At 35.2% G+C, this 72,089-nt stretch overlaps 1 long non-coding RNA gene across 1 annotated transcript; it reads left to right on the top strand.

Annotated features, from left to right (window-relative positions):
* Positions 1 to 44,779: 44,779 nt before the first annotated feature.
* On the top strand, positions 44,780 to 47,229 carry LOC128294012 (uncharacterized). Its single transcript, XR_008284179.1, has 2 exons — positions 44,780 to 44,860; positions 46,934 to 47,229. It is a non-coding gene; the product is annotated as an uncharacterized LOC128294012 (long non-coding RNA).
* Positions 47,230 to 72,089: the final 24,860 nt, after the last annotated feature.

Below are 72,089 nucleotides of genomic sequence, written 5' to 3'. Positions count from 1 at the left end.
TTGAACACATCGGAATATAATTCGGATACATGGAAAGTTTGCACATAAGTGCCACATATGTAGCCAAGCTACCATGTAACCCGCCCATAAGTGAACTCGGACTCAACTCAACGAGTTCGGGCGTTCGCATCCATAAGTGAACTCGGACTCAACTCAACGAGTTCGGATGCCTAGTTACATCTCACGAACTCGGACTCAACTCAACGAGTTCGGACATTCGCATCCATAAGTGAACTCGGACTCAACTCAACGAGTTCGGATGCTCAACCATCCTAGTGACATGTCACTTGTATCCTAATCTATTCCTAAGGTTCAAACGGGCTTTTTCCTCGAACACTTATCCTTGCCGTCTTCCGTAGAATGCCAAATCAATACTCAGTAACAATTATATTTAACAAATAATACACTTAATTTGCATTTTATTCAAAATAACCACAAAGCATATATTTCATGATAAAAATCAGCATATCATATATTTAACATCAATAACTTAAAATAACCATTATGCTACATTATTTACACATGAACTTACCTCGTATGCTGAAAATGGCTATTTTTACCATTTAAATCCACAACTTGGTATTTTCCCCATTTTAGCCCGAATTTCAGTTTTCCTTGCTCTATCATTTAAAATATAGTCTAATTAGGACTCACATTATTCAAATTGACCCAAAATCATATTTTGGAAAAATTACAATTTTGCTTCTAAACTTTTGCATATTTACACTTTTGCCCCAAAGCTCGTAAATTAAAATTCAGCCTATTTTCTTATGTTTTATGACATGCTGATCATTTTTCCCTTCTATGGCAACATCAAATTCTCACTCTAACATGTACTTATGACTATTAGGTATTTCTACCGATTAAGCCCTTTTGCTCGTTTTCACTTAAAACCGAGTAGCACAAGTTGTCTAACATAATTTAAAACCTCACATTCTATCATAAAACACCAAAATACACAAATTTCACCTATGGGTATTTTTCCAAATATAAACCCTAGGTTAAATTATTGCTAGCATAAGCTAAATCGAGCTCTGGGACTCCAAAAACCTAAAATCATTAAAAACGAGGCTAGAACGGACTTACAATCGAGCTTGGAAGCTTGAAAACCCTAGCCATGGTTTCTCCTTGCTATATTCGGCCATGGGGTTGAAGATGAGCAAAATTGGCTTTTAATTTTGTATTTTAATTCATTTTACCCTAAATGACCAAAATGCCCTTACTACTAAACTTTCCAAAATTCCATCCATGTCCAATTTTGTCCATAGACTTAGAAATTGGTAAAATTACTCTTTAAGACCTCCTAATTAATATTTCAAAACAATTTCATACTAGAAACTTCTAGAATGCAAGTTTTGCAAATTATTCGATTTAGTCCCTAATTTCAATTTAAGCACTTTATGCATAAAATTTCTTCACGAAATTTTCACACAATCATGCAATCATATCATAGACCTTAAAATAATCATAAAATAATTATTTCTATCTCGTATTTTGTGGTCACGAAGCCACTATTCCGACTAGGCCCAAAATCAGGATATTACACTTTTACCATAAAAGGACAGTTTTTACAAACTTTATCAACCATAACATACTGGCCCAGGGGGTTTGAAACTTTAACCACAAATTCAGTGAATTCAACAGGTAAATTTTTAACATACACTAAATTCGTGCATATGTATGAATGTGTGGGACCAAGATCAACCAAAGTAGTAATATCAACATCAAATAGAGAAAATGCACCAGTAATGACGTTTGATGTAGAAGCATCTTCTCTAGCATGAATAGCATATGTCCTTACCGGTGCTCTGGCTTCAGATTTGTCTGTTGAATCTTTTGTCACACCTCAGCTACCACTAACATTACCGAGGTGTCAAGGTGGTCTGCCTCTCGGGACAGGATTGCTCGGCCTAGAGATCTGAACAATATCTTTTACAGGTTTTTCTGGGCAGTTTCTAAGATGATGGTCAAAAGCACCACATCTAAAATAAGCTCCACATCTTATGCGACATTCATTAAAATGCAGTTTATTGCAATGTTTGCATCTTGGTTTAGGACTTCCAACACCCTTTACACTTGTAATGGATGGATATGAAGATCTCAGATTAGAGTATTGGGAGCCTCGTTCTTTTCCAAAAAACCCCACAAATGCAGTAAAACGATCATGGTACTTCTTTGATTTCTTTGAAGTAGATGATTGTGACTTGCCCATAAATCTTTTACCAGAAATCCAAATTTCTTTCTCTGCTCGCTTCTTTTCCTTAATTTCTCAGCTTTGTGAGCTCGATCAGCTAATACAACAAATTCCCTTAATTCTAGAATTCCAATCAACAGCTTGATATCTTCATTTAAACCCTCTTCAAAATGTTTACACACATCAACCTCAGTCGGAACCCATTTTCTGGCATATTTGCTCAATCTAACCAATTCTTGTTCATATGCAGATACTGTCATACTTCCCTGTTTAAGCTTTAGAAATTCTTTCTTTTTCTGATTTAGAAATCTTTGACTAATGTACTTATTTCTAAATTTTGTTTGAAAGAAATTCCAAATAACATTTTCTCTCGGTACAACAGAAGTTACGGTATTCCACCAATGGTAGGCTATGTCTTTCAGTAAAGATACTATACATTTCAAACATTCAGCTAGTGTACATGATAGTTCATCTAGAACTCTGATGGTATTTTCCAACCAAAACTCAGCTCTTTCTGGATCATCATCAGTAGTAGCCCTGAATTCTTCTGCCCCATATTTACAGATTTTATCTACTGGAAGCTTACCGATTCTAACATGATCAGCACCCTGTGGCATCTCTGAAACCAATTGAGGAGGAGGTGGCGGAGGTTGCTGTATAACAAGATTTGTTCTTATGAATTCTGTAAACTACTCATTCATCATTTGGAAGAAGGCTTCTTTTGCCTCCTCACCTCAATCTTCAGATTCGGGCCTTTTACTACTAGATGCAGCTCTTTGAACTGAAGCTAAAGCATTGCTCTCAGCTTCCTCGGATTCAGCTCTAGCTTAGTTGGATGACATTACTATATGAAAAACACATTTAAAATGGTCAAAAGATATCACACTATCACAAATTACATAATGACATGTATAGCTAAACTCATACTTGCTACGTTAGTCTGAGAATTGGCTAAACCTGACTCTGATACCAATAAATGTAACACCCTTAACCCGTATCCATTGCCAAAATAGAGTTACAGAGTATTACCAGAGTTTACAGAATAATTTCATGTAATTCATGTCCTTTACTGTTCAAAACCAAAACTAATCATATTGTCCCATGAATGGACCCTCGAAGTCTAATTAAAACATTAGAATCAAGTCGGGACTAAATCAGGATCTCAAAGAATTTTTTGCAAAATTTAAGAATGTTTGCAACATGCCCATGTGGGTAGGCATGTCACTTGGCCGTGTGAGCATTCAATATGAGGCACACGGTCGTGTCCCAACCTGTGTAACTCTCTGACTTGTGCCACATGGCTAGCCACATGCTCGTGTGTTAGGCTGTGTTGTCAATTTAATTTTTACAGATTAGGTGCATGTTTCACACGGCCAAGGCACACGCCTGTGTTCTGGGCCGTGTAGCACACACGGCTAAGACACACGCCTGTGTCTCTGTCCGTGTGCCCATTATAAGCATTCTGTTTTTAAATTTTAAGATGCAGGGGACACATGGCCAAACCACATGCCTATGTGCCATGCCATATGTCATACACGGTCAAGACACACACTCATGTGTCTACCCATGTGGACAAAATAAAGTCATTTCTTATTTTTATTTCTCACCCAAATTTGCCAAGAACCTACAACCACACTTTCACATATATAACAATCCATTCAATACATAATATCCATGCCAATTGCAAGAATTATGTGACAGCCTTAAAACGACCCTGGTCGGAATGTGGTTTTGGGACCACAAAACCGAGGCATAAAAATAATTTAATATTTATTTTATTGCCTATAATATGTGTTAACTCATGTGTGACATTTTTGATGTTTTAATTTAGAGTTATAAATGTGAATTTCACTAGAAAGGACCTAGTAGAAAACTTTGAAAGTATGATGGGGAAATGTGTGATGACTAATTAAAGCATCCATGCAAAACAATGGCCTTGCATGTCAAATATCCCTCTTTTTATAGGAGGTGGCGGCCATGACAAGGAGTATGGGCAAAACATGTCATGAAACATGTTTTGTTGGTGCATTAGGGAGAAACATTAAACTAAGGGGCATGGGTAATAAAAAATGAAAAAAAAATGTGTGTGAAGGCTTCTCCTCCCCATTGCCGTGTATTGAAGAAAAGAAAAGAAAAAATTTGCTCATCCATTTCATTCTCTCTTGACCGAAAATACTAAAGAGGAAGGAAGGAATTTTTGCTTCATGTTTGGTTTGGAAGGGATTAGGAAGAGATTTGGCTATACTTGCATCAAGATTAAGGTATGTTTGAGGTTGTGCCATGGGATTCATGCATGTTTTAGTTGCTAGCTTGATGTTTTTATTAGCCCATGGTTCAAATCTTTGCTATGTCATGGAATGATATTCAGCCAAAGTGGATGTGGTGTTAATGCCATTGCATGCTAAATATCAAGCTTGATAATGATACATGTGATGGGGATTGAGGACTCTTAGATTTTCTTTTAGCATTTTTGAATGAGATACTAAGTTCTTTGTTGAACCATGACCAAATTGAAACGGTATGGTGTTGTGGTGTATTCGCCATGGTATATCCATAAGTATGATTCATGCATGTTGCATGGTAGGTAAGATTTGAGCTTTGGATATGTGTTTATATTTGGATATAAGCAACTTGAGATTCGCCCTTGCACCTACATGAATATATGTTTGCACATGATGTATTGGTATGACATATATACTATTTCAAGGTGTATATTTGCTTGTGATGATGTTTGGTTATGAAGGAAATGATAGATGTGTATTGAGTTACAATATGGAATGCGTTAGTTAGTAAAATGTATGCTGTTTTTTGTGTGGTATTAAGTGTATAATTGGCCTCAACATGGACATGCATATTCGCCACATGAGGGAAATGGTGTGCATGCATTCGGTTAGAGGCAAGCATATTGATGCCTATTCTTGGCTTAGAAAATCCGGCAAAGGAGAGTACTAACTAATGTGTTGAGTTGATTCATGATTTTCGTACACATGTGACTTTAATGTCTAATGAAAATATGTGGGCTAAGTACCTTGAATTCCTCTTTCGATGCTCAAATGATAAAACCAATTTATTTGTTAAATTAAGCTCAAGAGCAAAGGGGAGCTAAATCTGATAAGGGGAAGGAAAAAGTCGTCGAATAGCTGTAACACCCCTAACTCGTGACCGACGCCGGTGTCGGACACGAGGGGTTAACGGCCAAATCCTCTCTAGATACCAACCAATTTGACATTACCAGTCAGGCTGGAAAACTGCGTCACCGTCGCCTTAAAAATCATATCTCGAGTTTCAAAACTCGGAAACTGGTTTCGTAAATTTTCCCTGAATTTAGACTCATATACCCATCCATGGATTTATTTTTAGAATTTTTTGTTGGGCCAATTGGTACAGTTTATTAGTTAAAGTCACCCATGTTACAGGGATTGACTGCTCTGACCTTCGCGCGTTACAACTTGGATATCTCTCTTTACAGGGCTTTAATACTGGTGCCGTTTGTTTCTAATGAAACTAGACTAAAAATGGAATCTGTACATATAAGGCATGACTCCTAATTATTTCTGGATAATTTATGGTAAATTTTCAAAGTCATGACAGGGGACCCAGAAACCGTTCTGGCCCTGTCTCACGAGAACTTTAATATTTCTCAGTATACTGCTCATATGGTTGTTTCGTTTCGTCCATATAAAAATAGATTCATCAAGGTTAAGTTCCATAATTTACTCACTATTTAATTCTACTTCTACTATTTTTAGTGATTTTTCAATCTCATCTCACTGCTGCTGTCCGCAACAGTTACTGCAGTAGACTATGCCAATTTCATGAATTTTCCCTTGGCCTTAATCATCCATCATACATGACACAAATTATGGCCACCTTATCAAAATTAGAGTTTCTAAGACTCGTGGCTATAGGCTCTAGCATCCCACTCGACGACCACATAGGCCATTTTCGCATGGCTTAAAGTTTACAACCCACAATTCGACAAAATATAATAGCCTATACATGCCAAATGTTCTACAACAACAAAAACAATACCACAAGATTTCAGCCGTTGTGATGACTTCAGCGACGGTCCCGATCACGCAAACAATACGAGTCCGAGAGACCTAAAATGGGTGACAAGAAAACACCGAGTGAGTTTACAACTCAAGAAGTCATAAGCATTCATCAATCCATCGATAAAGTTACTACTACATGTACAACAAATGAGGCTAGGTACTCGTCCATATCGAATCTATACCATAATACCTCGGACCTTTCGGTCCAATCTCGCACCAATTCATACATCCACATTTCATATTCTACACAACAAGATAATCAAGCATTTTTACACATTAACTCATTTTCCAGCACAACCATACACATTTCAATCATCACATAGATTTAAGGCTTACCAATTTCAATCCCCAAGCATGAACGAATTCTCTATTCGTCATGAGCTCGAGGTACTTACCCGATCCGCTGTCCATACTCAATTCAATGGAGACACACCCTCCATATATATAGAGTACGCACACACAGTGCTTACTACTCGATTTCGCACACTTAGTGCCACGTAATTTAAGCTCGCACACACAGTGCCATACCCTCCGAACTCGCACACCCAGTGCCGTATTTTTCCAGCTTGCACACTTAGTGCCAAATATTTCCAGCACGCACACTTAGTGCCATATATTTCCAGCACGCACACTTAGTGCCATATATTTCCAGCACGCACACTTAGTGCCAATCTCGTCACCATACACACGTATTGTTCAAGACACATAGTGCCGAAAGCAAACTTTCTACACATTCCACTATTTCTTTTACATTCAACAATTATCCTCATTCCATACACATACAATTTCATTTATACATATATATATAGCATTCCATTAAACACAATTGCATAGATTTTCCAATCATTTAAGCAATATCAAACATATGTGCTTAATGACTTACCTTGTCTTTGGGTAAATAATTCCAAGTCGGCTACTCGATGATCTTCGATTTCCCTTGTTGGACGCTCTCCTTTAGGATCTTGAGCTTAAACAAATAAATTAACTCATTCAACCGCTTTGGTACATATATTGGTATCCACATTTTAATGATCTTATGACATACGGAACGACATGGTAAAATTTTTATCTTACTACCTTACGTTCTTAGCTATTCGCTAATAGCCTTATGCAATTACCATACTATCAATAATCCAATCATACATACACATATACATATTCGTATATTAGGTAACCACCCTTACTAATTACCCATTTTAGTCAATTTTATACAATCAAGGCAATATCATAAATGGGTATACTTATATAGCCGAATGTGCTAAATTTGATCTAACATCACCTATACACTTGATTGAATGGCGAATACCTATACTATCAATTATAGTGTCACTTTTATTCTTTCAAGCACATAGTTTCCTCCCATGAACACTTGGCGAATTTTCTTTTCTCTTCTAGCATAGCTTCACATCTCAAAATTAAGAGTTGCAAATTACAATTAGGTTACAACAATGCCCATAATTGACCGAATGCTTAAGCTCAACTAAGCCAAAAATTCATTCAACATCTTTTTAATTTGCCCTTCACTATTTTCTTCAATTCATCAAATACAAAGTGGTTTACATCTAATATTAAACCAAACTTGCTAGCACACAACATTCCTTAACCGAATGTTATAAACCCAAGCTACATATATTGTTCATTAAGACCCTTCGATGGCCACATTCGGCACCCCCCCTTATGAACAAACCAATTTCAACCTTCAAAAGAAAAAAAAAATATGTACCAAGAGCTTCAACTACTTGGCGAATATCAAACCTCCAAACAACAAAATTTAATCCATGAAATGAGTAGAACTTGAACTAATCACCTCATTTATACCTAAATTTCCAAGGATTTCAAAGTGCTTACCTCTTCCTAAGCATCATCCAAGCCAAATCATGAACCAAAGAATTCCATTCTTCTTCCTCCTTCAAGTCACGGCAATGGAGAAAAGATGAGCATTCTTTTTTTTTTTCTTCTTTCTTCTTTTACTAACATTATTTTATCTCCAATGACCCATTCCTTATTATTAAAATCTAATTAAACATATATATTGCCCATCAATATCCCATCTTGGCCGCCACCATTAATAAATTGGGCAATTTGACATGCAAGTCCACCTTTGTGTTAACATGCACTAATAAGCCATTTAAAACTAGCCTATCATATTTCACCATGTCTCACATTGATCCCTATTTAATAATTTCTCATACAATTGGTAAAATTAGAGAATGAAACTTCCACATGTGCATGTACACACACAATAAGCATAGAATATAACAATTAATTATTTTTATGACTCGGTTTTGTGGTCCCGAAACCACTTTCCGACTAGGGTCAATTTTGGTGTCACAACTCTCCCCACTTAAGAAATTTTCGTCCCGAAAATCTTACGTAAATAGGCTCGGGTATCGCTCTTTCATAGAGTCCTCGAGTTCCCAAGTGGCTTCTTCAATTCGTGTTTATGCCACAACATCTTCACTAACGGGATTTTCTTATTGCGCAACTCTTTTACTTTACGCATCATAATGCGAACCGGTTCCTCTTCATAGCTCAAATTAGGTGAATCTCAATCTCGGATGGAGCAATTACGTGCGATGGATCAGACCTATATCGTCAAGCATCGAGACATGAAAACATTGTGAATCTTTTCGAGCTCGGGGCAAAATCAAACGATACGCGATGGACCGACTCGTTCGGATATCTCATATGGCCCGATGAACCTCGGGCTCAATTTGCCCTTACGGCCAAATCTAAGCACTTTCTTCCGGTGAGACTTTGAGAAATACCTTGTCTCCAACCCGATATTCAATATCCTTTCTTTTCAAATCCGCATACGACTTTTGGCGATCCGGCGACTTTCAAACTTTCACGAATTACTCGAACTTTTGCTCGGCATCCTTAACCAAATCAACCTCAAGATTTTTCCTTCACTAAGTTCATCCGAATAATGGGGTACGGCATTTACGATCGTATAAAGCCTCGTAAGGCGCCATCTTGATACTTGATTGAAAGCTATTGTTGTGCGAATTCAACCAAAGGTAAATACTGCTCCCATGCACCACTAAACTCAAGGATGCAACATCTCAACATATCCTCGAGTATTTGAATTATCCGTTCGGATTGACCATCGGTTTGGGGTGAAAAGTGCTAAAATGCGTTTGGTACCCAAAGCCTCTTGCAATTTCTTCCAAAACCGCGACGTAAATCTTGGGTCTCTATCCGACACGATAGAAATAGGTACCCCATGCAATCGAACAATTTGGGAGACGATAATTCGCCAACTTATCGAGCGAAAAATCCGTGCGGACAGGATAAAATGAGCGGACTTGGTCGATCTATCAATAATGACCCAAACCGAGTCTTTCTTATTCGAGTCAATGGTAACCCGGACACAAAGTCCATTGTTACTCGATCCCATTTCCATTCGGGTATCATGATCGGCTGAAGTAATCCCGATGGCACTTGATGTTTCGCTTTCACTTGTTGACATATCGACACCTTGAAACAAATTCGAAATGTCTCGTTTCATACCGGGCCACCAAAACCGACGCGTTTGGTCATTGTACATTTTAGTACTACCGGGTGGATTGACATTCGACTACAATGGGCTTCATTTAGAATTATCGAAATAAGTTCAATTCTTTGGAACACAGATGACTTCGAACCTCAAACAATCGTCATCATCAATTTGAAACTCGATTCCTTGTTCGTAACACACTCACCCGTTTTGCAAGCAACTCCTCATCAACTTTCGAGCTTCCCGATTTGATGAGCCAACAATGGTTTGGCCTTTAATTCGCTACTAACACATTGTCGGGTAGAATAGACAAATGTACATTCATCGTCGTAAAGCAAACAAAGTGATTTCGACTTAAGGCATCCGCAACCACATTAGCCTTTCCGGGTGATAATCAATGACGAGTTCATAATCTTTCAACAACTCGAGCCATCGTCTTTGTCGCAGATTTAAGTCTCTCGAGTCATCAAATATTTGAGACTTTTGTGATCCGAATACACATGGCACTTCTCACCAAATAAGTAATGTCGCCATATCTTCAAGGCGAACACGATGGCGACCAATTCGAGATCATGGGTTGGATAATTTTTCTCATGTGGCTTTAATTGTCTCGACGATAGGCCACAACTCGACCTTCTTGCATCAATACGCAACCTAACCCAAGTAGGGAGGCATCACTACAGATGACAAACTCTTTGCCGATTCGGGTGTACTAGAACCTGGAGCTTTTCGTCAAATGGGTTTTCAATTGGTCGAAACTTTTTCGACACTTTTCCGTCCATTCAAATTTGACATCTTTCAAGCGTTTTGTCTTGGGTGTGGCCATCATCGAGAATCCTTTTACAAACCGTCGGTAGTAACCGCAAGCCCCAAAAGCTCCTAACTTCGGTAACATTCCTTGGAGGTTTCCAATTGACTATGGCGAAATTTTGTTCGGGTCCACCCGACACCGTCACGGACACCACGTGCCCCAAAAAGCTAACCTCTTTCAACCAAAATTCACATTCTTGAACTTTGCGTATAATCGCTTATCTCGTAGGATTTACAACACTAGCCTTAGGTGTTCGGCATGTTCGGTTTCATCTCTCGAATAGACCAAAATGTCATCGATAAATACAATTACGAACCGATCCAAGTATGGCTGAAAATTCTATTCATTAAATCCATAAACACCGCAGGGCATTAGTGAGCCCAAACGGCATCACCAAGAATTCGTAGTGACCGTACCTCGCTCTAAAAGTAGTTTTGGGTATGTCCGATTCTCTGACCCTCAACTGATAGTACCCCGACCTCAAATCTATCTTTGAAAACACCGAGGCTCCCTTTAATTGGTCAAACAAATCGTCAATTCTTGGCAATGGATATTTATTCTTTATCGTCACTTTATTGAGTTGACGATAGTCGATGCACAACCTCATGGTTTCGTCCTTCTTCTTCACAAACAATACAAAAGCGCCCATGGAGAAAAACTCGGTCGAGCGAAACCTCTATCCGTCAATTCTTGCAATTGAACCTTCAATTCCTTTAATTCCGTTAATGCCATACGACACGGGGCTATTGAAATCGGCGTAGTACCGGTACAACCGATGCCAATTCCACTTCTCGAACCGGTGGCAATCCAGTAACTCCTCGGGAAAAACATCGAATACTCACAAACCACGGTACCGATTCGAGTTTCCTTTCCGTCTCTTTACTTCCAAACACATACGCAAGGTATGTTTCACACCCCTTTTTCACATATCTCCGAGCAGTCATAGAAGATATTATCGCTGGCACTCCTTTTAAATCAGTAGACTCGACTCGGACTACCTCGTTATTTGCACTCCTCAAATCAATGGTTTTCCTTTTGCAGTCCACCACTGCATCATGTACGGTCAGCCAATCCATACCAAGAATTACATCGAATTCATCAAATGGTAGAAGCATCAGATTGGCCGGAAAACAGGATTCTCGAATTATTAGGGGGCATCTCTTGCACACTTTATCAACTAGTACGTATTGACCCAAAGGGTTTGACACTCGAATTTAATTGAGAGACTCAACAGGTAGAGTCTTCATGGATGCTAAGGTTTCACATACATATGAATGAGTAGAGCCGGGTCAATCAATGCAATCACACTAGTATCAACGAGTAAAAGTACCGATGATGACGTCGGGGAGGATGCCTCCTCTCGTCTTGCGCGGATGGCATATGCTCTAGCAGAGCACGGGTCTCGGATCGGACAGCCGTATTAGAGGCTCCTCTCGATTACCACTCCTACCTCCAGAGATTCTCGGGGCCTACCTCCACCGTCGTTCCACTAGGTCTTGCACTTTGCGTCTTATTCCTCTCATCTAGCTCCGTGCAATCTCTAATGAGGTGGTCCTTGAACCGCATCCATAACAGCCCTATTAATGACTTACCCCAACATTCACCTAGGTGTCGTCTTCCACATTGGGGGCATTCAGTGTCTCTTGACGATTATTGCCCACACTAGCTACTGAAGTAGCTCGAGTCCGTCAATGGTCGGGCTCTAATGGAAATTCCCGATCGTCCTCGACTTCATCGGTGTCCTCCCGAACCTCTTTACAGCCGAGAACGGAGCTTTACTCGTCGATCTTTTACGGTAATCTCTTGCTTCAATTTCAGCCTTCTTCTTCTCCTTCCCAAGTTCTTCCGCCTTGCGAGCTCGTTCGACTAGTGTCACGAACTCCTTTATCTCCAAAATTCCCACTAGTAACTTTAACTCTTCATTCAATCCTTCTTCAAATCTTTTGCACATCGCAACCTCATCAGCCACACTCTCGAGCATATCGACTAAGTCTTACGAACTCATGTTCAGATTGAGATCTGATCATCCCGCCTTGCTTGAGTTCCAGAATTCCTTACGCTTCGATCGATGAACTGTTGACTAATGTATTTCTTTGAAATTGGATTGGAAGAAATCCCAAGTAACTCGTTCATTTGGGACTATGGAAATTAAAGTCCTCCACCAATAGTAAGTCGAGTCTCGCAACAAGGATATAGCACACTTAAGACATTCATCGGTGTGCATGACAGTTCATCTAACACTCTAATGGTGTTATCGAGCGAACTCGGCCTTTTCAAGCATCATCAAGAACTATGGCCTTGAACTCCTCGCCCCACGCTTCCTAATCAAGTCCACGGTGGTTTACTCACCTCACAGATCGAGAATCGGAGGCATTGCGGGCCCTTGGGGTGGAGTATTTAAATTCGGGAATGGTTGGACAGTAGGGTTGGTTCGGGCATATTCGCGACCCACTCATTCATCATGGTGAAGAAGGCTTGTTTCGCCCTTCATTTTGATTATTCGCGGATGATCGAGGCTCAACGGCGGTGTCCCTTGTGCAGAGCAGCCGCTACACTTTCAGCGTCATCCGCCAAGGGTCTCTACCCCGGGTTCCATTGCTAATCAAAACAAAAATTCCAACCGTCAAGTCATCACATTATTAAGTGCTAACAATTTGGCATGTATAGCTAGACTCACACGCGCTATGGTAGTCCTAGAACCGACTAAACCATAGCTCGATACCAATAAAATTGTAACACCTAACTAGTGACCGGCGTCGATTGTCGGACACGAGGGTTAACGGCCAAATCCTCTCTAGATACCAACCAATTTGACATTACCAGTCAGGCTGAAAAACTGCGTCACCGTCGCCTTAAAAATCATATCTCAAGTTTCAAAACTTAGAAACTGGTTTCGTAAATTTTCCCTGAATTTAGACTCATATACCCATCCATGGATTTATTTTTCGAATTTTTTGTTGGGCCAATTGGTACAGTTTATTATTTAAAGTCACCCATGTTACAGGGATCGACTGCTCTGACCTTCGCGCGTTATAACTTGGATATCTCTCTTTACAGGGCTTTAATACTGGTACCGTTTGTTTCTAATGAAACTAGACTAAAAATGGAATCTGTACATATAAGGCATGACTCCTAATTATTTCTGGATAATTTATGGTAAATTTTCAAAGTCATGACAGGGGACCCAGAAACCGTTCTGGCCCTGTCTCACGAGAACTTTAATATTTCTCAGTATACTGCTCATATGGTTGTTTCGTTTCGTCCATATAAAAATAGATTCATCAAGGTTAAGTTCCATAATTTACTCACTATTTAATTCTACTTCTACTATTTTTAGTGATTTTTCAATCTCATCTCACTGCTGCTGTCCGCAACAGTTACTGCAGAGACTATGCCAATTTCATGAATTTTCCTTGGCCTTAATCATCCATCATACATGACACAAATTATGGCCACCTTATCAAAATTAGAGTTTCTAAGACTCGTGGCTATAGGCTCTAGCATCCCACTCGACGACCACATAGGCCATTTTGCATGGCTTAAAGTTTACAACCCACAATTCGACAAAATATAATAGCCTATACATGCCAAATGTTCTACAACAACAAAAACAATACCACAAGATTTCAGCCGTTGTGATGACTTCAATGACGGTCCCGATCACGCAAACAATACGAGTCCGAGAGACCTAAAATGGGTGACAAGAAAAACACCGAGTGAGTTTACAACTCAAGAAGTCATAAGCATTCATCAATCCACCGATAAAGTTACTACTACATGTACAACAAATGAGGCTAGGTACTCGTCCATATCGAATCTATACCATAATACCTCGGACCTTTCGGTCCAATCTGCACCAATTCATACATCCACATTTCATATTCTACACAACAAGATAATCAAGCATTTTTACACATTAACTCATTTTCCAGCACAACCATACACATTTCAATCATCACATAGATTTAAGGCTTACCAATTTCAATCCCCAAGCATGAACGAATTCTCTATTCGTCATGAGCTCGAGGTACTTACCCGATCCGCTGTCCATACTCAATTCAATGGAGACACACCTCCATATATATAGAGTACGCACACACAGTGCTTACTACTCGATTTCGCACACTTAGTGCCACGTAATTTAAGCTCGCACACAAGTGCCATACCCTCCGAACTCGCACACCCAAAGGTCAGATTTTTCCAGCTTGCACACTTAGTGCCAAATATTTCCAGCACGCACACTTAGTGCCATATATTTCCAGCACGCACACTTAGTGCCATATATTTCCAGCACGCACACTTAGTGCCAATCTCGTCACCATACACACGTATTGTTCAGACACATAGTGCCGAAAGCAAACTTTCTACACATTCCACTATTTCTTTTACATTCAACAATTATCCTCATTCCATACACATACAATTTCATTTATACATATATATATAGCATTCCATTAAACACAATTGCATAGATTTTCCTATCATTTAAGCAATATCAAACATATGTGCTTAATGACTTACCTTGTCTTTGGGTAAATAATTCCAAGTCGGCTACTCGATGATCTTCGATTTCCCCTTGTTGGACGCCTCTCCTTTAGGATCTTGAGCTTAAACAAATAAATTAACTCATTCAACCGCTTTGGTACATATATTGGTATCCACATTTTAATGATCTTATGACATACGGAACGACATGGTAAAATTTTTATCTTACTACCTTACGTTTTAGCTATTCGCTAATAGCCTTATGCAATTACCATACTATCAATAATCCAATCATACATACACATATACATATTCGTATATTAGGTAACCACCCTTACTAATTACCCATTTTAGTCAATTTTATACAATCGAAGGCAATATCATAAATGGGTATACTTATATAGCCGAATGTGCTAAATTTGATCTAACATCACCTATACACTTGATTGAATGGCCGAATACCTATACTATCAATTATATTGTCACTTTTATTCATCAAGCACATAGTTTCCTCCCATGAACACTTGGCGAATTTTCTTTTCTCTTCTAGCATAGCTTCACATCTCAAAATTAAGAGTTGCAAATTACAATTAGGTTACAACAATGCCCATAATTGACCGAATGCTTAAGCTCAACTAAGCCAAAAATTCATTCAACATCTTTTAATTTGCCCTTCACTATTTTCTTCAATTCATCAAATACAAAGTGGTTTACATCTAATATTAAACCAAACTTGCTAGCACACAACATTCCTTAACCGAATGTTATAAACCCAAGCTACATATATTGTTCATTAAGACCCTTCGATGGCCACATTCGCACCCCCTTATGAACAAACCAATTTCAACCTTCAAAAAAAAAAAACATATGTACCAAGAGCTTCAACTACTTGGCGAATATCAAACCTCCAAACAACAAAATTTAATCCATGAAATGAGTAGAACTTGAACTAATCACCTCATTTATACCTAAATTTCCAAGGATTTCAAAGTGCTTACCTCTTCCTAAGCATCATCCAAGCCAAATCATGAACCAAAGAATTCCATTCTTCTTCCTCCTTCAAGTCACGGCAATGGAGAAAAGATGAGCATTCTTTTTTTTTTCTTCTTTCTTCTTTTACTAACATTATTTTATCTCCAATGACCCATTCCTTATTATTAAAATCTAATTAAACATATATATTGCCCATCAATATCCCATCTTGGCCGCCACCATTAATAAATTGGGCAATTTGACATGCAAGTCCACCTTTGTGTTAACATGCACTAATAATCCATTTAAAACTAGCCTATCATATTTCACCATGTCTCACATTGATCCCTATTTAATAATTTCTCATACAATTGGTAAAATTAGAGAATGAAACTTCCACATGTGCATGTACACACACAATAAGCATAGAATATAACAATTAATTATTTTTATGACTCGGTTTTGTGGTCCCGAAACCACTTTCCGACTAGGGTCAATTTTGGGCTGTCACAATAGCCGTCGAAATCGTTCGACCACGTCCGAGGTAAGTTCTCGAGTAATGGAACTTAGATTATGATTTGATTAGATCATGCTCTTTGTGTGTGGCTATTGAGCCGAAATTGCAAATGTGATAAGTGACTTGTGTTTGAATTTTGCTAATGAGAATGAAATACGAATGTGTCATGATTTATTGATAATTGTGCTTGGCTATTTGAATGATGTCCGGGCTAAGTCCCGAAGGCTTTGTGTTAAGTGACCATATCCGGACTAAGATCCGAAGGCGTTCGTGCGAGTTAATAAATCCGGGTTAAGCCCGAAGGCATTTGTGCGAGTTACTAAACCCGGGTTAAGTCCCGAAGGCATTCGTGCGAGTTACTATAACCGGGGTTTGTCCCGAAGGCATTTGAGCGAGTCGTTATATCCGTTAAATTCAAGGTACGTGATTCGAGAACGAGCGTTCTTGCTGTAAAATTTCAGTTAATACGCTTGAAAAATTCCAGCAATGAGGTATGTTCGTATGTGCTTGAAATTAGTTGATTCCTTGAATGATATTCGCCATCGAGTAATGAGCTTCCGGTATTTGGCTAAGATGACCCCTTATGTATGAATATAGGGGTTGGAATGTGAAATAAGTATGACATTGAGAATTTGTGCATACGAAATTATCCGTTAGCTATATGATTGCTATGCTTTTGTTGTGCTGGAATCCTTGCTCAAACTTACTAAGCATAAATTGCTTACTCCGCTTCTCTGTTTCTCTGTTTTATAGATTTTGCTCGTTAGCTATCGGATTCGGGATCATCAAGTCAAGTCATCCACACTATCAAAGCCCTTTTGGTATTCTTTTAGTTGAACTCCGGATATGGCATGTATAGGACTACCCTTTGCTGTTTTTCAAATACGTTTTGTGATGTATGTGTGTACACCATGCGAAAATGGCTCGTAAAAGTGGGGTATGGCATTAGACTATTTGTGTTTATGTATATATGTATGGTTTCATGATGTGAGCATGGACTGGAATGGAAGTGTTGGGCAAATGATCAGCCATTGGAATGGCTAAATATGAGTATATGTGGACCTATGTATGACAAAACTCTAGTTGGTCCATGGAAACCACGAAATAGGTAAAGTTTACCTTGAAAACAGATACGGACAGCAGCAGTGGTGAGCATTTGAAAAATCACTAAAATTTTTAGGAATGGAATTAAATAGTGAATAAATTATTTAAATGAACCTTGATGAATCTACTTTCATATGGAAGAAACGAAACGGTCATATGAGTTATATGTTAAGAGATATTAAAGTTCTCGTGAAACAGGGCCAGAACGGTTTCTGGATCCCCTGTTCCGACTTTGGAAATTCATTGTAAATTAACCAGAGATGATTAGGAGTCATGCCATATATTTATAGATTCCTCTTTGAGTCTAGTTTCTAAAGAAACAAACAGCATCAGTATTGAAGACCTGTACCGGAAGATATCCAATTCGTAATGCATAAAGGTCAGTGTAGTTGAACCTTGGAATAGGGGAGACTTTAACTAATAAACTGTACTAATTGGCTTGACCAAAAATTCTAGAAAAAAATTTGTAGATGGACATATGAGTCTAGTTTCGGGGAAAAATTACGAAACTGATTTTCAAGTTTTGAAACTCAAGATATGATTTTTAAGGCGACAGTGACGCAGTAACCAGCTTGTCTGGAAATTTTTAAATGGACAGTGAAAATGATTAAGTTTGTGTGCACCTTGTGTTCGACTCCGGTAACGAACTTGAGTACGGGGTGTTACAAATTATGTGTTTCAAATCTTACCTCAATTCCACTTATGTTTAATTTACATGTTATATCAAAGATACCAACTCAATTTCATCTACCATTTGGCTTATCATTACTAATTAACTATTGTAAAGCTCCTCAAACATATTATGGCCTTATAAAACATACTGAAACGTACCACTCTAACCATTCTAATGGCTAGATTACAAACAACCATTTACATGACTTCTTGTCAACAATAGCTTATACATGCCATTATACTAAAGTAAGTTTTCCATTTATATCAAAACAATTTGGAGGATAGTGTGATGATACTCTGACCGATCTCCAACCTTTACGAGTTTCCGAGCACCATAAAACATAAAAAGGAAAACTTAGTAAGCATTTAATGCTTAGTAAGTTCGTATAACATAAATTAAACTTACCATATATTTACTTTTATGATAAGCATACAATAATACATCCAAGCAATTTGGCTTATAGCCTAATACACAACTTCACCAATCATGTTAGTCAATTAGTTCACATAATACTAAGAGCATGGATGAGCTCATCATTTAATAACTTTCATATACGTATTCCATATTACATGTACATTTTGATAACAAATCATTTCAAGTTCAATTTAATCATATCAGAACTTTACCCGTTGAATTTATTTGAAATATCGATTGATACACTCATGAAGTACAGTTTAGTGTACACTACTATAATTCGTCAATTCATATTCGAGAGTACCTAATTAGGGCACATAATCGGGAAGCACACTCTTGAGCTTTATAATGGGAAGCTGACACAGAGTCATTTCGGGAAGCTCATAAAGAGCTTATCGGGAAGCTTATCCGGGCTATATAATAGGAAGCTCATAAGAGCCATAATCGAGAAGTTCACAAAGAATCTTATTGGGAAGCTTCGGATAGCCAATATTGAAAAGTTCAAGCGAGCACTATCGGGAAGCTCACAAAGAGCCAATTTAACGGGAAGTTCACAAAGAACCTTTAATCGGGATGCTCATAAGAGCTAATGTGAGTCCATAACAAATGTAGGGTTACAACTTATCGGGACGCTCCAAAGAGCTATAATAGGAAGCTCGCTAAACCATCTAATAGGAAGCTCGAGAGGGTTAATAACGGGATGCTTTTTCGAGCCATGGTGTATCCGCAAAATATGCTGGACTACAACCAATACAGGAAATCTTGTATCCATCGATTTTCATTTATTCAAACAGGATTTGACATTTATCAAGCATTATCGGATATTCAATCAATTTCACATACATAATAATTATACAATTCACATATACAACATTTAATTCAAACATATAAATATACATAGTTTATACACGAATTTACCTCGATACTTGTTCGTATACGAAATCTACTAATCTAAACCTTTTTATTTTCCTCGATCTAGCTCTGAATTTGAGTTGTTCGGATCTATATAAGTGAATTTAATAATTAATTTTTCACATTTCATATTCAATTTCATTCAATTCACATCCTAGGCAAAATTCCCATTTTGTCCCTATACATTTCATAAATTCCAATTTCGTCCCTAGGCTCGGAAAATGAAATTCATGCAATTTAATCCTTATTCCAAGCCTAACCGAAATTTCATATAACTTCTATAGCACATGTATTTAAAAAAATGTAGAATTTTTCTGTAACTTTTACATCTTTACAATTTAATCCCTAAATCATATTTTCATCAAAATTCATTTTGTAAAAGTTGTTTATCTATCAACGACCTTTCATTTTCTACCATAAATTTTAAGATTGCAATATATTCATCCATGGAAAAACTTCTATACTTTGAAAACTTTGCAAATAAATCCCCAAAATAAATAGATTAAACATCCTGATCTCAAAAATATAAAAATTACCAAAATTGGGACAAGAATACTTACCCAATTAAGCCACGAAAGCTTGTTTTCTATTTCCTAGGGTTTCCATGTATATTTTGGGGATGAAGATGATATAAAATGATAATATTTCTATTTAATTATCTATCATCCATTAAAATTTCCACTTTTCAATTTAATCCTTCCCTTTTTCTAATTTTCCAAGGATGATTCATCAAAAATATCTACTAAATTTTATTTAATGGTCTAATTAGAATATAAGACCTCAAGTTTTGAATTTCATAGCTATTTGATACTTCTAGCTTCTAGAATTCAACTTTTGCATTTTATGCAATTTGGTCCTTTCCCTAATTAAACACATAATCGGTAAAATTTTCTTACAAGAATTTTCATATGACATTCCTATTACAATGTAGGCCATGCAATAATATTAAAATAAATTTTCTTTTCGACTCAGATTTGTGGTCCCGAAACCATTGCTCCAATTTAACTGAAAATGGGCTATTACAATAGATGTCTGCCCAGGCCATGTGAGCCACATGGTTAAGAACATGGGCTTGTGTCCAGGTTGTGTGGCATATAAAAAGGGTCGGAAACCCATTTTTGAGGCCATAAATGTTGCCCAAGACTGATATTAACTTTCTCATTGTATGAATGATCTGAATTGACTGAACGAGAACTCTCTGATACTATGTGACAGACGTATGAATACCATAACTGTATGTGTATTGTGATAGTTAATATGATATTGAACTATGTTATCTACTTGTGAAACAATTTAGAATAACTGAATACATATTGTGGATATTTGTACTCTGCATTTGCATGGGTTGGGATATAGTGTAGAAGGAAGTAATCTGCTCTAAATTAGTGGCTAAGCCACTGTGTGTGTAATTCTGATTCTAGCACTTTGTTGCATTACGATCTAACAGCTAAGCTGTGTTTCTATAAACGTGTCAGATAGACACTCTATGGTTTGTAGGGTTGGTTGGGCATTTAACGCCCTTAACGGTGTGCTGGGATGGTTGAAGATGGTGTGTAGTGGATGGGGGTTTTGAATATATGCATCTAAACCTGATCTGTTCTGTGTATGAAACTGAAATTATTTATGCATCTGTAATTAATCTTTCTTAAATCTGAACTAGAAATGCTTCTGTTACAAAATCTAAACTTGGAATTCAGAAACTATTTGATATACATGTTTTTGTTGAACAAAATCCTTTTACACACCGAGTTCACAACTCACTTTGTTATTAATTAAATTTCAGATGGTCATCAGAATAGAACGGGTCAGCACCGCTGGAGTTTGGTTAAGCTTTTATCTTCCTTCTAAATACTACTATTAGGAATTTCGATATTCTAAGATATTATGATGTTTAGAAAGATTGTATATTCACTTAATTGTTGTGTTGGATATTATGTGTTAAATGGTTTATTTTTTTTGTGTTATAAATGTGATGTTTTAGCATCGTTAATGTAATTCTCTAGACTTGGTCTGGATGTCTAGGACGGGTTTAGGGTGTTATATTTAGTGGTATCAGAGTCAGATTTGTCAACACTCAGACTGTGTTTGGGCTCATAATGTGTAATAAAAGTAGTTAGGTGAAAATTTAATATCTGAGTTAATCTAGAAATTGAAATATTAGCAAACGAATGAGCCTCCGACGCTGAACATGTAGGTATTTCTGTTCTGTTATAATGATTGTACTACCGAACTATTATTTGGTTAAATTTTTTGATGTGAGCTAGTGAAATTGTCCTGTTGGATGTCTTAATTGATCTGTGCACTTTGACATTGTAGCTAGATTACCATAATGAGTTTGCACTGTAGTCGTGGACATGGTACTCTGGGGCATTGAGAATGCCAAGAAGGAGCACAAGCGAAGTCATCCTCTATAGGTAGTATGCCCAATCTGGAGACCAGTGAGACAATTGGTACTCCCACTATTGAGACGGAGTCCCAAACTCCAACGGCTGGGGATGACGCACTGTCCCAGGCCATGATTCGAGCACTAGAAAGGGTCACAGGGTCCCATTCTGGATCGGGAAGCTGAAGGTCAGTTACTGAATAACTCCGGTCGAATGGGTTAAATTCTTGAAGAGCGTCATAGGAGCCAGTCCTACTGTTGCTGAATATTGGCTTGAGGCTATCGAGCGTATTATGACTGATCTTAACTGTTCCCCCACTTAGAAATTGAGGGGTGTTGTGTCTCTACTCTGGGACGAAGCCTACTAGTGGTGGCTGATAGTTGAGCAAGGTGCTTAGCCCGAACAAGTTAACTGGATTATTTCAAGAATGCCTTCCAAAGTAAGTATGTGGGGGCGAGTTATGTTGAGGCACGCCAACACGAGTTTTTAAGCCTAGTTCAGGGTGACCGATCTGTAGCAAAATATAAAGTCGAGTTACTATGATTGAGTAGGTATGCACGGACTTTGGTAGTGGCTAACTATGACATGTGTGTGAGGTTTGAGGAAGGATTGAGATATGATCTGTAGGTTCTGATAGCTCCTCATATGGAGCGGGTTTTTGCGGCTGTGATTGACAAAGAAAATATAGTGCAGGAAGTGTAGCTCTTTGAGCGTGAGCGGCGTGACCACGAAAGGGATCAGAGTAAGATTAAGAGGGATTCGAGTCCCTCTAGTTCTGGACAGCACCTTAAAAAATAGACGAAATTTGATAGGCCCCCGAGGCTTGAGGCACTAGCTGTAGCGACTAAGATTCAACTGTGCAATAATTGATTGAAACGCCATCCGAGCGAGTGCTAGAGGAAGTTAGAAACATGCCTCCATTGTAGGTCAATGGAGCACTGGGTTAGGGATTGCCCCTGTCGACCAGATCAGGTGCCAACTACTATATAAACTCCGCCTCTGTGTTCTGTTTATCCTCTAAGAGTGATTTAGCAAGCACTTAGAGGTCGTGGTACTAGTAGAGGTGGTAATGGGTCTGGGAGAGTACAGAGAGCACCAGGTAGAGGTGCAGATCCGATTAATGCTTGTCAATCGGATTTTGTTTATGTGGCGAGACGTCACGAGTATAGCGATGATTCTGATGTCATTATAGGTACCTTATTTATTCATTTTGTTCCATACTATGCTCTAATTAATATTGGCTCTACTCACTCGTATATAGCTAGTGTTGTTTCTGCAAATCTAGGTTTAACTCTGAAAATATTGTTAAAAAGTTGTCTGTGATTAGTCCTTTAGGTCGGTTAGTCTAGATTGTGCAACTAAGAGAGTTACTCTGAGAACGGATGAGAATGACAAAGTAGTCATGGTTGGTGAACGTCGAGATTACCTCTCTAATGTAATCTCCGCTCTTGTAGCAGACAAGTTGGTCCAAAAGGGGTGCGAGATATACCTTGGCTACGTATATGATTTTGTTCTAGCAAAGTTTTTTGTGGGAAATATCTGCACCATGAGGGAATTCCCAGATGTTTTTCCCAAGGATTTTCCCGGAATACCTTCGGATAGAGAGGTGGAATTCGGTATTGATCTGTTACCAGATACTCCTCTGGTGTCCATTGCACCCCATCACATGGCACCGAAGGAGCTAACCGAGTTGAAAGCACAGCTTCAGGAACTTCTTTATAGAGGGTTCATTTGACTGAGTGTGTCTTCATTGGGGGCACCAGTGTTATTCATTAAGAATAAAGACGGGTCGATAAAGATGTGTATAGATTATCGACAATTGAACAAGTTAACAATCAATAATAAGTAACCATTACCGAGGATGGGTGACTTGTTTAATCAGTTTCGAGGGGTATAAGTTTTCTTCAAAATTAATCTGCGCTCTGGTTACCATCAACTCAAGATCAAAGAGACTGATGTGTACAAAACTACCTTTAGGACTCGTTATGGGCACTACGAGTTTTTGGTGATGCCTTTCGGCTTGACGAATTCCCCGGTGACGTTTATAGATTTGATGAACCGAGTGTTCCAACCGTACTTGGACCAATTTGAAATGGTCTTATCGATAGCATCCTGATTTATTCTAAAACTGAAACCGAGCATGATAATCACCTTCGCATTGTACTTCAAATACTACGAGAAAAACAGTTCTATGCTAAGTTTAGTAAGTGCGAGTTTTGGTTACAGGAAGTTGCTTTTCTAGGTCATGTGATAATTGTAGAAGGATCTGAGTCGATCGCAAGAAAATAGAAGCTATAGTTGAGTGGAAGCAATGAAAAATGTATCTAAGCTTTGGAGTTTCCTAGGTCTAGTCGGTTACTACCGAAGGTTCGTTGAGGGATTTTCTCTAATTGCATCACTTCTAACGAAGCTGCTACGCAAGAATGCTTCGTTTGTGTAGTCTGAGGCACAATAGTCTAGTTTCGATAAGCTCAAGTCTATTTTGACACAAGCTCCTATTTTAGTTCAATCAAAATCAGGTCAGGAGTTTGTGGTATACAATGATGTATCACACGCCAGGTTAAGATTTGACACAAGCTCTTGTTTTAGTTCAACTGAAATTAGGTCGGGAGTTTGTGGCATACAGTGATGCATTATATGCCAGGTTAGGATGTGTTCTGGTGCAAGTTCGTAAAATAGTTGCTTACGTATCGCAACAGCTTAAGGCACACGAGGGTAACTACCCTACACATGATCTTGAGCTAGTTGAGGCTGTGTTTGCTCTAAAGATTTGGAGATACTATCTGTATGGTGAAAGGTGTATCATTTACACCGATCACAAGAGTCTCAAAATTTGTTAACTTAAAAAGAGTTAAATCTTCAGCAGCGTAGATGGGTTGAGTTACTTAAAGATTATGAGTACACGATAGAGTATCATCTAGGTAAGGCTAATGTGGTAGCTGATGCCCTTAGCCGTAAAGGGATGATTGATCTGAGAGCCATGTTAGCTCATTTGAGTTTGGTTGAGGATGGTGGATTGTTAGCAGAGTTATAGGTTAAACCGACTTGGGTTGAGCAGATTCGAGCTAGACAATTGACTGAGAGCCCTTAGTTCAGTGACTGCAGCATGTTGTCCGAATGAAACTTCCAATTTCAACTTGAATAGCAATAAGGTGTTGTGTTTCAATGGTCAAATTTGAGTACCTAATGATAAAGAGTTGAGACAGCCAATTGTATAGGAGGCGCATAATAGTCCCTATGCTATGTATCCTTGTGGGAACAAAATGTATCAGGACCCCTGAGAACTCTATTAGTGGCCCAGATTGAAATAGGAAGTACTCGCTTTTGTGTCCCACTGTCTGACGTGCCAAAAGGTTAAGGCTGATGATCAGCTATTTAACGTCACAACAATAATGTACAAGCGTACACTGTTGATGCAAGTATAGTAGACAGATATGAGTCTGTCAAATATCAATCCCACTAGGATGGTTATCTTTTGTTTATCAATGTCAGTGCAATAATTAGATAAGAATAAGATAAATTTTGAATGTAGTTATCGAAGCAATAACTTGAAAACAGTAAGATAAATTATGATACTTATAAACTGGGATTCCCAACATGAATATTCAACAGAATGCTAAGTGCTCACAAAGTATAAAAGGATAGGTGATTGTCGATACATTAAATTGCAATGAATATCTTACCAAGTTTAACTTCTATATTTAATCAAAGACTTAAACATGCACATTAGCCACACCTTCCAATGATGACAATGGCACATTATTAAGAACAAGTGGATTAAATTCCCTTAATCCATAAACAACTTCCGTTGTCATGCTTATTAGATTGAACTATCACCACACCTTCCAATGTCAATGACTGCAATAACACTTCCATGCTAAAAACATTCAAACCCAAAGATTAAATAATAAAAGCAAGATTGAATAAAATAACATTTAACTCAAAAATAATATGTACTTCCGTACTAACTGAAATAGGAAGTAATCACCGGCGTTTGGAAAAGAAAAATAAAAAAAAAACAAGTGGAGAATACTACTCCTAGTCAACTTGACTTGAATCTATCTATTCCTCCTTGTGTCGCACTTAGGGCTTCTTGTCAAGAGCTGGTCTTCAGCCTTTTCATGTCGGTTCACCCGTCGGAGCTTAAGCTGCCATAGCCGAAAGCTTCAAGGGATAAGTTGAAGAAGATGATCCAAAAAATCTTTTTTTATCTTTTCTTTTGTGAATATTTATATATTTTTCCCAAATAGCCCAAGTTTCTTTTTCATCAGAATCATGCTACTTCTGTACATACAAGTTAGTTGTACCAGACTGGACAACTCACGTAATTTTGTTATTATGCAAACAGCTGTCAAGTGCGGCGACAATTCTAGGCACAATCTAAGATTACTTATGCAGCGACATCAGTACCAAAATATGATAAAATTGAGGGTAAATAAGCCAAGGTCCATTGAGTCATAAAATGTAAATTACTGAACTGAAAATAGTAAAATATGTGCAAAAGATAACTAAATGGGAACAAATTAACCAATAAGTAGGAAGAAAACATATGTTCTTTCTAGTACTATTAGCTGAACATCAGTTGCCCTCCGTTTACTTCAGCCAGCTAAGTTTCCCCTATGGAAGTGGGAGAGGGTAACAATGGATTTTGTTAGTGGATTGCCTTTAACCCCACTAAGAAAGATTCAGTTTGGGTCATCATTGATCGGTTGACCAAATCCACTCACTTCATACCTATCTGAACATATTACTCCCTACAGAAGTTAGCTTAATTTTATATTATCGAAATTATGAGACTACACGAGATTTTAGTCTCAATTATCTCTGATAGGGATCCATGATTCACATTCCAGTTCTAGAAGAAACTTCATGAGGCTTTAGGCACCCGACTTAATTTCAGTATTGTATATCACCCTCAGACAGATGGACAATCTGAGCAAGTTATTCAGATTCTAGATGATATGCTTCAAGGTTGTGTAATGGACTTCTGAGGTAGTTGGGAGGATTACCTGCCATTGGCTGAGTTTACATATAATAACAGCTTCCAATCTAGTTTTTAGCTAACACCCTACGAAGCCTTGTATGGTCATATGTGTCATACTCTTCTATGTTAGACCTAATTAATTGAACGCTGGATATTGGGTCTTGAGCTGGTTTTTGAAAATGAGAGCATTGTGAAAGTGATTCGTGATCGTCTAAAAGCCACCTCTGATCTACAGAAGTCTTATGCTGATTTAAAAAGAAAAGATATTAAGTTTTTTGTAGATGATCAAGTGTTTTTGAAGGTGTAACCATGGAAAAAGGTTTTCTAATTTGGACGCAAGGGCAAGCTAATCCCGAGGTTCATTGGAACTTACCATATTTTGAAATGTGTCGAACTTGTTGCATACCGGATAGAATTACCGTCAGAGTTAGAATCAATTCACGATGTGTTTCATGTCTCGATGTTGAGACGGTATCAATCTGATCCATCGCAAATTGTTCCTGTTGACGAGATTGAGTTATGACTAGATTTAACATTCGAGCAGGAACTGATCCAGATCTTGGAACGTGTTGTTAAGTTATTGAGGAAAAAAGCTATTCCTCTAGTAAAATTTCTATGGCGAAACCATGGTACTGAGGAAGCCACATGGGAACCTGAAGAATCTATCTGACGGCAGTATCCGTATCTGTTTGAGTTAGGTAAATTTCGAGGTCGAAATTTATTTTAGGGGGATTGCGTTGTAACGCCCCAAAATTTTGAGAATTTAATTGTGAGAATCTATAGTAATTAAAACTTTGTATCTGTGGCTCTGCGTTCTGCTATTGTATTTAAGGTCTAGAGTTTGAGTTGCATCGTTTAATTTTTTGTTATTTTTAAAACAACCCCTATGCACGTTTTATGTAGTAAAGTGCAATTATGTGTAAATTTGTGTCAAGAATGAGCCTACTGGTTCATTGGTTAAGCATCTGTCTGGTCCCGAGTTCGAATCTCATAATATGCGAGAGAGAATATTTTTGTTAAGTGTTGGAAGTTGATTGGAAGTTAATAGAATTTTAAAGTATCATCTCCTTCTTTGGTTTTTTTTACCATTTCTTTTTATCTATTTTCTTTTTCTTTTCCAATACCTTTATTTCTTTTTTCTTCATTTTGATTATGGTCATAAGTGAATATGGGCTAGTCGAGATTATACACTATAAATTGCGTCAGTAGAAAGGCTATCGAGTAAGTCACAGCCAATTAGTGGTCTGCACGATTTTTCTTTTTGTTCTTCATAATTTGCTCTAAGTTAAGTGTTATGAGTTTTATGTGAATTGTTGATAGAGGTTTGTTGATTTTCTATTTAGGCAGAAATATCAGAAGTGGTGGATAGTGACACGCCAATTTCAGCTATTGCCGTTGAATTTTCGATAGTTATCGAGTCAATTGGAAGTTCTGTGTCAAAACTTTTGACTTGGGTATTAAGAGTGTAATTGGGATTGGTTGTCAATAAAATGGCTTAATTGTGTAATTGAATGCTTGTTTTAGGCTTCAGAGATCCTTTTCATTGATGTTGCTTCGAAATCTTTTCAAATGCGTGCCAAGAACTTCATTTTTCGCAAATTTTGGTCGCCGAAAAACATTACTGTCGATGCCACATGGCCATGTGGGTGGCCATACTGTTCATCAATTTGGAGCCACATAGGAAAGGAACACGGGCAGGTGTCCACGCTGTGTGTGGCCATGTTAATGCAGGGTTCACACGGGAAAAGGACACGAGACTGTGTCTAGGCCGTGTAACTCACTATTTGTGAATTAGGACCACATGGGCAAACACATGGGTGTGTGCCCAGGTTGTTGGAGGCAAACAAGCAAGGACACGAGCGTGTGTCCAAACTGTGTAACTCTCTGTTTATGTTTCAGAACCTCACGGTAGAGGACATAGGTGTGTGCCCAGGCCGGGTGAGCCATACGAGCATGGACATGTGCGTGCGCCCATGCTTTGTGAGCCACACAGGCATGGACTTGGGCATGTGTCCAGGCCGTGTGGCATATAAAAAGGGCTTGAAACTTGTTTTTGAGGTTGTAAATGTTACTCAAGACTAATATTGATTTCCCCATTGTATGAATAATCTGAATTGATTGAACAAGAACTCTCTGATACTCTATAACAATTGTATGAATACCATAACTGTATGTGTACTGTGATACTTAATCTGATATTGAAATGTGCTATCTACTTGTGAAACAATTTAGAATAACTGAATATATATTGTGGATATCTGTACTCTGCGTCTGCATGGGTTGGCGCCACCATGCGTATAATTCTGATTCTGGCGCTTTGTCACATTACAATCTAGCAGCTTAACGACATTTCTGTAAAGGTGTCAGATAGACATTCTATGGTGTGTAGGGTTGGCTGGGCATTGAACGCCCTTAACGATGTGTTGGAACAGCCGAAGATGGTGTGTAGTGGATGGGGTTTAGGAATCTCTGCATGTAACACCCTGTACCCGAGTCCGTTACCGGAGTCGAACACAAGGGGCATACAGACTTAACTTAATTATTTTCACAGTCCATTTAAAAATTTCCAGACAAGCTGGTAACTGCGTCACTGTCGGCTTAAACATCATATCTTGAGTTTCAAAACTCAAAAATCAGTTTCATAATTTTTCCCTGAAACTAGATCATATTTCCATCTACATATTTTTTTCTAGAATTTTTTGTCAAGCCAATTAGTACAGTTTATTAGTTAAAGTCTCCCCTGTTTCAGGGTTCGACTACACTGACCTTCATGCATTACGACGTGGATATCTCCCTGTACAGGGCTTCAATACTGATTCCATTTGTTTCTATAGAAACTACACTAAAATAGGAATCTATACATATATGGCATGACTCCTAATTATCTCTGGTTAATTTATAATGAATTTCCAAAGTCGGAACAGGGAATCCAGAAACCGTTCTGGCCCTGTTTCACGAAAACCTAAATATCTCTTAACATACAACTCATATGACCGTTTCGTTTCTTCCATATGAAAGTAGATTCATCAAGGTTCATTTACATAATTTATTCACTATTTAATTCCATTCCTACTATTTTTAGTGATTTTTCACATCCACATCACTGCTGCTGTCAGCATCTACCTTTGAGGTAGACTTTACCTATTTCATAATTTCCATGATTCAATTAGCCCTTTTTGCATACATAGCACAAAGTATGATCATGATTAACCATTCCAATGGCTAATCGTTTCCAAACATTTCCATACCTCTTAATGATCAACATACAAAACGATTATAGTACTATGCTAAAACGTATATAAGCCATTTTCGCATGGCTATCCAAATTTACACAAAATCCATGGGTACATGACCAACAACAAAAAGGGTAGTCCTATACATGCCATTTCAAAGTTCAACCAAAATTGTACCAAAAGGAGGCTTTGATAGTGTGGGAGACTTCGACTTCCAAAAATCCCGAGTCCGATAGCTGATGAGCCAAAATCTATAAAACAGAGAAACAAAGAAACGGAGTAAGCAATTTATGCTTAGTAAGTTTTGAGCAAGGGATTCCAGCACAACAAAAGTATAGCATTCATATAGCTAAATGGATAATTTCATATGCACAAATTCTCAATATCATACTTACTTCACATTACCAACCCTTATGTTCATACACAAAGATCAACTTAGCCAAAGGCGGTAGCTCATTTATTGATCGAGCGAATACTGATTTGTGAGGATCAACTAATTCAAAGCACACACGAAACATACCTCATCGCTGGGATTTTACGTATTAATTTAAATTTTACAACAAGATCACTCATTCCCAAATCAAGCATCTTCGGGGTTTAGCCGGATATAACCACTCGCCCAAGGCCTTCGGGTCTTAGCCCGAATATGGTCACTAGCATAAATGCCTTCGGGACTTAGCCCGGATATAGTTTCTAGCACAAATGCCTTCGGATCTTAGTCCGGATGTAGTCGCTTAGCACAAAAGCCTTCGGGACTTAGCCCGGATATCATTCGAGTAACCATGCTCATATATCAATAAATCATGACACATTCATATTTCATTTTCATTACCAAAGCTCAAACACAAGACACTTATCGCATTTACAATTTCGGCTCAATAGCCACATACAAGAGCATGATTTTGATTTACTTAAAACATAATCTAACCGAATCATAATTTAAGTTCCATTACTCGAAAACTTACCTCGGATGTTGTCGAACGATTCCGATGGCTATTTGACCACTTTTTCCTTCCCTTTATTGGATTTAGTTCCCCTTTGCTCTTGAGCTTAATTTAACAAATAAATTGATTTAATCATTTGAGCATCGAAAAGAGGAACTCAAGGTACTTAGCCCACATATATTCATTAGACATTAAAGTCACATATGTATGGAATCATGAATCAAACTCAACACATTAGTTAATACTCTCCTTAGCCGAATTTTCTAAGTCAAGATAAAGCCTTCAATATGCTTACCTATGGCCGAACAACACATCAACCTATGTACTCATTCATGTGGCCGATTATGCATGTCTATGTTGAGGCCAATTATATACTCAATACCACACACAAATGGCATACCTTTTACTAACTAATGCATTACATATTATAACTCAATACGCATCCATCATGTACTCCATAACCGAAACACCATCATATGTAAATATATACCTTGAGATATTGTATATGTCATACCAATTCGTTATGTGCAAACATATATATATATATATATATACATATATATATGTGCAAGAGCCGAATCTCAAAGTTGATTATAACTAAACATGAACATAAATCCAAAACACAAATCTTACCTACCATGCAATAAGCATAAATCATACTTATGGATATACCATGGCCGAATACATCACAACACCATACCATTTCAATTTTGGTCATGGTTAAACAAAGAACTTAATGTCTCACTCAAAAATGCTAAAAAGAAAATCCAAGAGTCATCAATCCACCATCACATGTATCATTAACAAGCTTCATATTTAGCATGCAATGGCATTAACACAAAATCCACCTTGGCCGAATATCATCCCCATGACATAGCAAAGTTTTGAACCATGGGCTAATTAGGACTCAAGCTAGCAACTAAAAACATGCATGAATCTCATGGCACAACCTCAAACATACCTTAATCTAGATACGAGTATGGCCAAACCTCCTCCTAATCCTCTTCCAAACCAAACCTGAAGCAAGAACTCCTTCCTTCTTCCTTAGAATTTTCGGCCCAAAGAAATGAAAAAGGATGAACAAATTTTTTTTTTCTTTTTCTTTCCCTCAACTCATGGCAATGAGGGGGGAACACTCACACCATTCTTTTTTTTTCTTCCATTTCTTTATTACCCATACTCCTTATTTTATTTTTCCTAACATACACCATTGTCACAACATGTTTTATGACATGTTTTGCCCATCATCCTTTGTCATGGCCGACCACTAGCAAATAAAAAGGGGGAAATTGACATGCAAGTCCACCCCTTTGATTACATGCACTAATAGATCCTTATAGATTTACCTATTACATTTCAAAAGTGTCACACATAAGTCCTATCGACTAATTTCACATGCAATTTACTAAATCGAAGCTTAAAACTTTCACACATTCATAATCACATATTTTAGACAATAGATATCATATTCAAATAATTTGGTGACTCGATTTAGCGGTCCCGAAACCGCTTTCCGACTAGGGTCACTTTAGGGCTGTCACACTGCATCTAAATCTGATTTGTTCTGTATATGAAACTAAAATTATTTCTGCATCTGTATTTAATCTGTCTCGAATCTAAACTAGAAATGCTTCTGCCACCAAATTGAATGTTGGAATTCGGAAACTATTTGAAAAATGTGTTTTAGTTGAACAAACTCCTTTTACGCACTGAGTTCATAACTCACTTTGTTATTAATTGAATTTCAGGTGGTTCTTAGAATTGAATGGGTTGGCGTTGCGAGAGCTCGGTCAAGCTTTTATCTTCCTTCTAAATACTACTATTAGGAATTTCAATATTCTAAGATATTATGATGTTTGGAAAGATTGTATACTTACTTAATTGATGTGTTGGATATTATGTGTTAAATGGTTTATTCTATCTGTGTTATAAATGTGGTGTTTTAGTGTCGTTGATGTAACTCTCTAGACTTGGTCTGAACGTCTAGGCTGGGTTTAGGGTGTTATAACAAATCTCCATCTTAACTTGTATTTCCACAATGCCTTCTTTGCCAAAGCCTGCCACGGGCTTATCTCAAACTATGCAGGATATGAACTGAGTTGAATTTGTGCTTAAAAGCTGGAAGACTTCTAATCTTCGACTTGGGCATTAGCAATTCAAAACTGACCTGGGTTTGATTTCCACAAACACAATGCCCTATCTTTTCAAAACTTGTACCCAAAAGAGAACCTCTCTTATACAAAATGACTATACCTTTTCCTCTCCTATGACCAAGTTGTGTCCTCTTCAAACAAGCCAACTTCAAATCCTTAATAGACAATGAATGTCCTATTTCATTGGTCACCTTTGATCCTTACAGAACATAAAAATTACCAATCTTTTTACATTTCATCAAAGTGAGAGCCCCACGGGATACATTAATGCCGCTTGACTCAATGTTAATTCTACAACCTTTTGATTCCAAAGTTTCCAAGGAGATGAGATTTTTCTTTAAGTCAAGCACATGCCTGACCTCTGACGGTGTCTTAATTTTCTAGCCGTACATCCTGATCTGAACAGTACCAATACCGATTACCTTACTGGGTGAGCCATTCCCCATGTGCGTAACTCTACCTTCAACTGAACTGTATGTGGGGAACCAGTCTGTATTGGGACACATGTGGAAAGAACACCCTGAATCCAGGATCTATGCAGACGTAAGCTCGAATTTTTCACTTGTTGACACAAACAAGAAATCATCACCCATGTTCTTAGCCAAATTAGCACCAACTAAATCTTCCTTGTTGCTCTCAGAAACCTTTTTATTTTTCCAGTTTGTAACAATCTGCCATGACGTGACCTAACTTCTTACAATAACGACTATCTTGTCTCATTTCCTTGATGCTATCAAAACCAAGACTTGCCTATCTAACTTGCTATTTGAACCAAACTCATTGTCGAGTTTGTCTTTACTTAATAGATGACCCTTCACATCCTCAAACGAGAGATTATATCTATCATAAATCAGGGTTACCCTAAAAACCTTGTATGAAGGGGGTACTGTGACAGCCCTAATGTGACCCTAGTCGGAAAGTGGTTTCGGGACCACAAAACCGAGTCACAAAAATAATTAGATGTTATATTCTGTGCTTATTGTATGTGGAATTTGTATGTGTGAATATTTCGTGCCTTGATTTTATCAATTAGGTGCTAATTTATAAGAAAGGACCCATGTGATAGGACTTGAAAATGTGATAGGTGAAATTTAAAGTGGCCAAATAATGCGTGAGTTATTGACATGAGGGACTTGCATGTCAAATGGACCACTTTTAATTTAGTGGCCGGCCATGATGATGGTTGATAGATATTATATGCATTTTTTTTTAGCATGATAATAGTTAATGGTTTTATAGTATGGAAGAAAGAATAATTAAAAGAATGGAAGAGTGATAGAAACAAGGCATGTTCATCCTCCTTTCCCCCCCCCATTGCCGTACCTAAAGAGAAGAAATTGAAGTTAAGGCATGGGTCACCTTTAAGGAAATAAAGGTAAGAGTGTTCATCTTCCTTACCTTCTTGCACAAAGAAACAAAAAAGGAAAGAGGAAGGAACTTGTCTAGGGCATTCGGCTATCTTGGAGGTTAAATAAGGTAGGAGTTCATGTTATTTCTATTGATTTTTATGAGAATCTAGCTAGTAGTCAAGCTCTTATTGCAACCCATATGTTGATTTTTCTTTAGTTTTGGTGACAAATTGTGCATACGATATTATGGGGTAAATGCAAAAAAAAGGATAGTGTTTTGATGTTTTGGATAGAAATATTAGAAAGGAGAAAATATGAGCTACCTAAATAGATATATGTGAATTTAAAAGATGGTATGAACAAATGTGGAGTTTTGCTAGTTTAGGATTATTCGGCCAAGTGTTTATGTGGTGGAAATTAAGTGTTAAATGAGATGAAAATGATATTATATGGGGATATGTATATTCGGCCATATGAGTAAATATGATTGGCATGATTTGTGTTTTGGAGATGTGTTGTGATGTTGATTATATGATTCAAAAATGAGGTATGTTAATGATGAAATATAATCGGCCATGGAAGTAGCTCATTTTGGAAGTGTGATTTGTGGTATATTTTTCTTTGTGGTTGATTATAAAAATTTGGCTTAAGTGGGGTAATTGGTAAAAGATGTGTTTATGATGTAATACATATGTTCTCATAAGCTAAGTTATGTATATGAGATATCTTGCATATTGGTTGTTATGGTAAGGTTTGAGATATTGACGTATGAATATGTTTTGTTTGTGGTTCGGCAACTAATGGTTAAGTTGTTAAGTTACATGCTTGAGTAGTAAATATGTTAAGAATGGTTCTAAAATGTATATGGATGCCGTGTGATTGTGTTTGATTGGGAAGTAAATTATTTGATTTAGCTCAAGAGCCTAGAGGATCAAAGTCGGATAAGGGAAAAGAGGAAGTAAACGAATAGCCGTGGATATCTAGTCGTCGACCACTTTCGAGGTAAGTTTTAAGTGATTAAACATTGAGTAAATTCAATCATAATAGGACATAATGAGTTGATTTAATAAGATATGATGTGGCCATGATATGTCTTAAACCCAAATGGTAAGTTCATAAGTGTTTGGACTTGAAATTTAAGAGCAAATTGTAATAATTTGCTTGGACAGTAGCAGTAATGTGATTTTAGAAAATCACTATAAATTGTTGGTGTGGAATTATAGGCTGAATAAAATATGTAATCAAAGCTTAGTTGGTCTAGTTTCTTATAAAAGATACCGTGGAAGCAAAGAAATTTCCTATAAAGAGATATTTAAAGTTGTGCGGGACAGTGTCGGAATGACTCCGAAATCCCCTATTTTGTTTTTGGAAAATCATTATAATTTGTACAAACATGGTTATAAGATAAGATTTATATGCTTAGACTCCTTAATGAGTCTAGTTTCAAATGGAATCAAATAGAACACATTATGAATTCTGTACAATGAAAAATTTGATTCGTAGCGAAGAGTGGTCAGATTAGTCAAACAGTGAAACAGGGGAAACTTTAAGAAAAATCTGGTATTGATTGGCCAAACCAAAAATTCTTAAAATTTCATGTATGGAAGATATATGAGTCTACATTCTGAGAAAATTAACGGCAAGTGATTCGGAGTCTTGTAGCTCCGGGTATAAATAATTTAGTGACCATTACTCAGGAAAACAGCTCGTAGCGAATATGTGATTTTGTTGTAAACATGGATAAAAACTTGTTTTAGTTGCTCATAAGCTATTGATTGATCCCATACTTGAATTCTAAATTGTGATATTGTAAAATGATACATGAGTGTTAGATGGATCTTTGATATCAAAATTTGTGAAATTGTAAGTTTATGAGTATTCGAATATGAAATGATAGTATGGCGTGAAATTGAATTATTCGTTGGAAAATGATTGATGTAGATTCGGCCAAGACCAAGTCTGTACATAATAATATATGTGATAAGGCCTAATGGCCGACGTGATGAATGTGAAAATGTATACATATGTGATAAGGCCTAATGGCCGATGTGATGAATGTGAAAATGTATATATATGTGATAAGGCCTAATGGCCGATGTGATGAATGTGAAAATGTATACATATGTGATAAGGCCTAATGGCCGATGTGATGAATGTGAAAATGTATACATATGTGATAAGGCCTAATGGCCGATGTGATGAATGTGAAAATGTATATATATGTGATAGGGCCTAATGGCCGACGTGATGAATGTGAAAGTGTATACATATGTGATAAGGCCTAATGGCCGACGTGATGAATGTGAAAGTGTATATATATATGTGGTAAAGCCGAATGGCTAATGTGAATGTTGTAACATGTGATTAAGTGTACATGAAACTTAGAAATATGTTCCGGGTGAGACCCAATGACTACGTGTGGAGATTACGTCCGGGTACGACCCGATGACTACGTGTGGAGATTATGTCCGGGTAAGACTTCGTAATAAGAATTGCTTATAAATATACGCAATGCGAAAGGTTAAACAGGTATGCACTCCAAGTTTATATATGATGCATACGAGAGCAATCTATGGGACTATTCCTATGATTATGTGACATCGGATTAGTGTGAGAGTTTATCTGCCTATTGTATATGATGAGATGTGCATATTCGGTAAAGGGATGGTATGCCCGAAGGAAGAGTGAAATAAAATACGAACAACTATGTTATAATTTGATTGTTATCTGTTGACACTGCTTTAAACTTACTAAGCATTGTAATGCTTACTCCGTTTACTCTGCTTTCCTCGCCTTATAGGTCTCATTGCGAAGCTACTGTGCTCGGGGATCGTCAAGAACTAGTCACACTATCACTATCCACTATTTGGTACTGCTATGTTTTGGAATATCTTATGGCATGTATAGAATAGACTAGTAGTGAGAGGATATTTTGGTTAATGTATAGGGCTACTCTTTCGTTTGTTGGTCATAGACCCTTTGATTTTGTATAAATTTGGATAGCCATGCGAAAATGGCTTGTATACACTTTGGCATGGTATCATAATCATTTTGTATGTTGTTCATTAAGAGATGTGGAAATGTTTGGAATCGATTAGCCCTTGAAATGGTTAATCGTGATCATCTTTTGTGCCATGTATGCTAAAAGGGCTAGTTGAATCAAGGAAATTATGAAGTGGGTAAAATCTACCTTAAGGACAGAGGTTGACAGCTGCAGTGATGTGGATGTGAAAAATAACTAAAAATAGTAGGAATGTAATTAAATAGTGAATAAATTATGTAAATGAACCTTGATGAATCTACTTTCATATAGAAGAAACGAAACGGTCATATGAGTTGTATGTTAAGAGATATTTAGGTTTTCATGAAATAGGGCCAGAACGGTTTCTGGATTCCCTGTTCTGACTTTGGAAATTCATTGTAAATTAACCAGAGATAATTAGGAGTCATGCCATATATGTATAGATTCCTATTTGAGTATAGTTTCTATAGAAATAAACGGCATCAGTATTAAATCCCTGTACAGGGAGATATCCAGGTCGTAATGCATGAAGGTCAGTGTAGTCGCACCCTGTAACAGTGGAGACTTTAACTAATAAACTGTACTAATTGGCCCGACCAAAAATTCTAGAAAAAAATCTGTAGATGCATATATGAGTATAGTTTCAGGGAAAAATTACGAAACTAGTTTTCGAGTTTTGGAACTCAAGATATGATTTTTAAAGTGACAGTGATGCAGTTAGCCAACTGCCTGGAAAATTTTTAAAATGGACTGCGAAAGTGAATGGTTTAAGCTGTTAACCCCTCGTGTCCGACTCCGGCAGCGGACTCGGGTACGGGGTGTTACAGGTACAGAGCACAATAATAGCATAGTCTGATCTTCATCGTCAATTTGAACCTCAATATTTTTTAAATCATTCAAAAGAGTAATAAATTAACTGATCTGACCACTAAGATGCTCACTTTTGTCCGTGCAGAATGTGTATAGATATTGTTTCAACACCAATCAATTAGCTAGAGACTTTGTCTTGTAAAAGGTTTCTAACCTTTTTCATAAGGTGAATGTCATTTTCTCCATCAAAATCTCCTGATACACATTATTTGTTAAACATAATTGAATTGTGGATAGAGTTTTTTCTTTAACCTATCCCATTCTAATTTATCTATCTCTGCAGACTTTTTCTCTGTAAGGACCTTCTCACGATTGCCCTGAATCAGAATTGTCATAAACCGAACTTGCCACATATTGAAATTTCTGATGCCATTAAACTTATCAATATCAAACCTTATTGCTGCAATCTCTGAATGGGTTAAATGCGGAAATCAAATTAGCTTTGATATCAGTTTGTTGGGGATAAACCTAATTAAGTAACGAACAAGTAAAATAACAAAAAATTGAAAAAATCAAACACAAATATTTTGCGTGGAAAAATCCTTCCAAAGAGGATAAAAATCACGGGTAAAGATAATTTCACTAAAACAAAAAAAACAAAGAGTACAAAAGATAAAGATAAAACTAAACTCCAAAACCCGAAATAAGAGCCCTTAAAACGGAAACACAAAATTCTCTGAAAGCTTGTAAAAGCTAATACCTAAATGTGCAATGAATTATTTTTCTAGGGTGGAAAAAGATTCTATTTATAGGTAAAATAATATTAAAATAACCTACAATAATCAGACTTTAAGTGAGAAACTAAAAACAGAATTTAACTGGGAGAAGAAAAGCCGAAAAATACGAGGCATAACTCCACACACTCAGTACCTATTAAACTACTTAAGACATTGTTTTCTTTAACTTGGAAGATTTTTTGGAAAAGTACCATAAAACCTTTTTTATTATATTTTGAATTGCATTTTAATCTCTCTACTGAAAAAATAGATAGACTAGCCTTTCTACGCCAGATGAGTGAGCAAAACAACTGCTCCGTTCAAATTTGTTGTTTATATATAAGGTATGATAACAAATTTAGCTCTCAAGTTTTAAACTTTTGTTCAATTTGACCCTAACTATTTTATTGGACGTAAATTACAAAAAAATGAAACTAATAAGGCTAAATGGTCAAAAGGCCTTAGTAACAAATTAAAAAAAAACAATTATGCCTTTTAAAAGTTTTAAAATTATTAAAAAATCATAAAATTTCTAAAAAATTCAAAAAATTTTATAAAAATTTTAGAATTATAAGATAACAAAATTGGCCCAATAAAAGAGTATGGTCAATTTTTTAAAATCTTATAACCATTAGATTTTAATGATTCAAGATTGCTATTTTTAATATAAAATATAATTTTAAATTTTTATAACTTTTTATAATAATAAATAATTTTAAATTTTAAATTGGCTTAAATTATTTTTTTAAAATTATTATTAAGGCATTTATTACCCTTTAGCATTATTAGTTTAAAAAATTATAGTTTACTTCCAATAAAAGAGTAATAGTCGATTGGATAAATTTGTAATGGTTAAGGACTAAATTTGTTATTATATATTATATATAAACTTCAAAATTTAACAGATGGGCTATTTTGCTCACTCGTCTAATGTACATGGGCTACTTTGCCCATTTTTTCAGTAAAAGAGCTAAAATTTAATCTAGGGTATAGTCCAGGGATTTTGTGGTACTTTTACTAATTTTTTTTACACTTGTTGAAAAGGTTCTAGGCATAATGATAATTTTAACCCCTAACATTTACCTATTTTGTTACTTTGGTTGTAATTCCTTTTTTTTTTATCACGTTGATCCTCAACCTTAAAATTTTAGTTAGGTTCCTTTTCTTCGAGCAAAAATATTGATTGAAATGTTAAAATTTTAACGAAAATGACAAAATAGTCCACATGACAATCAGCGTATACATAATAGGAATTCAGAAAATACATAAAAATTAATAAAATTTTCTAAATACATAGTAATTAAATACACATTAATTGCCACATAGACTACCATGCCAGTACCATTAAAATTTTAATAGTTCAATAAACTTTTCATAAAAAAAGACTAAATTTTCAAGATTGAAGAGCAAAGTAAATAAAGAATTAATCCAAAATAATTAAAAAATAAAATTACGGGCTAAATATATTATTATGTGTAAATTCGAGACATTTTCATTCCTCTCATTTTTATATTTCCAAGAATGTCTTTACTCAAAAATAAAAATAAAACTAGTTTTTTTCTTTCCACATTGTCTAGCATTATTTTTCAATTAATATGTTTTGTTTTTTAATTTATATAATTTGACAATTTAAAATTTATAAAATATTTTCATTTAATTTTTGAATTAAATTTATTTTATAGCCATATAAGAAATATATAAAACTTGAGCATGTAATTTTATAAAATAATATTTTTGTAAATATATATTTTTGAAAATAAATAAGAATATCTATAAAAATAAACTTTAAAAATATTATATCGAGTTATGAAAAAATTGAGTTATTAAATTTTTTTTCCTTTCATACATAATTAACATTTCATAAAGTATTACTTTAGTATTACTTGTTCAATATTTTTATCTAGCAAACAATGAAATATTTTAAGTTAAATTTTGGTAGTAGTATTTGTAGTTTTAAATTTTAAAATTTCAATAATTATCTAACAATAATTATTAAATTTATTAAGTTAAATTTTGTTATTTTTAAAATTTAAGCATAGAACATATGATCATATTGTCATTTTCGTCAAGATTAAAATTTCTAAATTCAAAAATATAAGTACATAGAATGATCTAATTTAAGAATATAAATTAAATCTACAATTGTACACACAAGACAAGACTAATGATTGAATTAAACCAAATGAATTTAAATGCTACTAGTTAGGTTAAAACTAAAATATCAAAATTCGAAAAAGTAAAGAGACTAAAATTAACCAATTCAAAAGGAACAATAATTAAATGATAAATTAAAATATAGGGACTATATTCACAACTTTTGTAAAGTACATGTACTAATAGCAAAATTTAACCAATATTTTAATACCAATGTTATTACAATTATTTCAATATTCATGTACTAAATTTTTTCATATTATCATACTAATCAATTAAACAAGATATTACATATAAATAGTATGTGGGGAATCAATTATTTGCCCATGTGTGTGAGGGAATCAATTTATAGTTCGCTTTCACACTCGTAAACTAAAATTCCATTGGATTCATTATTAAATAATTGATTTTTGTTTGTTTCCTAAATTAAACGTTGTGATATATCTAAGAGTTCGATTATGATTTAACTATAAACTTACATCTCCTTTCAAAAACAAAAACAATGAACGCAATAATAAATTAAAAATGAGAACAAGTGTTATATATTATGGTAAGATATTATATTTTAGGAGGAACGCAATTTAAATTTTAAAAATAACATTGTTAGAAAAAAAAATATAAGTCTTGAACATAAACTATAAAACGGATATATATGTTACTATAAACTAAATTAAAGACTTACATGACAAGTTGTAAGTTTCATTAGAAATCACATATATCATCGTAATCACATTGTTAGTGCAAGTATGTTGTTGCACTATGTTAATTCTTAATTATTAGTTAGTTGTATGTTAAGTTCTAATTTGATAAACTATCGAAAGAGTAAGTTGAATTATTAATCAATTGTGAAATGTTAAATTGTAATTTTATAAACAACTCAAAGAGAAAAGATAAGAGATGATACAATGGTTATGCAGTTTGGAATAATTTCCTATTTCTATGGGGTTTTATTTAGCGAGTAATTCATTATAATTCAAAATTACAATATGCGATTTAAGCTTAACTCACTTATCATATTATAACCTCACTCTTTTATAATTATCTAAATTCATCTTCCCACTAAGACATTTTTTTCCTTGAAAGCTTAATTACAATTTGACAAAATAATTTATTTACAACACAAATTGCATTGAAATAATTTTCTCTAATGAACATGTTTGTGCTCTCTAAAACTTAAACATAAAACTATAAACAAGTTTTTTTATATATAGGCAATATTTGACTTGTATATTTGGGCTAGTATAATTTCCATAAAACTCTATAATTACTCTCCTGATTAGACTTCTTATTATTAGGGGTGAGCAAAACTCGATTCGACTCGAAAAAATCGAAAAAAAATTCAAATTTCGAGTTAAACGAATCGAGTTATTCGAGTTAATCGAGTTATTCGAGTCAACTCGAATTTTTTTCAATTCGAGTTCGAATCGAGTTGAGTTTTCGAATTCGAATAACTCGAATAATTCAATAATTCAATATCAAACTATAATATTTTACATTTTTACCCCAAACTCCCAAACCTTTTTACTTTTCCCTTAAAACTTTTACTCCTTCCCACTTTCTCCCCAAAACTTTTACTCCCCTTCAATCCCAACCCCCGAATCTACCCAAAATCCATTTCCCATTAAAATTTTACTCTCCCATTTACTTTTCTCAAAATTTTATTCCCAAAAACACTCCAAACTTTTATTTTCCCCATAATTTTACTCCTCCCATTTTTCTCTTAAAATTTTTACTTCCTTTTAATCCCACCTCCCATCTACCCCAAATCCACCCCAATTTTTTTTAATATTTTCCTCCAAAATTTTACTCTCCCTATTTACTTTCCCTCAAAACTTTTATCTCCCAAAACTTTTATTTGCCCCTAAATTTTACTTCTCACCCTATACTCTCAAATAAAAATTAAAATTATCTAAAAAATCACTAAACATAAATAGTAATAATTTTATTTATATCTACTATTTATATTATTAAATTAAATTTCACATTTTATATTATTTATATTATTGGATTGTTTAGTCATATTGAATATTTATATTAAAATTAAATTATTAATTATGCTATTAAATATTCATGTTAAAATTTTATATTGGTATCAATTTCACATTTTATCTTTAAAATATTTTTATTAAAAAATCACATTTTACATCTAATATATTTTTAATTGAAAATACATAGTGACAAGAATCAAGATAATTGAAGCAATTAAGCAAACAAAGAAGCTAACCCGTATATAATAGATTAATAAATAAATTATGAGGTGATGAAAGTTAATAAAAATTTTAATTAAGGTGGATAACTTTTATTACGATGGGTGACAGTGGTTACAAGGACCCAAAATTATTTTTTAAAATTTAACTCGAACAAATATATTCGATTCGATTCGATTCAAATTCCATCTCACTCGACTCGATTCGAGAAAATTTCAAATAAAGTTAGGATGATAAAATAAAATTCGAAAACTCGATTAACTCGAAAATTTTCGATTCGATTCGATTCGATTCGATCGAATGCTCACCCCTACTTATTATGGCAAGAAATAAAAGTGATCTCATTCACTTTAAATTTTTCGATTGTAAAATCTCTTTAGATAAGATAAATAAATCATACTACTCTTCAAAATATCCTTGCTTAACCAAATCTCTTTACCACTAATAACCACAAAATTTGCTACAAAATATCCCTTAAAATGAAAAAAAAAATCAAAATAACAAGCTAATATATGCCAACAAAATAAGCAATTTGCACTATGTCCTGTTGCAGAGTGAGTTGTAATCAACTATGTAACTTGCAGCACGAACATTCTCCTCCTTTGGCATATTTAATAAAAAAATCTTGTAATAAACTTTCTCAAGAAAAGAATGTCTGAAACTCGAAATAAATATCTTTTAAAATCCCCATGAATGTCACCAGTAATTGTAAACACTCAATTTTTCCCGGCCCATTTCAGTATTTAAAATAATAAACCCCCCAAAAAAAAACGAAGTCCAAGTTCAGTCCAGAATTACAAATATAATTTGGCCCGATCGGAATGGCCCATTACTTGAAAAAATTTAAGGTCCATCTACAAGCTTGACTCATATGGAAATATAATCTTCAATGATATGTAATCTTAGATAAGATACAATCTTAAATATGATTGCAATCTTAGATATGATACAATCTTAGATATGATTGCAATCTTAGATATGATATACAATTTTAGAAGATATGATTTTGTAATCTTGGAGATTTAATTTGTAGATATCCTTTAATCTTAACCGTTGATGTAATTGATCAGTACCGTTGGATTTGGGAGGCTCAACTATAAATAGAGGCCTCTCCCTTCATTGTAAATGACTTGAGTTTTGGGAAGCAATAAGAATTCTTGAGAGCATTCACTCAAATTTCTCTCCCTCTTGCGTTCTTACTCTCTCTGGTTTGTTCTTATTTTATTCTTCGTCTATCTTAGTTTTTCAACCTTTTTAATTTCACCCTTTTTATATACTTTTAAACTTATTTTAAATTTATTATATATATTATTTATTATATTATTTATATTTTCAAAATTTGTAAATTATTATTATATATTATATTTTAACTTATATATCTTATATATTTATTTATTTATATTATACATTATTTTAAAACTTACATTTTATATTATATATTATAAATTATTTCATTTATTATTATTTTTATATACTATCATATATTATCTATTTTAAAATTCACTATTAAATATTATATTTTTATGTATTATTAAATGTTTATATTATTTGATATAATACAATATCATATTTTTTATTATTTTATCTTAAAATTAAAGTTTATCTATAATATATTATTATCACCCATTTCTAAATTGTATTTTAATTATATACTCATATATCTAAATTACTCACTTTATTTTATTAAACCTTTTATATTTTTTATATTATAAATTGTCCATGTATTAAATGCTATTTTCATGATTCTATAAAGTGTTGATTGCTTGATAACATATGTTACTATATTATTATTATTATTATTATTATTATTATTATTATTATATATTATTGTATTTGTTTGTCTTGTTTTGTTTTTATACAATCATACATCATGCATCATTTTCTCGTTTATTAATATGTTTAAATATATGTTGAATTACATGTTTATATATTTTATCTATTCTTCTTTAATATATGTTATTTTTTATGTATATTTTACTTATTTAAAATTTGCCATATTTTATATTTCTTATATATATATATATATATTAATTAATGTATGACATTTATGTTATTGTTATTATGCTTTTATTTACCTATTTCTATAATATGTTATCTTGTATGTTATGTTTTATTATGTTAATGTGCTCCTTCATGCATCAGTTTTAAAACGAGACTTCAAAGTTTTCAAAAATAAAAGGCAATGCTAGGTGTTTGGAAGCTTCAAAAAGTAGTGCTCTAACTTATTGGGTTGCAACTTTTCTCGTTGAGCTCGAATAGTCAAGTACCCTTCTAATTTTTTTTAAGGTTTTCAAAATACGAGCAACTGTCTTGGAATTTCAAAGCGTTGTGTCCTAACTTATTGGATGTGGCATTTTGTCGTTTCGAGATAGGGATTTCAAAAAGGGGGGCTAACTTAGTGTCAATATTTTGATACGAGTGAATCTCAATTTTCAAAATCAAAATATTCTAAAGAGGATTGCATCTTAAAATTTTTGAATTTCCGACATTAAAGACACTTGATAATCAATTAGGTACCAATTTTTGGACGTTACGAGGTGCTAACCCTTCCTCGACGTGAATCGGCTCCCGAACCCATTTTTCGATTTCAGAGACCAAAACTAATGATTTTAAAACAAAATGTTTTAAAGGTGATCCAATCACACCTAAAAAGATTGGTGGCGACTCCCGTTTTCATTTTTCTTAAAGTCGATTCCCATTTTCCAAAACTCGATTTGAAAATGGTTTCGACAGCTTGGCGACTCCACTGGGGACTAATAAGAGAGTCAAGCCGTGTAATTGATTATCCCTTGTCTTAATGTCAAAAATTAAAAATTTTAAAATTTAATCTTCTTTGCATTACATGTGTTTGTGTTATTGCATGTGTTGCTATATTTTAATACGCATTGCATTTGCATGACCGTTGTGGTCACACTCTTAAGTGGGAGTGAGAAGCTATGCCTTCGTGAGGTTTTCGCCTCCATGCAGGATAGTGGATCACTTTCGGGATACATTCGTACCTATGGTTTCGTGAGATTTTCATCTCCGTGTAGCCATAGGGAAATGTGTCCCCCTGAACTGAACTCGATTCAAATGAGCCTATAATGGGTGAGGATCGAGAAATCTGCTGGTTCAGGTACCTCAACTTTAGAACTAAACCACATATAGAAGGACCGTAAGAGCTCAACCTAGATAGAATTATACCGTAATTATTACCCTTGCAGGTTATCTTTGAGTTTATTGTTATCATGTGATACTAACTATCTCCTTTCTTTTGTTGCATATCATTTCGCATTTAAAAGGTATCGATTTTCGGTCAGTTTCTAAGTTAGAGAGTTTTATTATGGAGAACGGACTTCTTGACAGAGTGGAAGACAACGCTAACGTCCATATATGGTCAGAGCAAACTCAGTTAGTAAAAGAAAATAGTCTAGCCATGGGATATGTGTCAGAGCTGTCAGACTACATTCGTATCACACAGGATAATCAGCATGAGTTAAAGGAAATATGGGATCAATGGGGTAGTGAAGCCAAGCAGTTGTTCTACAACAACCATGGGGACTTGCAGTACTTGCTTGACTTGGGAATAGACGAGAATTTGTTTCGGGCCATCACTCAGTATTGGAATCTTGTATACAGTTTCTTTACGTTTGGAAAAGCCTATATGGTACCCGTGGTGGAGGAATATTCAATTTTGTGGCGTTGTCCTATGACTCAAGTTGATAAAGTTTACTCAAGGGCTAACTGTATTCCAACTTTTGTGAGGAAGTTGATGAATGTCATAGGGAGAGGGAGTAAGCTAAAATGGAAAGAACAGGAAGGAAAATGGGCAGTCTTGGAATTCCTGCCTCTTCCGCCTCTAGTGCGTCTTAATGTTGTTTCCAATCAAAGCAGAATTGGATACGAAGAAGATTGTTCGACACTCTATGGCAAGGCGTGCTGCAGGGCAAAAGGTAATGTACTCACCAATCATTTTAAGGTGAACAAGAAGAGTATGGATGGACATTTCCACCATTACAACATTTCTCTTTCATAGGAAGATGGTTGATGGTAAGAGTGTTGGAAGAAAAGTGATTGACAGAATACATGGACCTACAAAGGTGAGTTGGATGGAAAGAATTGTGCCTATGATGGTAAAAGGCTTATTTACTATAGAACCAAACAACAAGCATGAGTTCACTATGTTGCACTTATCAGAGATAATGGAAATGCAAGCCTTGATGATCTGTCAAAATAGACGCAAAAGAATGAGATTAAAAAAGTCCATATCATTTAAAAGACCTTTAAAGTAGAGATTAACTATACTGAGAAGATACCCATCTAAGCATTTCAAAATGCTTTGCGTGGACAGGAATCTGAAAGTTCTCAAGAAACCCTAAAGGTGTTGGATATCATTTTAAGGTAGCATGTTAAGCAGGAATGCCCACTTGTTTGCCAATCTTTCTTTCAAGATAATCAGAACAACTTCACAGACATTGGAAGAGATGTCCATAGATGTAGGGATTATCTTATGGGTGAAGCCATAGCTCAAATTCGGGATGGTAGTAGATCATTTACGGACCATGAAGGTACAAGTTGATACATTGAGCACAGTCAGATCATTGTCAAGAGTTAGCTTTGTTGAGTTAAAACTTTGGGCCATGGGACGAAGGCGTATTTGTAATCCATTCATATGTAAAGATATTCTTTTTCTAAATAAAGTTTTCTAAATGAAATTAAGTCGAGATCGATACCTTTTTGCATTCATGCATTTGTATTACATCACATCGCATTATATGCATTTAAATTATAAAAAGACCATAATTAGTTAAAGTTATTAAAAAAGAAAGAAAGAGAGAGAGAGAGAGAGAGAGAGAGAACAGTGTCACGACTAAGTGAAAAAGAGACGTTCCCTTACATATCCCTGACTTTTGTGTGAAGAGGGATAGCTTACCCGGAGAAGGGGGTGTTTGGAAATGAAAATAATCCCATCAATGTCATACATGAGGAAGGGACTGAACAAAGAAACCTTGAGGGCATTCGCCCTTACGAACCGGGAAGTTCTTTAAACAATTGGACTGCAGAAGAACTTCCTGTAATCTTTAGGAATTTTATGGAGTAATATTCAGAACACTCTTGTTGCTCTAAAGCCTAGGAGTAATGAGATTTCTTTTGAGAAGTGGGCTCATGTTCAGACATTTTTATTTTCAATAAAACATACTTTTATTATTTATCCGAGTAAATATTCTTTCATTCTGATTCTTTTGACCTTTGACATTCTTTATAAATTTTCATTTCATGTAAATAGTCATTTTTGAATTCATTTATTCCTTTTATATTCTTTTGTGTGCCTATCATAGATCCCTAGATATCAATGACACGGGCAACGATACTATAGATTCAGATTTCCTTTTGAGTGCGATATGTGTTTAGAGGAATCTCAGTACTTTGAAGGTGACAGAAACTGCGACTTGTTTCTGAATTTGTTGAAAATGGTTTTTACCCCATGAAGTGGTGGTAGGAAATATAGCCTTAGAGGAAGGAAAGATTGCGAAATTAGAATTAGCTGAGGAGACAAAACAAGAACTTGTTGAGACTATTATGGGAATTCAAAAATATGGTCCAAAGACGCATGCAGGAGGATTTGCAATTGCCAGGATAAACATGAGGTTTTGGGGCACTGTTGGTCTACCATGGAAAGGGATTGCATCAGTTGTACAATGAATGCCAAATTTAAAGGAGTAAAGACTTATGAGGCATGTATGTTATGGGCCCGAGCTCATCAAAAGTTTCAAGCTGACAATGACTCATCTTTGTAGACGTCAACTACTCCATTAAGAGGGGGAGATAGCTTCATATGCCAATATTACAAAGTCAAAAGTCATCTATTTCAAAAAAAAAAAAAAAGCAAAAAGATTATATATAACTGCACAATGCCAAAAGTTTGCAGTCTTTTCAAACATAATGCGTCATACCACAAGTACAACAAAGGTTGCCAAAAGAAAAGAAAAGAAGAAAAACAAATTACAAAAGATGACCGAGATCGGTAAAATTGGCATAAGAAACTACCGCCTACTCTCTATGCTTACTGGGCAAACACCTTCAATTCTAGTTGTTTCAAAGGTTCCAACCATCATCCTTGGAATGGGTGCATTGTTTGGCTTTCCTGGGCAGTCTGATGTGCCGTCAATAGCTGCAATGGTTAGCTCCAGGCGGTGGCCATTGATTTTCAGCTATGGGGCATAAGGCCGTACACAGTCTCTGAAGCTTAAAATGATAGATTCTTTCTTCAAAACCAGTTTCTGACAAAGTTGATGACGGTATCATGAAGGAAGCTCTCTTAGACTTCTATACAAGTTCAGAGAAGAGGAAACCTGATCAAATCATTATTTTCAGGGAGAGGGTTATCGAGTCTCAATTCAATCAAGTTTTGATCAAGTTATTGAGGCTTGCAAGTTCCTTGGCGAGAAGTGGAACCCTAAATATTGTGGTTATTATTGTACGAAAAACCATCATACCAAGTTTTTTTTTTTTTCAGCAGGGATCTCCTGACAATGTGCTACATGGTATTGTCATTGACAACAAAGTATGCCATCCAAAAAACAATGCTTCTTACCTTGGTACCCATGCTGGAATGATTAGAATCACGAGGCAGACCCACTATTATATTCTCTTAGACCAGGTTGGGTTTTTGGCTGATGAACTGCAAGAGTTTGTTCATTATATATCCTATATGTATCAAAGGAGCACGACAGCCATATTTGTTGTGCCTCCTAGTTGCTACGCTCATTTGGCAGCTTTACAGTTGGGGGCAATTTATGAAAATTAGGGATGCTTCAGAAACATCATCGAGTCATGGTGGGATGTATGCTCTAGGAGTAATCTCTGTACCTCAGCTTTCCAGGTTAAAGGATAAAGTCAGCAACTTCATTCTTGTTTGCTGAGAATCATTGAACCATCTTTTTGTAGGGTTTGACAAACAACAGCAAGGACGGCTGCTGGGGTAATCCCTTTCTCATGGGTTTATGAATCAAGATTTTTCCTCCAAGCTTTGATGGAGTCATGAATTGAATACCTCTAGTAAACTTAACTTGAAAGTATTCATCCTAAGCAAATGTACCAAGAATGGATGACACAGACTTATGACAAAGAAGGTTTGTTCAAAAGAATCTCATAAAGGAAACCTTGCAAAAGGATGCCGAATTAGGAAGGGCCATATGTTACGAAGAGGGCTTTCTCTAGAGGTGCATTGATTTTGACAAGAAATGGATAGGAAGAATTTATCTGATCCAGTGAATTCGGACTCAGTCAAAGAGGACTTTGTCTGAAAGAGAAGGGAAGCCAAGGTGAAAACCCGCAAAGGGCACTTTGGGACTTCTATTTCAAAAAAAAAAAAAAGAAAAAGAAAAGAAAAAGAGAAAAAAATAAAGAGAAAAAAGAAAAAGATGGAGAGGCCAAGGTGAAAACCCGCAAAGGGCTCCTTGAGACCAAAGGGGTTTTGAGTTGAAAACCCGAAAGGGCAGCTCAAATTTGGAAAGTCATGCATTGACCTTGCTATACGGATTCGACGAAGTGAAGTATGTTACATATCGAGGCATCAACGAATTACTTTGGATCTTTTAAACACATGTTGAACTCAAGAAAGTCTTCATGGAGCTGGTGTATAGGCGCTCAAGCGGCGATATCTGGGCATCGATTTTTGTCCTGTTTACTATCTTTGGATTCTCTTTCTTCTCAAAGATAGATTCCTAGGTTAACCTCCTTTGTCTTTTGATAAATCATTATCCTCAAGATCAATTTATTCGTCCCATTATTCATAAAGTGTGTTGCATAGAAATAATGATTGATGAACTAAATATCTTTACAAACGAAGTTTTGCATATTACTCGAAATTTCTAGATAATACAAGAAACTGAAACAAGACAATTGTTTAAAGAATTTCCATATTTGAGGTCGATGTACTGAGGAAATTTCTTCTTCAGTCCAAAAGGTGGTGGGACATTTTAAATTGATCTTAAGAAAGGATCATTTCATAAACATCTCCAGGGGTCACAACATTTGGAGAATGGCACAATAGGACTAAGTTGATTCAAAGCATACAAGCAGAGTATGATTGATACATCAAGAAGTATAAAGTTAAAACTTCGATGAGGGAATGAGTGATGACGCCTGAAATAAGGGTCATATTCATAACATTTTGCATTATAACATGTCTAATTAGGAGAATTTGACTCACTTCGATCATAGGCATGAACTCATACGCATTCTACAGGTTATGTCTTTTATGGGACAATGTAGATCAAAGAAACAAGATTTGGCATCCCTATGTTTATAGGGAACAGATCAAAGATAGTAGATCTGACATTCCTGTGCTTACAGCGAAGCAGATTGAAGATTTCAGCATGGCATCCCTGTGTTTATAGGGAACAAGTTGAAGAAACAAGATTTGGCATCCCTATGTTTATAGGGAACAGATCAAAGATAGTAGATCTAACATTCCTTTGCTTACAGCGAAGCAGATTGAAGATTTCATCATGGCATCCCTGTGTTTATAGGGAACAAGTTGAAGATAGCAGATTTGGCATCCCTGTGTTTATAGGGAACAGATCGAAGATAGCAGATCTAACCTTCAGATGTTTATACTGAAGCAGATCCAAGATGATTTGGCATTCTTGTGTTTACAAGGAATAAATCGAGGACATAGTAGATTTGACTCTCAAACATTCTCAAAGATAGCAGATCTAACCTTTAGATGTTTATACTGAAGCAGATCCAAGATGATTTGACATTCTTGTGTTTACAAGGAACAAATCGAGGACATAGTAAATTTGACTCTCAGACGTTCTCAAATATAGCAGATCTAACCTTTAGATGTTTATACTAAAGCAGATCCAAGATGATTTGGTATTCTTGTGTTTACAAGGAACAAATCGAGGACATAGCAGATTTGACTCTCAGACGTTCTCAAATATAACAGATCTAACCTTTAGATGTTTTTACTGAAGCAGATCCAAGATGATTTGGTATTCTTATGTTTACAAGAAACAAATAGAGGACATAGCAGATTTGACTCTCAGACGTTCTCAAATATAGCAGATCTAACCTTCAGATGTTTATACTGAAGCAGATCCAAGATGGTTTGGCATCCTTGTGCTTACAAGGAACAAATCGAGGACATTGCAGATATGACTCTCAAATGTTCTCAAACAGACTCAAGATGGTTTGGCATCCTTGTGCTTACAAGGAACAAATCGAGGACATTGCAGATATGACTCTCAAATGTTCTCAAACAGACTCAAGATGGTTTGGCATCCTTGTGCTTACAAGGAACCAATCGAGGACCTTGCAGACATGACTCTCAAATGTTCTCAAACAGACTTAAGATGGTTTAGGCATCCTTGTGCTTACAAGGAACAAGTCGAGGACCTTGCAGATATGATTCTCAAATGTTCTCAAACAGACTCAAGATGACTTGATATCCTTACAAATCGAAGAAGCAGACTCAGTGTCTCTGTGTTCGGTAGAAAACAGATCAAAGATATAAACATAGCATTCTTAAGGTCGTAGGGAAAAGGTAGAAGACCATTCGAGGAAAAGATCGCAAAGATTGGGCTAGGCCAGGCAAATTTGGTCCTTTATGGTCTTTGCTCAATTCCTATTACATAGCAATGAGAAAAGAGGGGCAGCTGTAGACACTCAATTTTGCCCGGCCCATTTCAATATTTAAAATAATAAACCCCCAAAAAAAATGAAGTCCAAGTTCAGTCCAGAATTACAAATATAATTTGGCCCGATCGGAATGACCCATTACTTGAAAAGATTTAAGGTCCATCTACAAGCTTGACTCATATGGAAATATAATCTTCAATGATATGTAATCTTAGATATGATACAATCTTAAATATGATTGCAATCTTAGATATGATACAATCTTAGATATGATTGCAATCTTAGATATGATATACAATCTTAGAAGATATGATTTTGTAATCTTGGAGATTTAATTTGTAGATATCCTTTAATCTTAACCGTTGATGTAATTGATCTGTGCCGTTGGATTTGGGGAGGCTCAACTATAAATAGAGGCCTCTCCCTTCATTGTAAATGTCTTGAGTTTTGGGAAGTAATAAGAATTCTTGAGAGCATTCACTTAAATTTCTCTCCCTCTTGCGTTCTTACTCTCTCTGGTTTGTTCTTATTTTATTCTTCGTCTATCTTAGTTTTTCAACCTTTTTTAATTTCACCCCTTTTTTATATACTTTTAAACTTATTTTAAATTTATTATATATATTATTTATTATATTATCTATATTTTCAAAATTTGTAAATTATTATATATTATATTTTAACTTATATATCTTATATATTTATTTATTTATATTATACATTATTTTAAAACTTACATTTTATATTATATATTATAAATTATTTCATTTATTATTATTTTTATATACTATTATATATTATCTATTTTAAAATTCACTATTAAATATTATATTTTTATGTATTATTAAATGTTTGTATTATTTGATATAATACAATATCATATTTTTATTATTTTATCTTAAAATTAAAGTTTATCTATAATATATTATTATCACCCATTTCTAAATTGTATTTTAATTATATACATATATCCAAATTACTCACTTTATTTTATTAAACCTTTTATATTTTTTATATTATAAATTGTCCATGTATTAAATGCTATTTTCATGATTTTATAAAGTGTTGATTGCTTGATAACATATGTTACTATATTATTATTATTATTATTATTATTATTATTATTATTATTATTATTATTATTATTATTTTTTATATATTATTGTATTTGTTTGTCTTGTTTTGTTTTTATACAATCATACATCATGCATCATTTTCTCGTTTATTAATATGTTTAAATATATGTTGAATTACATGTTTATATATTTTATCTATTCTTCTTTAATATATGTTATTTTTATGTATATTTTACTTATTTAAAATTTGCCATATTTTATATTTCTTATATATATATATATATATATATATATTAATTAATGTATGACATTTATGTTATTGTTATTATGCTTTTATTTACCTATTTCTATAATATGTTATCTTGTATGTTATGTTTTATTATGTTAATGTGCTCCTTAATGCATCAGTTTTAAAAACGAGACTTCAAAGTTTTCAAAAATAAAAAGGCAATGCTAGGTGTTTGGAAGCTTCGAAAAAGTAGTGCTCTAACTTATTGGGTTGCAACTTTTCTCGTTGAGTTCGAATAGTCAAGTACCCTTTTAATTTTTTTTAAGGTTTTCAAAATACGAGCAACTGTCTTGGAATTTCAAAGCGTTGTGTCCTAACTTATTGGATGTGGCATTTTGTCGTTTCGAGATAGGGATTTCAAAAAGGGGGGCTAACTTAGTGTCAATATTTTGATACGAGTGAATCTCAATTTTCAAAATCAAAATATTCTAAAGACGATTGCATCTTAAAATTTTTGAATTTCCGACATTAAAGACACTTGATAATCAATTAGGTACCAATTTTTGGGCATTACGAGGGTGCTAACCCTTCCTCGTACGTAACTGGCTCCCGAACCCATTTTCTGATTTCGTAGACCAAAATTAATGATTTTAAAACAAAATGTTTTAAAGGTGATCCAATCACACCTAAAAAGATTGGTGGCGACTCCCGTTTTCATTTTTCTTAAAGTCGATTCCCATTTTCCAAAACTCGATTTGAAAATGGTTTCGACAGTAATGATTGTTGTCATCAAACCATCAAACATCATTTCATCATAGAAAGTAAAGTTAACAAATCAAATATCTAGAGTTCCAAGTGCAACAAAATGTGTCCATCAGCCAAACAAAATAGTAGTACCAATAACAAATAGACTACCAACACCAGTATGATCAAGTTTATTCTCCCCCTTTTTATACAAAAATCCAAAGTAAACTTAAGGTGATTGTAAATGAAGGAACATCGTCATAAGCTGAAGTTTCATTAATAACAAAACAAAGCAATAGCAAGTAGGAAACATTGTGAATGAATAAAACAATTAACAACTATAAATAGGAAAAAGAGAATCAATACAAATGTTAAAGTGTGTATCTACTATAGAAGCATGGCTAATCCTCAAAACTACTCATGAGGAGACCTCGAGTGTTAGAATGTCAAAGCTACAAATTCTCACATCCAAGTTTGAAAACCTTAGACTAATTGGAATAATTCTATTTCTAAAATTTATGCCAAACTTTGTGACATTTCTAATGAAGCATTTGCTTTGGGTGAACAATTTGCTTTAAGGTGAAATTGGTACAAGAAATTCTAAGATTTTTACCAAAAAGATTTCCTATCAAGATAATAGTTATAAAGGAAGCTAAAGACATCAACATCATGAAGCTAGATAAATTGATAACCTTTGAAATGAATTTAGAAGAACGCAGAAGGAATAAAGTTGAACCTAAAAGAAATGTTTCCTTCAATGAATGAAACTATTGTTGCAACAGATAGTCTAAATTCTTCATCAATAGAAAACTGCAAGAAAAGCTTAATCTTCTTATTGAAAATTTTAGTAAAGATTTTAAGAAGTATTTAAATGAGAATAAGTACAATGATGTTGGTCAATCTAGAATTAGAAATAAACATAAATGAGTTGTAGAAGAAGAAAAATAGAAAAAAAAGTAGAAAAAAATCAACAATTCAATGATTTATATGTAAAGAATTAGAATAAATCAATAGTTCATCATTATATATGCAACAAACAAAAATTAGTAGTGTAAGTTTATGTGTTTACCAAAACTAGACTAACTTTTCAGTTTTTATAAAGTATGAGGATTAAATTCTAACAAATAAAAGTAAAGATGGTAATATTTTTAATTTTCATAAAGTAAAGTGATGAAAGTCATAATGAAACCTTATATCTCTTCTCTATCTTTTCTAAACCAATTCACTTTCACCTTCACCTTGTATTTCATCAACCCTTCTTTTTATAATTCAAGTTTTTGAAATCTTTAGATAAGTATCCCAAAACTTACTTCCTCAATATTATTCTCGAGGAAACTTTTCTACATATTATTTCTAACACAAATTCCTTCTCCACTCAACCTCTTTGTAAAAATCCTTCATGATCACTTGATACCTACGTAGTACCCTCATCATTCACTTTTTTTTTTTTACCTTTTACATCTCTAAAATTTACTCCCCCTATTTCCCAAAATCCTTGCTTTCCTCAAGACTCTCAACTATTCCTTACTACCCATATCTTTATTTCTATTCACTCACCCTTCTTTTCAAGTTTATCCATACCTCTAATCTCCCTAGTTACATTAATCTTTTCCAAAATATTTAATTTTCTAGTTCTCTCATCATACTAGGCACCATTGATTTTTTTTTTCTAATTTTATTTCCTCTCACATTTTCCAACTCATTCACTTTACACCCTTTACTCATGTTTTCCATTTTTTTTTATAACTACTTTTTTCCATATTATTTTATTTTAACCTTTTAGCATCAAACTACTGATTAAATCTTCCCAAATTCTCTTTATATTGTATTAACCGAAAGAAAACAACTTACATTTATTAATAAAAGAATCACATAAATTAGGAAATCTAAATTAAAAAAGTCACTCTCAATTTAGAGAAATACACTCCTTCACAAAGAGAGTAGTCACACTCAATTTTCAAGAAAAAAAATAGTAAAAGAGCTTTCTATATTATAATAATTATTATTTCAAATGAGCTTAATTAACTTTTTTTCTATTTCAAAATTCTATTGCTTAGGTTAATGAAACCTTGGCTTGATGGTAATGTTAAGGCTTTGGGATCTTTGAGATCCTAGGTTTGAAACCTAATAATTGAGTTTAATAGTTGTTGATAGAGTTGTAACTTGTAAGTTGTAAACTTTTTTAGAAAAGGAGATTTGTGGATAATCATAAAAAATAATTTAACTTTTTGTGAGTCAATTATGAGATAACCTCAATCTTCATTTCAATTTCCCTCAAAGTTCCAACTAAGATGAAAATCTATGAATTAATACATAGATTAATGAGAAATTTTATCTTTTACATGGAATTTTAGAGAATTTAGAACTTGACCCACTAAAAAAGTCACTTGCTCTACAAACTTTGTTTACTCAAAAAATGTTTGATTAAAAGACGCAAAAACTATGAACGAGTCTGTAACATCCCTAACTCACGTCCGTCGTTAGCAGGGTTACGAGGTATTACCGAAGAAAAACATAGTATTCGTTCATTCACATAATTCCATAGATCTTATTCGTAAAATAAAATATTAAATTATTAATCACACTGTATGCATGGATTATAATCCCCAAGTTCAAACGAATTCAAATCAAATATTAAACCTTTGACTTCATAAGTATTTACAAGTATTATTTAACCAAATAATACATTTCACATAGCTTACTATTCCAAATCATATGCAGCATTAGAATTGGCTAAAAAATAAATAAATAAATAAATCAGACTTGACAATTCATTTAAATACCAAACATAACATATAATAACTAAGCCAATTTCGTATGGCTTAAATACACTTCTCATTCAAAATGGATTCAAAAGATAAAATAGCTTATACATGCCATAAGTTTAAGCTTAAGCTTTCAAGGGTACCAAATTATAAACGATAGTGTAACGAGCTTCACTGACGATCCCCGAGCACGTAACGATTACCAAAACCTATAAATCAAAAACAATTATCCAAACACAGTATAAGCTAATTTAGCTTAGTAAGTTACAAGCAATTAAACTCTAAAATTAAACTTGATCTCTCAAATACCATTTAAGTAGTTCATACTACTAGATCGTATAATCACTAGCTTACCATATTATAAGGCACTTATAAAAAAAATACTATGATTCAACTAAAATCAATATATAATTACTCCACCATAAAGAATTTCCTTAATTCTAATTACAAGGTCGAATACAGTATGGCATTCCATCATTATGTAATATAAAAGAAAAATATATATGCATAATACATTTCATCTCATTTTGCAATTTAACATATATCTTCCAAACACAAACACCATCTTATTCGAAATTCAAAATGATTTTAGCACAAAGCTATTCACACGTTTATCATTACATGCTCTCGACTAGCCAAGTCTCCATTGACATTTCATATAATATTCAATATGATATTTGATGCATTTCCACGTATCATTTTATTTTCATTTAAATTATACAACTAAATAGCATTTCATCTATTCCCCAAATAGTCTTATATATTTGATTTCAAATATAATCGCCACATAGGTTCAAGACTTACCAAGCTCAATTTCAAATATAAACATAACGTCTATTCCTCATGAACTCAAAGTATTTACTCATTCCACTGTCCATGATTTACTCGATAAAGTCGCACACTTAATGTTAATAGTTATTCGAAAATATATAGTAAGTCCGCACACTTAGTACTTAATAATCAAACTCGCACACTTAGTGCTATACAATTAAACTCGCACACTTAGTGCCAATCTTATAATCGTAAATATTTATACCCGCACACTTAGTGCCGAAAATCAACAACTCAATACATCTCACTTCTTTTTACATTCGATAATTTCATCACTACATGCATATATATATATATATATCATTCCATTAGGCATAATTACATAGGTATTATGATTATTTAAATCCAGACAAAATATATGCTTAATAACTTACCTCGGATATCGACGGACAGTTAAATTCAACTACTCAACGATTTTTTATTTTCCCCAATCCACGTCTGATCTTTTTGGTTCTTTATCTAATTGAACATGCAAGGATCGAAAATATCAAAGCTAAAACTTTCTTTTCTTTCTCTTAGTTTCGGCCAAAGAATCCCCGAAAGATGAATACTTTCCTCTCTTCTTAAACATAATATATTAACATATATTAAAGTATACCATAATGCCATAAAATATAATAAACAATTCAAGTCATTAATCCATGCATATTGGTCGGCTACTTTCATCTTTTATAATATATTAACATATATTAAGTATACCATAATGCCATAAAACATAATAAATAATTCAAGTCATTAATCCATGCATATTGGTCGGCTACTTTCATCTTTTATTAAATATAATATATTAACATATATTAAAGTATACCATAATGCCATAAAACATAATAAATAATTCAAGTCATTAATCCATGCATATTGGTCGGCTGTTAATTCCTATTTATGGCCAAACTGCAACCTTAATATTCCATAATATAAAAACAATCATAATTTACCCTTATACATTAACTCTTAAATTTTCCATTTTACGCGATTAAACCCCTTTTTCATCAATCGACCTCCAAACACTAAAATTTTTAAACGAAACTTTCACAAAAGCAACTTCACACATTTTAAACTTAGAAAATAATATCGAAATATTATTCTAACTCGAATTCGTGGTCCCGAAACTACCGTTCCAATTAGGGTCTAAATTGGGCTGTTACAGAGTCAAAGAGGTTAAAAATGCTATGGTGTTTTCTATGTTTGTCTACAATCTCCCCTATAAATATATTGGACATGGCTTCATGATATCTTTCAATCCTATGGTAAGGTTATAGATTTTTTTTTTTTTGCCGAGGAAAAGTAAAACATTTAGTAAAAGATTTAGGTTTATTTGCTTCTTCTTGAAAAGTATGCTAGTAATGTAACACCCCAAACCCGGCCCAGAAGTTACGACCGAATCTGGCGTGTCACATTGAAGTGTTTTTCGAAAACCATGTTTTCATTGAAAACCCTTCTTGATGTTTAGAAACTTTTATCGTTTAAACTTGTATAAAACTTTAGCCTTATTTTTTCCAAAACGTGATTCATTGTAATAATCAAAAATTGTTAACAACCTTGTAAAATCTTATGGGAAACTTTGAAAACTTATAAACCTTTGTAGTGGCGAAACATGTTATTTTAAAACAGTTAAGTATCGAGAAATCAAACCTTCTTTGTTATGGCTTAAAGTGAATGGAAGTCATGCACCGGTAGGAAGCCGAAAAGAGGTGGTGAGTCTATTGGATGCTTAAGTACCAAGCTCTTCATGGATCCAATCCTAGACATGCACACATCCATTGCCACACTTAAAGCATATTGCTTGTCCTCGAACAACAAATTAAGTTTAAGTCTATTTAAAATATTTATTTCCTTTGAAAACATTTACGTTATGGAAGCTTTGCTCGAAATCGTGATATTTTGAAAATAAGTAATTTTATAAAACGCGCTTTAGAGCTAACCAATTTAATAACCCAAAATATTAAAATAATAAAAAGAGCGGCCTTATTACAACTTAAACCGAATAAAAATGATCAAAATAATAAATGCGAAACTTATTTTAAAGAAAACGTAAACTTAATCTTCGTGGCCACTCTGAATCCCGACTCCAAGTCCATCGATCTAAGGCTCACCGCAAAGATGGGGAAAAGGAGGGGTGAGTTTGGAAAACTCGATGTGTAAAGTATCCCAACCGAGCCCAAATCGGTTCAAGCTTTCTTGGGCCTAAGCCCTATTCGAAATCGGTGTTAACTAGGCCTTAGCCCATATCAAGATTAATCTGGGCCATAGCCCTTACGAGAATAGAGTATCTGGGCCTAGCCCATATCAAGATCAATCGGGTCGTAGCCCTATTACAAGTCGAGATATATTGGGCCTTGCCCATATTAACTGATTGGGCCCATTTCAATACGGTTGGCCCATAATGTAACGATCTCATATGATTAATGCATGATAACCCCATCCAACCCCGCACTTCCTCCGTCCATCCTTACACTTCCGTGGGGAATAAATCACCCACGCCATCCCTACACTTACAAGTGTTAGCACCGATTGCGGCACTAACTATAATCCGCAAAGAAAGTCGCTTATATCGTAATATGTGGCATGACCACCGTAACAGGTTCTTCCTCCATAACAAAACCCAACCCCATGCAGCAGATATACATGTCATGGCATATAACAAATGAATCGAATATCATGTATTTCAGTCAAAATTAACCCTAGGGTATAACGGTCATTTAGCACCTAGGGGTAAAACGGTAATTTTCATACTTAGGGTATTTCAAGTAAAATTTACTATTCTAGAGTTTACATACATATTATAACCATTAACACATTAATGTAAGCACTTACCGAAGCGTTTTTCGAATTGGGCCGTTGGCCCACTAACTCATTTTCACCCATTAAGCCCAAATATACCGAAGTGCACGAATTACGACTCTGCAATCATACCGCTTGCGATTATCAAAATTAACAACCAAACCACCACAAGCGCCGACGTCATCAAGTTCATAAATGCCGGCTTTTCGACTTTTCGGCTTTTACCGATCTAGTCTATGAGTGGGTGTCGTTTACACACCTGTTTGTGACGAAACGCTGACGAGTTCCACACACGAACTGCCTACAATCAATTACTAATACGTTAACTATGAATCCATAGCAACTTATCTGCAAAACTCCTAAAAATCGACCATTAACACTTTAGGCACTAGTGTTCTTACCTTTGCCGAAAAAATGGACTAGATCTAATTCTGGTCGTTCCAAATATCCAAGCCTTCGATTAGTAGCCTTTAATCCACACTATAGGAAAACAAATCAGATATCACCACTAAACCTTTTGAGTACAATCAACAGGCACCCTTTGCATATAGGGGTTTTCGGCCTTTACCTTAATTCATGAATAACGAAAGAAAGATTCGAGCGTTTACCTATATTGTTATGACACTACTCCCAATCGATTGTAGATCCAACTACCGCACAAGAAAGGAAAAATACTCAACCAAGGGTTCGGCCTTTGTAGTACCTCAAAGTAGTAAGATTTCAGTTTTGAAAGAAAAGATACGAGGTTTGGCTTCAATGGAAATTCGGCTAACCAGTTTGTTGAGGATTTAAGAAAGAAAAGAAGAAGAATATGAAGGATTTAGGTTCGGCAAAAAGATAAGATGAGAATTAAGAGGAGAAAGAAAAGAGAAGAGGGGAAGAGATGAGAGAAGGATAGAAAAGAATAAAAATAGAAGAAGGAAAAAGAAAAATAAATCCTAAAGGCCTAAAATATTCGGCACTCTTTTGCTATGGCCGAATGAGTGCATTTCGGCGTAGGAATTCTTTTAAATTCCAATTCCTAATTTGCTCCTTGATTTTTGGCCAAATTTGAAGTTTGAATTTCATTCAAACTCCCCAACCGATCAGCGACCTTATCCACCGCTTGCACCGCTTCAAGACGCTACTAGGAGTCCTGGTCGACTCCAACTCCTTCCCCATGCGTGCAGCAAAAACCCACCACTCCTGCGAGATGAGGCTCGAACTCCAGACCTCATCCGCCCATGTGCCCACACACGAGCTGCTGGCCACTACACCACGCTTCTCCTTTAGTAATATATGGTTACAATTAATTATAAACCTTACTGCTGAAGTCCCGAGTTCTTTTAAAATAAAATCGAACATACAGAGCTCGGACTCGAACCCGAGCCACCCTGGTACTCCTAACGATCTGCTGGCCGCGCCACAAACCTTTTAGTGGCATAACTCGGTCGCAACTATAGTTAAGTTTTACCTTAGCTCGACGTGGCTTCTAAAATAAAAGCAACTTATCGCGCAAGACCGTGCCTTGAACCTGCACTCTTCTCATCAATCTAGTGCCTCAAGCCATTGGACCGAGTGCTCCTTTGTGGCGGACTACGTTCACAATTCCTTTTAAGTCCTACTTTAGCGACAGCACTAAAAACAACCATTTGCACATGCTGGGTATCGAACCTCGGTTCCTTTTTCACGCCCAACACTCCTAACCACCGGGCCGACTCCTCCTTATGTCTAATTTTAGCCTAACTTACTAATAAACCTTAATGTCCAGATCCCTAAAGGAACAAAAATAATTATTTTTGCTAGAGTCTTGGATCGAATTTTTCCTATACTTTAAATACTTCTAAATTTATTTAAAACCAAAATAATAATAATAATAATAATAATAATAACCATAATAATGAAGATTTCAAATACGATAATATAGATATTTTTTCCTAATAATAATAATTATAATTTCCATAAATCAATAAAAATAGATACGATAATTTTTTTAATAATATGTTAATTTAAACACTAAATTAATAACAATAATTTTATAAATATATTTGTATCTAATAATTATAATGATAATAATTTTCATAAAATTAAAATATTAGTACTAACATAAATATTTTATCAATATATATATTTTTAAACACTAGTAATATTCAAAACTTCTCAATATTCAGGTTTTCTTCTATCCGAATCCTGCACTCAAAGCCCAACTCTTCTAGGCCCAATTTTTGGGCGTTACAACTCTATCCCCTAAAAAATTTCGTCTTGAAATTTCCAACTATCAACTAACTGTATTACTCAAGTCAAACCACTATGCTTCGCTGCAAGACTCTAGCTCTAATTGTAAATTAAGTAATTAATACACCATGAGAGAAGTACGCATCAAAGATCCGCTCCGAGCGTCTCCATTCTCACGGCAACATGCTGCATAGACCAAAGCTGGCTGTCTCGCCTCAGTATGTCCCATACCCCTATCTGGTGCTCCACGACCACGACCCATTCCATTGCTACGGCCTCTTGCTGGCTGCTGACCACCCCTCGGCGGCTGTATATTACCCGTACTAGTAGTTTGTCCATAATCTGGTCTCCGAGGACACTCTTTGAAACGATGCTCCATCGATCCGCATCTTAAACAGGCTCCAATCCTTTTCCAGCATTCGCCATAATGGCTTTTCCCGCAATCAACACAAGGTTGTAATCTAACAGCAGCAACAGGGGCTTCAGCTCGGACCGAACCATCTGCCCTGGCACCTTTCCTGTGCCTTTGATCAGAATTGGAAGGCTTTAAATCCATTTTGTTTCTACTCATTTTCTTTTCCCAGCTCTGGCGCTCAGCGCGCTTCACATCCTCAGCTATTTTAGCTTTCTCTACTAATGCCGCAAAATCTCGCTCCCTCTATGGAGTTATTAATACCCGTAGACTATCCCGGAGGCCATCCTCGAACCGAACACAACGTTCGTACTCTGTTGCTACTATTCCATGGGCATATCGGCTAAGTCGTAAAAACTCTGCCTCATACTCAGCCACAGGCCGATCCCCTTGAGTTAAGTTTAAGAATTCCTTCCTCCGGGCATCTACATAGCTTGCCCCAACATACTTCCCTTGAAATGCGAATTTAAAGAATTCCCAGGTAATCCGCTCGAGTTGGATACCCTCTTTCACAGTCAACCACCACTGGTAAGCTTCCTCCCTAAGTAGTGATATCGCCCCTTTCAGCTTTTGTTCAGCCGTGCAATCCAGGTCATCCATTATTCTCTCCGTGGCTTCCAACCAGTACTCAGCCACATTCGGGGCTACTCCAGAAATGCCCTTAAAAACTTCTGCTCCATTCGATCGGAGACGTTCCGAAACTGACCCACGGCTTCCGGTACCAGTGTTGGGTCTAGCGACCCTCTCCAGAATACGAAGCATGGCTTGGGATAGTGCGTCATCCCTAGCCGTACGATCATACGGTCTTGTCCCACTATCTGTCGTAGGCGATGCCGGTGTCTCACTAGCGTCCACCACAGGTATAGTATCAGAGGCAAGGGGCTCAGCTCGAGCCCCTCTACGGCCTCTACCACGGCCCCTAGTACCCCGTCCACGAGTACCACGTGTGCTCATTGTATCTATCGAATTGTCTGTATTAAGAGTTTTATGCACAGATAGAGTTTCAGAGTTCGCTTTCACAAATCTCAGCCTAGCTACAGTCTCAATCTTATAGTCTCAATATAGTTTTAACTACAATGTCATAGCAGAGTTTCAGTAATATAACAGATACTTAGTAAAGTTTAGAAAAGGTACTTACAGACTTGGTGCCGGGGATTCAGTGTGCCACTTCTTCAGAAATCAGCAATTCAAATTTATTCTTTGTGCATTTTGAAAACAAAATTTAAAAGAATTTTCTAACATTTTCACAAAATCGATTTTAGTGTTTTTTCCATATAACTAGATTTCAAAATTTTATAACAACTTTTGGACCCGATCCACAGCCGAGTTGTTGCAACCGGGCTCTGATACCACTAAATGTAACACCCCAAACCCGGCCCAGAAGTTACGACCGAATCTGGCGTGTCACATTGAAGTGTTTTTCGAAAACCATGTTTTCATTGAAAACCCTTCTTGATGTTTAGAAACTTTTATCGTTTAAACTTGTATAAAACTTTAGCCTTATTTTTTTCCAAAACGTGATTCATTGTAATAATCAAAAAATTGTTAACAACCTTGTAAAATCTTATGGGAAACTTTGAAAACTTATAAACCTTTGTAGTGGCAGAAACATGTTATTTTAAAAACAGTTAAGTATCGAGAAATCAAACCTTCTTTGTTATGGCTTAAAGTGAATGGAAGCTGTGCACCAGGTAGGAAGCCAGAAAAGAGGTGGTGAGTCTATTGGACTGCTTAAGTACCAAGCTCTTCATGGATCCAATCCTAGACATGCACACATCCATTGCCACACTTAAAGCATATTGCTTGTCCTCGAACAACAAATTAAGTTTAAGTCTATTTAAAATATTTATTTCCTTTGAAAACATTTACGTTGCGGAAGCTTTGCTCGGAAATCGTGATATTTTGAAAATAAGTAATTTTATAAAACGCGCTTTAGAGCTAACCAATTTAATAACCCAAAATATTAAAAATAATAAAAAGAGCGGCCTTATTACAACTTAAACCAGAATAAAAATGATCAAAATAATAAATGCGAAACTTATTTTAAAGAAAACGTAAACTTAATCTTCGTGGCCACTCTGAATCCCGCCCAGCTCCAAGTCCATCGATCTAAGGCTCACCTGCAAAGATGGGGAAAAGGAGGGGGTGAGTTTGGAAAACTCAGTGTGTAAAGTATCCCAACCAGAGCCCAAATCAGTTCAAGCTTTACTGGGCCTAAGCCCTATTCAGAAATCAGTGTTAACTAGGCCTTAGCCCATATCAGTATTAATCTGGGCCATAGCCCCTTACAGTAACAGAGTATACTGGGCCTAGCCCATATCAGTATCAATCTGGGTCGTAGCCCTATTACAAGTCGAGATATATTGGGCCTTGCCCATATTAACACAGTTGGGCCCATTTCAATACAGTTGGCCCATAATGTAAGCGATCTCATATGATTAATGCATGATAACCCCATCCAACCCCGTATTTCCTCCGTCCATCCCTACACTTCTGTGGGGAATAAATCACCCACGCCATCCCTACATTTACAGTGTTAGCACCGATTGCGGCACTAACTATAATCCGCAAGAAAGTCGCTTATGTCGTAATATGTGGCACGACCACCGTAACAGGTTCTTCCTCCATAACAAAACCCAACCCCATGCAATGATATACATGTCATGGCATATAACAAATGTAATCGTAATATCATGTATTTCACCAAAATTAACCCTAGGGTATAACGGTCATTTAGCACCTAGGGTAAAACGATAATTTTCATACTTTGGGGTATTTCAAGAAAATTTACTATTCTAGAGTTTACATACATATTATAACCATTAACACATTAATGTAAGCACTTACCGAAGCGTTTTTATCGAATTGGGCCCGTTGGCCCACTAACTCATTTTCACCCATTAAGCCCAAATATACCGAAGTGCACGAATTACGACTCTGCAATCATACCGCTTATGATTATCAAAATTAACAACCAAACAACCTCACAAGCGCGCGACGCATAAGTTCATAAATGCTGGCTTTTCGACTTTTCGCTTTTACCGATCTAGTCTATGAGTGGGTGTCGTTTACACACTGCTTGTGACGAAACGTGACGAGTTCCACACATGAACGCCTACAATCAATTACTAATACGTTAACTATGAATCCATAGCAACTTATCTCAGTAAAACTCCTAAAAATCGACCATTAACACTTTAGGCACTAGTGTTCTTACCTTTCTTAAAAAAATGGACTAGATCTAATTCGTCGCGTTCCAAATATCCAAGCCTTCGATTAGTAGCCTTTAATCCACACTATAGGAAAACAAATCAGATATCACCACTAAACCTTTTGAGTACAATCAACAGCACCCTTTGCATATAGGGGTTTTTCGCTTTTACCTTAATTCTGAATAACGAAAGAAAGATTCGACGTTTACCTATATTGTTATGACACTACTCCCAATCGATTGTAGATCCAACTACCGCACAAGAAAGGAAAAATACTCAACCAAGGGTTCGCCTTTGTAGTACCTCAAAGTAGTAAGATTTCAGTTTTGAAAGAAAAGATACGAGGTTTGGCTTCAATGGAAATTGGCTAACCGGTTTGTTGAGGATTTAAGAAAGAAAAGAAGAAGAATATGAAGGATTTAGGTTCGCAAAAGATAAGATGAGAATTAAGAGGAGAAAGAAAAGAGAAGAGGGAAGAGATGAGAGAAGGATAGAAAAGAATAAAAATAGAAGAAGGAAAAAAAATAAATCCTAAAGGCCTAAAATATTCGCACTCTTTTGCTATGGCCGAATGAGTGCATTTCATCGTAGGAATTCTTTTTAAATTCCAATTCCTAATTTGCTCCTTGATTTTTGGCCAAATTTGAAGTTTGAATTTCATTCAAACTCCCCAACCGATCAGCAGACCTTATCCACTGCTTGCACCGCTTCAAGACTGCTAGGAGTCCTGGTCGACTCCAACTCCTTCCCCATGCGTACAGCAAAAACCCAGCCACTCCTACGCGAGATGAGGCTCGAACTCAGACCTCATCCGCCCATGTGCCCACACCGAGCTGCTGGCCACTACACCACGCTTCTCCTTTAGTAATATATGGTTACAATTAATTATAAACCTTACTGCTGAAGTCCCGAGTTCTTTTAAAATAAAGCAGAACATACAGAGCACGGACTCGAACCCGAGCCACCCGGTACTCCTAACGATGCTGCCGCATTGCCACAAACCTTTTAGTGGCATAACTCGGTCGCAACTATAGTTAAGTTTACCTTAGCTCGACGTGGCTTCTAAAATAAAAAGCAACTTATGCGCAAGACCGTGCCTTGAACCCGTGCACTCTTCTCATCAATCTAGTGCCTCAAGCCACCGGACCGAGTGCTCCTTTGTGGCGGACTACATTCACAATTCCTTTTAAGTCCTACTTTAGCGACCGGACTAAAAACAACCATTTGCGCATGCTAGGTATCGAACCTCGGTTCCTTTCACGCCCAACACTCCTAACCACCGGGCCGACTCCTCCTTATGTCTAATTTTAGCCTAACTTACTAATAAACCTTAATGTCCAGATCCCTAAAGGAACAAAAATAATTATTTTTGCTAGAGTCTTGGATCAATTTTTCCCATACTTTAAATACTTCTAAATTTATTTAAAAACCAAAATAATAATAATAATAATAATAACCATAATAATGAAGATTTCAAATACGATAATATAGATATTTTTTCCTAATAATAATAATTATAATTTCCATAAATCAATAAAAATAGATACATAAATTTTTTAATAATATGTTAATTTAAACACTAAATTAATAACAATAATTTTATAAATATATTTGTATCTAATAATTATAATGATAATAATTTTCATAAAATTAAAATATTAGTACTAACATAAATATTTTATCAATATATATATTTTAAACACTAGTAATATTCAAAACCTCTCAATATTCAGGTTTTCTTCTATCCGAATCCCAGACTCAAAGCCCAACTCTTCTAGGCCCAATTTTTGGGGCGTTACAAGTAATGCTAATAAAAATATAAATGGTTCAAGGCTATTGTAGAATAAAACCAATGTTAATATGACTAGGTCTGATGGTCACTCAAGCTTTTAGAGAAAACTTGGTAAAAACTCTGTTATGATGAATGTACACCAATGGGGTGAATTGGTGTTTAAAAAATTTAAAGGAAAAAGCTTAAAAAGAAATGACAGAATGATTTATAGTGGTTCGACCTCAAATTCCTAACTTCGTTATCATAGCTTGCTAAAACTAAGGTTTTTTTTCTAATCCACTAATTAGTACATTTTTATGATAAGATATAACCTTAACACAATCTCTAAGATGGCACCATTGCCCCATTAAGCTTTTTTACCCAAAAGCTTAAGTAAACAATCAAAAATTGAGAAATAAGATAAGAATCTCTAAAATACTAATATACAATTATTTTGATCTCCCAAATACAATCAAACACTTGAAAAGAAAGAATTATAACTAAAGCTACAAGTATTTACAAGAAAAAATGGTATAACAATTGAATGTTTTGGACTTTTACATTTTTTAACTTTGTAAGCTTATTTCTTATTTTCATTTTGATGTCATTTGTTCATATTTATACCTTACCATTGATTTTGGGACATTTGGAGCTATTGGAGGGAGTTTCTAGCTATTGGAATCCTTGACTTTGTACATTTAATGCAATCCACATCTGCAAGTATATGTCTTGAGACATCAAAAGAAAAATATGATAGTTAGAAGCAGTATGTCCTAAGACATTAAAGGATGCCTTGAGGCATCAAGAACATGTCTCAAGACTTAGATTAGTTGTCTCGTGACATCTCACCCTGGGAGAAAAACTTGATGTAACAGCCCGATTTAGGGCCCAGCCGGAACAGTGGTCTCGGAACCACAAATTCGAAGTTGGGAAAAATTATTTTTATTAATATTATGAGGTTATAGTATGATTATATTAGTACATGAAAAATTTGGTGAGTCAATTTTAATGTTTGTTAGCCCAATTACGAAAAAGGATTAAATCGCATAAAGTGCAAAAGTCTTAAATTGATAGCTAAGAGTGCCAAATTGCCATGTATCTTAAATTAGGGGTTTTTAAAGTGAAATCGGGCCATTAATTAAGTGATGGCCGGCCACGGTAGATGGAAATGTTGAAAAGTCAACATTAGGTGAAATTGATGACATAAGGTGTAATATAATAATACCTAAGCCTAGCTATCATTTGTTTTCTTTCATTCTCTCTTCATTCCACTGATTTTTCAGCCATTGTTAAAGGTTTTGAGCTTCAAAAATTTCAAAAACTTGTTCCTCTCACAAGTAAGTGATTTTAATGAGTTTTCTTAAAGATTTTTACATTTTTTAGGCCCTTGAAGCATGAGCTTTCAAATGAGGGGTCTATTTTGCAAAATGGTTAAGAGTTTAAGGTTTTTACATGAATGTATTTGTAGTTTTTTCTGAGTTTTTATGGAAGAATATGAGTCCTAGTTATGTTATAAACAACTTTTGTGAAAGGTGTTAGCATGAAAACACCTAAAGGGACTATTTTGCATAAGTTGCAAAATAGGTGATAAATGTGGGAAATAGTGGATTTTTTGGGTTGCTATAAGAGTAAAAAGAGTTTGGATAGGCTTGAAATACGAAGAAATTTGATAAAAATTAATTTTCGAGCATAGGGGTAAAATGGTCATTTTGCCAAAGTCTAGGGGCAAAATGGTCATTTTACCAAAGATGTGAATTTATGATTGCCTAATGGTAATTAGTGACTAAATGAGTGCATTTTGTTATTATAGATCAAGATTTTCCAAAACTGAACCTAGACCGGGGAAAAGCCAAGCAATTCGACTAAACCAACTAGTCGAGTACATTTTGTAAACCGGGGTAAGTTGTATGTAAATACTATGATTACATTGTTAATGCATGTATTTTAATTTTTATTGATTTGACATAGCATGAATTGCTAGATCGTGAAATGAGAATGCATATTAATGATTGAGATAGTAGAAAGATCTAGTTGGAACCCCAGGAAACAGACCGGATATTCATGCCACAAAATTCGGATTACTTGTATGCCAGTGTAAGACATGTCTGAGACATGCATCGGCCACAATATGATAGCCAGTGAAAGACCATGTTGGGACATGGCATCGGCGTAGAGAATAAGCGCTAGTGTAAGACATGTTTGGGACATGCATTGGCCTCGACGATGATAGCTAGTGTAAGACGTGTCTGGGACACGCATCGACTAAGATTTGTGCTAGTGTAAGACATGTCTGGGACATGCATCAGCACGTATAGACGAGAGCTAGTATAAGACCATGTCTGGGACATGGCATCAGCCTCGATGATGATAGCCAGTGTAAGACCATGTCTGAGACATGGCATCGGTAACATATCCCATGTTTGAGGCTTATAGAATATCCGGTAGTATTCTGAAAGGTTAAATTTTAAAGGTTAAGAAAGTGATTTAAGAAGGAAAGTATAATAACATTGTGAGTGATACAGGTACTTATTTGGTAATCAATGAGTAATGAGCTCAAATTAGAAAATGTGACTTGAGTAGACGGTAATGAGTAAGTTAAGTTTATACTTACCTTTGAGTTATGAGCATGATGACTAATGGTGAAATTGTTGTTGTATATTCATTTATATGCAACTTTCTAAGCTTTATGCTTACTCTCTTTCCTTTCCCTTTTCTTTCAGTGCCGCTTATTTAGCTCAAGGATCCTTTAAAGTCAGAGATATCGATCACACTATCAAT

The sequence above is a fragment of the Gossypium arboreum genome, chromosome 6 (genome assembly GCF_025698485.1).
Source record: "Gossypium arboreum isolate Shixiya-1 chromosome 6, ASM2569848v2, whole genome shotgun sequence".
Lineage (NCBI taxonomy): Eukaryota > Viridiplantae > Streptophyta > Magnoliopsida > Malvales > Malvaceae > Gossypium > Gossypium arboreum.
The sequence above is the reverse complement of the archived record's forward strand: the minus strand, read 5'-3'. Positions and strand labels throughout refer to the sequence as shown.